Source organism: Brassica napus, chromosome C1 (genome assembly GCF_020379485.1).
Source record: "Brassica napus cultivar Da-Ae chromosome C1, Da-Ae, whole genome shotgun sequence".
NCBI classification, from domain to species: domain Eukaryota; kingdom Viridiplantae; phylum Streptophyta; class Magnoliopsida; order Brassicales; family Brassicaceae; genus Brassica; species Brassica napus.
In genome coordinates this window covers 8,472,405-8,544,493 of record NC_063444.1, presented here as the reverse complement: position 1 = coordinate 8,544,493, position 72,089 = coordinate 8,472,405, and the positions used below count along the sequence as shown (strand labels likewise).

At 36.3% G+C, this 72,089-nt stretch overlaps 5 protein-coding genes and 1 long non-coding RNA gene across 6 annotated transcripts; 2 read left to right on the top strand and 4 right to left on the bottom strand.

Moving 5' to 3' along the window:
• The first annotated feature begins 8,316 nt into the window (after positions 1 to 8,316).
• LOC106365922 (class V chitinase-like) lies at positions 8,317 to 10,383 on the top strand. The gene is made up of 3 exons (XM_013805437.3): positions 8,317 to 9,051; positions 9,640 to 10,029; positions 10,099 to 10,383. Exons 1-3 carry the CDS (start codon positions 8,352 to 8,354, stop codon positions 10,149 to 10,151), a joined length of 1,143 nt encoding a protein of 380 aa, XP_013660891.1. The 5' UTR covers positions 8,317 to 8,351; the 3' UTR covers positions 10,152 to 10,383.
• A 7,891-nt stretch (positions 10,384 to 18,274) lies between these two features.
• LOC106362647 (bifunctional aspartokinase/homoserine dehydrogenase 2, chloroplastic-like) lies at positions 18,275 to 18,942 on the bottom strand. Its single transcript, XM_022694205.2, has 2 exons — positions 18,831 to 18,942; positions 18,275 to 18,724 (listed from the first exon to the last, which is right to left on the bottom strand). The coding sequence occupies exons 1-2, from the start codon at positions 18,897 to 18,899 to the stop codon at positions 18,479 to 18,481; spliced, it is 315 nt and encodes a 104-aa protein (XP_022549926.1). The 5' UTR covers positions 18,900 to 18,942; the 3' UTR covers positions 18,275 to 18,478.
• Positions 18,943 to 24,697: 5,755 nt separating this feature from the next.
• On the top strand, positions 24,698 to 26,703 carry LOC106365920 (class V chitinase-like). Its single transcript, XM_013805436.3, has 3 exons — positions 24,698 to 25,443; positions 25,990 to 26,400; positions 26,484 to 26,703. The coding sequence occupies exons 1-3, from the start codon at positions 24,744 to 24,746 to the stop codon at positions 26,534 to 26,536; spliced, it is 1,164 nt and encodes a 387-aa protein (XP_013660890.2). The 5' UTR covers positions 24,698 to 24,743; the 3' UTR covers positions 26,537 to 26,703.
• A 2,168-nt stretch (positions 26,704 to 28,871) lies between these two features.
• LOC106365921 lies at positions 28,872 to 32,804 on the bottom strand. The gene is made up of 4 exons (XR_001273548.3): positions 31,009 to 32,804; positions 30,811 to 30,917; positions 30,327 to 30,660; positions 28,872 to 30,233 (listed from the first exon to the last, which is right to left on the bottom strand). It is a non-coding gene; the product is annotated as an uncharacterized LOC106365921 (long non-coding RNA).
• A 14,357-nt stretch (positions 32,805 to 47,161) lies between these two features.
• On the bottom strand, positions 47,162 to 52,377 carry LOC106365919 (bifunctional aspartokinase/homoserine dehydrogenase 2, chloroplastic). Its single transcript, XM_013805435.3, has 18 exons — positions 52,163 to 52,377; positions 51,777 to 52,008; positions 51,310 to 51,690; positions 51,121 to 51,209; positions 50,740 to 51,043; positions 50,602 to 50,654; positions 50,309 to 50,517; positions 50,129 to 50,216; positions 49,926 to 50,039; positions 49,687 to 49,785; positions 49,379 to 49,573; positions 49,182 to 49,264; positions 48,563 to 48,788; positions 48,328 to 48,473; positions 48,112 to 48,247; positions 47,940 to 48,023; positions 47,753 to 47,845; positions 47,162 to 47,646 (listed from the first exon to the last, which is right to left on the bottom strand). Exons 2-18 carry the CDS (start codon positions 51,997 to 51,999, stop codon positions 47,401 to 47,403), a joined length of 2,769 nt encoding a protein of 922 aa, XP_013660889.1. The 5' UTR covers positions 52,000 to 52,008; positions 52,163 to 52,377; the 3' UTR covers positions 47,162 to 47,400.
• Positions 52,378 to 55,761: 3,384 nt separating this feature from the next.
• LOC106362646 lies at positions 55,762 to 56,133 on the bottom strand. Its single transcript, XM_013802514.1, has one exon. It carries the CDS (start codon positions 56,131 to 56,133, stop codon positions 55,762 to 55,764), a length of 372 nt encoding a protein of 123 aa, XP_013657968.1.
• Positions 56,134 to 72,089: the final 15,956 nt, after the last annotated feature.

Here is a 72,089-nt window from a genome sequence, read left to right as displayed (position 1 = left end):
GTTCGCCGACAGGCAAAGACTCTTCACGACCATCTTTCCAACACGTGCACGTCTCGCCAATGGAGAAGGTTCGAACTTGTCAGCACCAGGCGCCTTGACCGATGAGTCATACTGCCACTTATAGTATTCATTGGTTTCTTGTCAGGCAAGAAATCATATAATATATAATTACATTAAATTTGAACAAAATCATTCGTAAGCATTTGGATAGTCTTTGTTTTGTTCATTGTATTTGAGTCTATAGGAGACGTGTGTAGAATATTCAACTTTGATACAATCATACAAATAAAGTCGATTATGCGTCCCTTGGTCCTAGCTTCCGCATTCATAGTACACTAATGTGTTGAAAAAACTAACATTTTGTTCCTTGTTATGAATCATGAAGTGGATGATCCATAATCTAGACCATACAAGTTTAAGACTAGAGTCCATTGAGAGTTTACATCCAGCCACATGGAAGACCTATTCAACTTTATGTCTTTATGAGTTTGACCATGTCATTATGTAGAGTATCTTTGTAATCAATTCTCCCTTTGACAATTCACCTTGTATGAACCACTATATATAGTGGTGTAAGCAATAAGAAATATACAACACATTCTCACAAATCTTCTCTCAAATCTTAACACGTTATCAGCACGAGACTCTCTCCACCTGAGCAATCCCATCCGCCGGCGATCATCTCTTTTCCGGCCATCTCTTCCGGCCCTCAGCCTTGCTCCCCCGGCCAAGTCTATCCTTCTCACGGTTTTCCGGCCAGCTCCTCCACCTCTCTCTCAACCAGCTCATCCGCGGATTAGCTCTCTCTCACGGTGGTCCATTCAGATCAATTTGGTGTTTTCTAAAAGGTAAACTAATCTATCCATAAAATCTAAGAACATCACATATCTGAATCCTGATTATTAGATCTATTTGAATCATAAAACTTATAAAAATCTATAGATCTAAAATTATCACAAATATTAATCTTTAATCTAAGATCTATATGAATCTTGACTCTAAAATTATTTGAATCTCTAAAGATCTAAGAATCTCTAAAAACTTATAAAACTTATTAATAATCTAAGATCTATATGAATCTTGTTTCTAAGAACTATTTGAAATTATAAAAGATATTAGAGAAAATCATAAACCTAGCAAGCCTTAAAATCGGTTCCCCTTTCTCCTATTTTGATCCGGCCTTAAATCCGGATTGACTAAAGGATTGAAACCCATAATCTTTGTTTGGCCGTATTACCGGCTGTATAGCCGTATGAATAAGCTGGCCATCAAAATCTTAATCCCATTCGATGTACTTACCGATCCAAATCGACCCTTATCCACATCAAAATCTCAAATCTCCTTGTTTGTTTTATAACCGGATATGTATCTTGATGGTCATTATACATATCAATTCCCTAAATCCTTTTTGCTTGATTTTTATCAATCCCCCAAACTCTAAGCAATAATCAGCTGAACCCCTAAATCCAAATCCGGCCATGATTTTTTTTTTCCGGCCATGACCTTTTCCGGCCACAATCTTTTCAGCCATAATCTTTCAGTCAAACCCAAAGATATCAAACTTAAATCCTAATCAATGCATATCTTTGACCATTGATGTTTTATATTGTAACTGATCAAAATTTAAAACTTTTATGATTGTTTTAAATGCATATCTTTGACTAGGTAGTATTTATCAAAATATTATAACATATAGTCTTGATTTAAATAGTTATGACATAGGCTAAAATAAATACTAAGTTGAAATCATTTGATCACATAGTTGTTTGTCAAAATTTATCTAAATCTAAACCGGCCTTGAAATCGGTTCATTATAGTTTGAACAAATGATATAAATTTATCTTGATCTAAAAACCAACCTTGAAAACTGATTTTGTGATGATTGAATTATATACTGATCATATATACATACTTGATAGGATCTATTAGATCAAACATGGATTAGTAAATTGTTAGATCATACACATATCATGAACTGATCATTTCCATGCATCTGCTTGTCATATAGTTTTATTAAAACTGAGCATGCATATATATAATAGATCATTCTAATCATGGAGAATTTAAAATAAAATCTAAATTGGTTCACATTGCATGCATCTAACTAGATTAAATCGGTTATTTTTAAAGTTAAGCATGTTTGTTTAATTTGAAAACATAAACAAGCTTTGAAACCGATTGATTGAAAATCTAATTGAATTTGTTCTAGACATATCCTGAATATTATAAAATTTTCTTGTCTTAGTTTACCCTGTAAAAGGGGGAAGGAATCGGTTTTTGCTTTATGATCTTTGAAACCAAATATCCTCATGCATTAGGAATCACATATAGATTGTTTAAGTCCAATGCTTAGTTCTGAACATGCATTCAGCTATTTCTTGATCCATGCATTTGCTTGATTTCATCCATCTTGCTTGATCTCATTTAATAAAATGATGATTGATCCTTATTCAAATTCTAAAGGGCCTTAATACCCTATATATATAATCAATCCAATTTGAATTATAATTAAAAGGATTACTAGATGCAATGATCAATTGATCATTCTCATACTAAGATTGCTTAAGCAAATAGATTATATAATTTGGGGTAAAGCCTTATTGAAATCATATACATTGATTTATTCTATTGCTTACATAGAATTCTGAGTGCTTGAATTACTCGTTAAATATTCAGATGTTGAGATTTGAACCTCAGATTACTCTGCCCTAAATCTCTCTGGAGATAATTACCTAGAATGGGTAAAGAATATTCTTGTTGTCCTGAGATCCAGAGGACTCGGACAATGCATCAATGAGTACAATGATATCATTGACAGTGAAAGGCATAGAGCTATAACGATTATTCGTTATCATCTCACTGAGGAATTAAGAGACCTGTATCTCCATGTTGAGGATCCTTGTGATCTTTGGTTACAATTAAAGAAAATGTTCAAACCGGTATCGTGGCAAAAGGCCAACCATGAATGGGAGATCCTCAGATTCCAGGATTTTGAATCCGTGGAGAAATATAATTCTACTCTGATGGATATTGCTTATAGTCTTGAACTATGTGGTGAAAGGATAACACATTATTCTTTATTATATAAGACCTACACCACATTCCATCCAAAGGATGTGTTGTTGCTACACACGGCTAAGAAGTTCACCACTTATAATGACCTTTTGTCATATCTTTTGGCTTCTGAACAAAGAAAGCAGAAAATCAAAGATACCATCAACAGATTTGACAAGCTTCAGAAAAGATACATTGAGCTAAAGAATAATGAGATGAGGCCTCCTATAGCTGATGAAGCTGAAGTTGAGCGCCATATGGCAACACATGCATTGTGAAGGCCATATTATATAATTGTCTTTTGACATTCTCATTTTCATGTTTCCTGAGTTTATGTTTCATGAATTGCTTTGATACTTTGCTTTATACACGACTTCATTAATAAAATGAATTACTTTGAGTTCATCATTATCTTATTCAAACTGTTGTTTGATAAGAAACTATATCTATATGCCTTTATTGTGCCAAGATAAATATGATTGAGGATTAATACCCCAACTCACTTTTCCAAAGAGTTCAAAGAAGCCTTTGACAAATGGCACGACATGCTCTGCCATCCAGGCTCAGTTATAAAATACTCTTGAACTCAACTGGACATTCCTTGAAAGAAAGGAAAAGAAGCTCGACCAAGGCTTTGCCTAAATGGCATTATATTCACCCTATAAGGTCCATTGAATTAAGAAGAAAAAATGGTTTCCAACAATGGACAAAAGGGAATAAGAGTACCTAAATTAAAATCGCCTAAGTGGTCGAGACTACATTCTCTATTGATCTAGTGATCAATATGATATTAGGCAAATAGCCAGGGCAATCATGTTTGATTAACCCACGAAATTTATCACTTAGATGGCATTACCATACTTAGCCATTCGGATTATGATGCAAATATTTAAAAGGGCACAAATGTTATCCCATAAGATCTCACGTGTGTGCAATATATCTATGCACAAGGGAATTTATTGTCCCAAGCACCACGAATTTGAGTATGTTCATGAGGGGGAGTGAGGACAAATCCCATGATACATGACCATACTAAAATCCGTGAAACATGGTCCACAACCATATTACATATTGGTTGAATTTGATATAAAGACCATTACCTATAAGGTTCAAATTCTAAAAGTCCATATGCTTGGGGACACCATGAGTTATAAAAGAATGAACCTGCATCAGGCCATAGTAATTATATCAGGCCATATAAGTGATCATAGATATTCCCACCTCAGACTGATACGGGTCATGAGTCCAGACATATATCATCTTAAGATATTATGAAAGAATCCACCACAAATATATGTGCCATCTAAGATCATGTGATCTTAGAATCTCATAAAGAGGATTGGAAATATATGTTGGATATATATTATGAATATACTTTCTCCATAAGTTTAAAAGAAACCTTGAGCCAAAATGGGTGATCTAATTATAGACCAAGGAACAAGGATTACATAAGGTTTATGAATCCGAATATCCAACAATGAAAGGAGAAAAGTAATAAGCTGGTATAAAGAATGATAAAGAATGGTATCTACCATCTGGTATCAACCATCAATGTCTTGGCAAAGATCCTCGGACTAGAAAATAATTTATAGACGTCCATATGCTACAATGATAGCAAAATAAAATGCCAGACACATTGACCCGAGAGAAAGAATGACTATGTCATCCCAGCTTAGCACCACACGGTTTTGATGTCTTAAAGACACAACCAAGTTGCTACAAAGTCTATATAAGATAGACCAAATAAATGTTCCAAATAAAGTTCCATAAATTCTAAGGAACCTCGGAAAGAAAGAAAGGTGCATGAGATAAAATCCGAGTTTTATTAAAGGAAACCATTCCAGACATTGAGATATAAGGCTGGCCAGCTGAACAACTAGGTACCATACCATATAGCTTGGGACGCCAAGTTATAAGGTTATTAAGGTCCTAGATAATGAAATCTCAAATTGATTTATACCATGTCTGGAACTAAAAGGAACTATATATATATATATATATATAAGTGTGTCGACACATACATTCATAGAAAATGCGCAAGTATGTAGCACATGAATACAAAGATATGTATCGAGGATCATAAACCCACACAAGAGTACTCATAATGAATAATGAAAGAAACGTGGGGTTTAAAGTGATATATAAAAGGCGTATTGTATTGGCCATGAATATGTAAACGCCATATGATGCCCAGTGAATATATAAATCCTGAAAGAAAGATAAATCGTGAGACAGACCAGAAAAGGTCTATATAATCCAATGTGGTGGATACTACTACATATTTCACTACATATGATATCTGGAAGAAATTCAAAGAATGTAGTATGCTATATATGACTCACTGGATGATGATGATAATATTATTGGTACCAAAAGGTTTACCAAACGGTATTGAGCTCATAATCAAAAGATGAGAAAAGAAGTTCCTCTTGAACAGCATTTTCCTAAAGTTGTTCATGGACTGAATTAAATTACTACATGTAAGCAAGTGAAGAGTTCTATAAGAACAATTCAAATCAGTCCATAGAGGACTTTTAAATTCCTTGTGTTTTATACTAACCAGCCTAAGATAGGTTAAATGGTTATTCATTAAACCTTAGAAAAAGTTATAGACCATCACCACAAATTAGCCAAATTTTGGTAATACTTATGGTTGGTCGAATTCTCAGCATGAACCAACCAAGCTGTGGTATGAATGAATAAGCTATCATAAAGATAAGCTATAAGATCGAAGTTCATCTTTGAACAAAAGGTATAGGACCACATTATGCGTCCATATGCGACCCAACGGGTCCGACCATCATATATGAAGATAATGCAGCTTGCATTGCTCAACTCAAAGACGGGTATATCAAAGGTGACCGAACCAAACATATTCTACCCAAGTTCTTCTTTACCCATGAGTTGCAGAAAGTTGGAGAGGTCAACGTGCTTCAGATCCGGTCTAGTGAAAACTCAGCCGGCCTCTTCACCAAATCATTGCCCTCTTGCACATTCAGGAAGTTCACGCAACAAGATTGGCACGCGTAGACTCAAGGACCTTCAGTGATGTCCAAATCAGGGGGAGTAATGTGTGTTGTACTCTTTTTCCTTTTTCTGATTTCCCTTTTTACCACATTGGGTTTTGGGTTTTCCGGGAGAAGTTTTAATGAGGCAACATTAGCATGTTACAAACCCTATATGGTTATGGCATCCAAGGGGGAGTGTTATGAATCATAAAGTGGATGGTCCATAACCTAGACCATACAAGTTAAAGACTAGAGTCCATTGGGGGTTTACATCCAGTCACATGGAAGACTCATTCAACCTTATGTCTTTATGAGTTTGACCATGTCATTATGTAGAGTATCTTTGTAATCAATTCTGCATTTGACTCTACCTTGTATGAACCACTATATATAGTGGTGTAAGCAATAAAAAATATACAACACATTCTCACAAATCTTTTCTCAAATCTTAACATTCCTGAATTTGTCTCTTATGCGAATATGCGTTTTTTTGCCAGAAAAAAAAAAGAAAGTAGAAACACGTTTTTGTTGGAAAAATGGAAATTATAAGATATTATGAATTTAATGTGTTCATGAAATTAAAATAGATCAAATATAATACTAACTAAGCGAGCTTGTATTTGACTAATGATTTAGGATCAGTCTAGTTTAAACGAAGCGATTGAAGATGTGATTACGGTTGTTTGAGTTTGTAAAAGCGGATACCGACAGTTTTAAGTGTTATTAAGCGATTTGTATGACTGGTGCAATAACTAAAATTTAGTGCACTTATGTTTGATAGGCTATTAAAATGAATCAGCAATTAAATAATAAATTAATAATATTAATACATTATATAACTAGAAAGTATTAAAAATTATATTTCTGTAATAAAATATAAAAAATATTATTTAATGATTTTTTCTTTTTGAACATTATTATTAGATTTTTAAAATTAAAGAGGATGTCATTGATTTAATGCTTTTAAGAATTTTAAATTTTAATTATTTTATTTCATATTTAAATAAAGTTTTCTAAAATATTTTTATTTACCATCTGCAACCAGTAAACATTAGCTAGAACCATTCTTTGAAATGGTTTACAAGATTGTTGTTAATAACCGTTATCACCCATGAACGCCAATCAAGTATTCATGTAATCTGAATCGCTTTTTCGTTCGAAAACATAGGAGGGTAAGTAGATTGCATCTGAATCGCATTACTATTTACAGATTGGATCAATTACTTGGCATCCAAACTGCATCGTTCACACATTCAAATCAGACTCATACCTAATCCTGAAGGCACAGTCAAAGCTGTTATAATCCACTTGAACATAAAGACTCACACATAGAGGTGATAAGTGATAGCTATCAAGTGATTAAGAGATTGATTTGAGAGAGTTTGGCATGCTCTAGAAGCATCCTGTAATTCTACACGTCGCTCTTTGATTCTTTGTTTATTTATTTACTTCAGTTCAAATTAGAATTATCCAGTTTACAATTTTAAACTTATCAAGAGATCTTTATGATATGCCAGATATAACATATTTGTTAGAACTTACATTGATTAGCTATGTCTACGTGGGGATAACTATTATCTTGTATGTATTACCGAATATAATTCCCTCACTCTCAAGCTGCTTTTGGGGAAAATCTATCCACTTATCATTTACCATATTCCAAACCTTTATTATCATACAATATACATGTAAATATCTCTGGAACGGTTTTGTACTCAAGACTTGTGATTGGTCGTTTGCAAAAGAAAATATTATCAAGATTGGTTTCAAAAATCTTTGTTTCTTTCTTGTGTATTTGTGTTTGGCAGTTTTTCGACAGACAAAGACTCTTCACGACCATATTTAATCCAACACGTCTAGAGAATGGAGAAGGTTCTACTCTTGGAACCCTCGTTATCTAAATCGAGCTTGTCAGTACCAGACGCATTAACCGATGAGTCACACTACCATTTATAGTACTTACCGATTTCTTGCCGATTTCTTGCCGATTTCTTGCGTCACAAGAAATCATATCATATAACAATCAAAATAATTTTAAACAAAATCTTCCGTAAGCCTTTGATTATTCTACAAAATACGTGAGTGGACTATTCAACTTCGACATAAATGACGTTGTGATTATATGTCGCTTGGTCCAAGCTTTCGCATTCATATGACACTTGTGTGCGGAAAAATAGAAACGCAAATCACGTCCCAAGACTTTTCGCTTTCGTGAGATTTTAACGGAGTAAAATTTCTCAATAAATACACAACAAACCCCATTACTATGTCTCCCACAGAAACTCAACAATGACTTCCACAAAACCCATATCACTCCTTGTCTCCATCACTTTCTTCTTCTCTCTCCTCCTCAGTTCATCCTCAGCCCAGTCCGTCGTCAAAGCTTCCTACTGGTTCCCAGGGAGTGAGTATCCCGTCACCGACATTGACTCATCTCTCTTCACTCACCTCTTCTGCGCATTCGCTGATCTCAACGCTCAAACCAATCAAGTCACCATCGCCTCCGCGAGCCAACAGAAGTTCTCCACTTTCACTCAAACCGTCCAACGGCGAAACCCTTCTGTGAAAACCCTCTTGTCCATCGGCGGTGGAGCCGCTGATAAAACCGCGTTTGCGTCCATGGCAAGTAACCCCACTTCTCGAAAATCGTTCATTGATTCTTCGATAAGACTTGCGAGATCGAATGGCTTCCACGGTCTTGACCTAGACTGGGAGTATCCGAGCAGTGCTACGGAGATGAGCAACTTCGGGACGCTGCTTCGAGAATGGCGATCAGCGGTTGTAGCAGAAGCTAGTAGCAGTGGTAGACAGCGTTTGCTTTTGGCGGCTGCGGTTTTCTACTCCAACAATTACTATTCGGTACTGTACCCGGTTCAAGCCGTTGCCGACAGTCTGGATTGGGTTAATCTTATGGCCTATGATTTTTATGGACCGGGTTGGTCTAAAGTAACCGGTCCACCTGCCGCTTTGTATGACCCTTCAAACGCAGGTACTTCACTAACCTAACCAACCAAATAAATTGGGACACATTAATAACCAAAACTTGTAAATGAAGAATATAAACAAATAAATGTTTCAAAAAATGAAATTTGATTTTTTTCGGTTATGTATGGTTCACTTGTATTGAAGTTGGTTCAATGAGTGTGAAAACATATTAAGATCAATTTTCGAAAATTATTGGTCTAGTTTCGGTTGGAAATTTTGGTTTGGTTTATATAAGATTGTAAAGAAAACAAGCCAAGGGTAAGAGAGTTTCTCAAATTGAATATCTAAAAGTAAAAATACAATTTATATTTATATTTATATTTAATTTGTGAGTATTATTTAAGAAAGACATGTCAAATTAAATACTAAAGTAAAAATACAATTTATATTTATATTTAATATGTGACTATTATTTTGGCTTGGTCTATATATGATTTTCTTGAACTTTTAAAATATTCACAAATTAAAAATACTAATAATTATAGTATTATATATTGGGAGAGATTCTAGTTTAAATTTTTTTTAATGAGTTTCGCGCTGGAAATATGAATAAATACCGGTTTTGTTTGAATACTAAACCGGTTAATGATAGGTCCAAGTGGCGACGCTGGAGTAAGATCATGGACACAAGCTGGACTTCAAGCGAAGAAAGCAGTCTTGGGATTTCCATACTACGGCTACGCATGGCGTCTCTCAAACGCAAACAGTCACAGCTACTACGCGCCTACAACCGGAGCTGCGATATCAGCGGACGGTTCTATCGGATACGGTCAGATAAGGAAGTTCATAGTTGATAACAGAGCAACAACGGTTTATAACTCCTCGGTGGTCGGAGATTACTGTTACGCAGGGACGACTTGGATTGGATACGATGATAATCAGAGTATCGTGACGAAAGTTAGATACGCTAAGCAGAGAGGTTTGCTTGGTTACTTCTCTTGGCATGTTGGAGCTGACGATAATTCTGGTCTATCTCGTGCAGGTTCGAATTAATTTTACTGTTATTTTTATATGAATCTATGAGGTAATATTTTTGTTTTGGATTGTACAGCGTCACGTGCATGGGATGCTGCGGCAACCACCAGAACTATACAGGAGTATTAAGGCTCTCCACTGTTCCGACTACGGCAAGTGGCGATATTTTTCTCAGTGACTATACATTATACAAACAAATAAGCGTTTCTATTTGCGTGTATGTTGTCAATGGAAAGGGAACAATAATATCAAGATAATAAAAGCAAGAAGCATAAGTTATTAATGCTTCTTTTATATATTAAGCAGCAAATAAAAACAATTTTAAATTAAATCCAATAAAATTTGATATTATATTTTTACATTTTCTCTCATAGAAGATGAGCTATACGACGTACGCGTTTCACAAAACTGATCATAATATGAAACTCGAGTTCCAGCCGGACGGATTGAATGGACAAATTTGTCAAATGTTATAACCAGATTTTTGTTTAGTTGAAAAGCATTGTTTGTTTTTTCTGCAATGCAGAAAATTTGGATTGAATTCTAAATGACTAAGTATACAAGGTTGACTGGAAAACCACTAGCAATATATAGCCCACAAGGTCAAGCCACAATAATAATTGGTACATAGACCAACTATATGTATACATACTGTTAGCAGTAGTTTAATTTTTCTAAAACAATGAGCCAAAATAATAAAACCGACTGAAATGTAATCCATCAAAAACCCATATTGTTAGTATAGTAGTTTAATTTTTCTAAAACAATGAACCGAAATAATAAAACCGACTGAAATGTAATCCATGATCAAACCCAGTCACAAATTGTTTACATCTGTTTTCACACTCAATTGCTACCGAACACACAAGTATAAATAATTTTTTTTTTTTGATAAACCGTATCGGCTGATCGGGTCGGTCCCGAGAGGAACGTGTTGGTATAAGTTTGAAGATGATTAAACAAGAATAGAGACTTGCGGAGCAAGCTACAAGGAGTCCTTATCCAAGTGTGATTCTAGATAGGGGTGTCAATTCGGGCTGGCCCGGCCCGGCCCGGCCCAAACCCGCTAAGCCCGTAAATATTTGAGTCCGGCCCGGCCCGGCCCGAAAATAATTTGGGCCTAGAATTCAAAGCCCGGCCCGGCCCTTATAGGGCTATAGGGCTTTTCGGGCTTTTGTGGGCTTTTCGAAAAATAATTTGTCATTGTCACTTCCATCGTTTTAATACATGTGAATTTTCATTAAAACAAAAGAGTTTCATTTAAAAAAAATAAAAAATATATAAAGTGAGTTTAAAATTTTCTTCTCTATCACAAATTTTTTATTTTTTCGTATGCTTTAAAAACATTTTATACACAAACCAAATTTAATAAGATTTAAATAATCAATTATCAATTAAAACAAAAAAATATAAGAGAACAAAATTTATGATAAACATGGTCAAACGTTTCATACTTTGTATTTTGAAAATAAAAAAATGTTGTACATGAAAGAAGAAGGTACTTTTGTAAAATTTAAAATGTAACACGATGAAACAATAAAGTGCATTAACAACTTTTATATTTGCTTTATTAGAGTTTGAATAAAAATATTAAAATAATATATCAATATTAATAATAGTTTCGATTACAAGAAAGAAGGATAATATTTACGCTAAAATATAAATTTCGGGTTTTCAGGCCGGCCCTAGCCAAACGGGCTTAAGCCCAAAATACCCAAAGCCCAAATGGGCTTAGCCCGAAAGGCCCAATTTTTGTTTGGGCTTATAAAGCTAAGCCCAAGCCCAGTAATTTTTAGGGCTGGGCGGGTTCAGGCTACGGGCTTCGGCCCTAATTGACATGTCTAATTCTAGATAAAGATAGAAGTTGTTTTGGAGTTATCTATAACATTAAGTCTTTACTAATAGGATTAGGATTTACTTGTTAGCTATATATATATAGATCCATTGAGTTAAGGATGAATCGTGTGTGTGAGATTGAGATTGTGCGTGTTTGAGGTTTTTGAGTTGAGTTTTCCTTGAGCTAATATAAGAGAGTGATTCTTATAAAGTCAATCGCATATACATATTAGCATTCGAGTTGTTAGTTTCAATAAGTGGTATCAGAGCCTAAACAAAATTGAAACTATGGGAGATCTTACGGTTGTTACTGCGAAACAGAAAGAGACAGGATCATCATCGATAAAGTGCCCCATATTGAACTCTACGAACTATACGGTCTGGGCAATTAAGATGAAGATTCTACTAAAGGTAATTTGGAACTAATTGAGGTAGAAGGAGGAGACGACGAAAAAAACAATATGGCCATGGCGTTGCTAGTCCAATCTATACCAGAAGCTCTCGTCCTCCAAGTCGGTGAGTTGGATACGACAAAGAAGGTTTGGGACGCGATTAAGACAAGACACATGGGTGCTGATAGAGTGAAGGAAGCTCGCCTTCAGACACTTATGGCGGACTTCGACCGATTGAAGATGAAAGACGATGAATCCATTGATGATTTCACAGGGAGACTCTCTGAGATTTCTTCTAAATCTGCTGCGCTTGGAGAAGAGATAGAGGAAACAAAGCTCGTCAAGAAGTTCCTCAAGAGTCTCCCCCGTAGAAAGTATATACATATTGTAGCGGCATTGGAGCAAGTCTTGGATCTCAAGACAACAAGTTTTGAAGATATAATCGGACGACTGAAAGCCTACGAAGAACGTGTTACTGAAGAAGAAGAAACATCTGAAGAAACGGGAAAACTAATGTACACAAACTCAGAACATCAGAGTACCCGTAGCTTTAACGGTGAAAACAGAGGCCGTGGCCGTGGAGGACATTACTTTGGAAGAGGAAGAGGTCGCGGAAGGTACAATGGCTACGTGAGAGATGCATCGAGAGTCACATGCTATAGGTGTGATAAGGTGGGACACTATGTCACAGACTGTCCCGATCGCCTGCTTAAGTTACAAGAAACACAAGAGACTAAAGAAGAAGAAACACATGAAGCTGATGAGCTGATGTTAAACGAAGTTGTGTTCCTGAATGAAGAGAAGGTGAAACCTAACACCTTCGAGACTGATCTAGACAAGACAAACGTGTGGTATCTAGACAATGGAGCTAGTAATCACATGAGTGGAGATCAATCGTACTTCACCACGCTAGACGAGACAATCACTGGAAAGGTCAAGTTTGGTGATGACTCCCGCATCGACATTAGAGGAAAAGGAAGTATTACTTTCAGATTCAAGAGTGGAGTAAAGAAGGTGATGTCAAATGTGTACTTCATACCAGCACTTAAAAGTAACATCATAAGCTTGGGCCAAGCTACAGAGGCTGGATGTGAAGTCAGGATGAAAGAAATCTGTTGCTTGTCTACGATCGTGATGGGAGGCTCTTAATAAAAACCAGTAGAGGAAGGAATCGATTGTACAAAGTTACACTCGAAGCTGAGAGTTCCTTGTGTCTTCAAGTGATGATGCCTGACGCCTCTAGCAAGTGGCATACAAGGCTAGGACACATCAACTATGAGAACTTAAGACTTATGGTGGACAAGGAGTTGGTTACAGGAGTACCAAAGATCACCGTCACAAAGAAGACTTGTGTATCATGCTTACTTGGTAAGCAATCCAGACAATCGTTTCCCCAATCAACAACATTCAGAGCGTCACAGAAACTGAAGTTACTACACGGTGACCTTTGTGGTCCGATCAATCCGCCGACGATTGGTAAGAATAGATATGTCTTTGTGATAATAGATGACCATTCTCGCTACATGTGGACATTGTTGCTGAAAGAAAAAGGCGAAGCGTTTGGAAAGTTCAAGAAGTTCAAAGTCTCTGTCGAACAAGAAACTGGAATCTCAATCAAAACCCTTCGAACAGATAGGGGAGGAGAGTTTACATCTCTAGATTTTAATACCTTCTGCGAAGAAAACGGCATCCAGCGACACTTGACTGATCCGTACTCTCCTCAACAGAACGGCGTGGTTGAGAGACGTAACCGGACGATACTGGAGATGACAAGGAGTATGCTAAAGCATATGAGTGTTCCTAACTATATGTGGGGAGAAGCGGTGAGACACGCTACGTATCTTATCAACCGAGCTGCGACTAGAACCTTAAAAGCCAAGACTCCCTACGAGGTCTTTAAAGGTAGAAAACCTAACATATCACATCTTCGAGTGTTTGGTTGCTTAGGATACGCAAAGATAGTAGCTCCCTACAGGAAGAAGCTGGATGATCGGTCTCGAGCACTAGTTCATCTGCGAACAGAACCTGGAACAAAAGCTTACCGACTGTTTGATCCAGTAAGCTAGAAGATTAGCGTGAGCAGAGATGTGGTATTTATGGAAGAAGAAAGTTGGAGCTGGAATGAGAGTAAGAAGGAAACTGATAAAGATATTGACTCGTTTAGTGTCAAACTTGGAGAGTTTGGAAACATAGGATTAAGAGAGATTGATTACATCTTGAAGACACAAGGAGACACCAATGCTGCGACAACAAAACAAGAAAGTGAGCGAGATGATACTGATAGTGATAATAATTCAGTGGAAGTGTCCGATGATGAAGAAGAGCATGAAGGGCAACCACAGCTGAGACGTTCCACAAGGATCAAAACTACACCAGAATATCTCTCTGACTATATTCTTTTGTCGGAAACAGAATGCGAGTGGCTTCTTATGGCGATCAATGAAGAACTGTGGGACTTCTCAGAAGCAAAAGGTATGAAGGTGTGGCTTAAAGCTTTTGAGGATGAGATTTGTTCTATTGAAAGGAATCAAACATGGATCCTAGTTGACCTACCAGTAGGAGTTAAACCCATTGGTCTAAAGTGGGTTTTTAAGGTTAAACGAAATCCAGATGGAAGCGTGATCAAATACAAGGCAAGGTTGGTAGCCAAAGGTTATGTTCAAAGGCATGGGATTGACTACGATGAAGTGTTTGCTCCAGTTGCTAGGATTGAATCAATCCGACTTATCATTGCTTTGGCGGCATCACACGGATGGGAAGTACATCAGTTAGATGTAAAGACTGCCTTTCTCCATGGTGATCTGAAAGATGAGGTCTATATGTCACAACCAGAAGGATTTGAAGTTAAAGGAAGTGAGGAGAAGGTCTATAAGCTGTCTAAGGCCCTCTACGGACTAAAACAAGCTCCTAGAGCTTGGAATGATAAGTTGAATCAGATCCTGAGAGAACTGAAGTTCACACGGTGCAGCAAAGAGGCTTCGGTGTATCAAAGTAGGCTTGGAGAACATTTACTTATTGTGGCTGTGTATGTGGATGATTTGCTAGTGACAGGCTCGGATTTGTCAATGATAACACGGTTCAAGGAAGAGATGGAGGCCAAGTTCGAGATGAGTTACTTGGGGAGATTGACATACTACTTGGGCATAGAGGTACTGCAACATGATGATGGAATTACATTGCAGCAAGAGAGGTATGCGTCAAAGATACTTGTTGAGACAGGGATGGATGGATGTAACTCTGCTCAAGTACCAATGGACATGAACCTGAAGCTCTCAAAGGCAATTGAAGAGAACTCTGTCGACGAGAAGAAGTATAGAAGGAGTATTGGTTTTTTGCGCTATCTGATACACACACGCCCTGATCTGTCATACATCATTGGGGTGTTGAGTAGATACATGGTCGACCCAAAAATGTCTCACGATGCTGCATTGAAGCATGTTCTGAGGTATTTACGTGGGACGTTTTCACACGGCCTTACCTATAAGCGAGCAAGCAAGACAAAGCTACTAGGATACAGCGACAGTTCATTGAACGTAGATGTTGATGACGGTAGAAGCATAACAGGTCACATGTTCTATCTTGAGGAAAGTCCTATTACTTGGTGTTCACAAAAGCAAGAGATAGTGGCATTGTCATCTTGTGAAGCTGAGTTCATGGCAGCCACTGAAGCAGCAAAGCAGGCAATATGGCTCCAAGAACTCCTAAGTGAGATCACCGGCGACGAGTGTGAGAAAGTGATCATACGGGTAGATAACAAGTCTGCGATATCACTCACCAAGAATCATGTTTTTCATGGACGTTCCAAGCACATTCATAGGAGATACCATTTCATAAGAGAGTGTGTCGAGAAGGGACTGGTTGATGTCGAGCATGTCTCAGGAGACAAGCAGAAGGCAGATATACTGACAAAAGGACTTGGTAGCATCAAATTTAAAAGTATGAGAGAGTTCATCGGTGTTCAAGACACATCAGAAATCAACTTCAAGTTTAAAGGGGGAAATGTTGGAATAAGCTTGAAGATGATTAAACAAGAATAGAGACTTGCGGAGCAAGCTACAAGGAGTCCTTGTCCAAGTGTGATTCTAGATAAAGATAGAAGTTGTTTTGGAGTTATCTATAACATTAAGTCTTTACTAATAGGATTAGGATTTACTTGTTAGCTATATATATAGATCCATTGAGTTAAGGATGGATCGTGTGTGTGAGATTGAGATTGTGTGTGCTTGAGGTTTTTGAGTTGAGTTTTCCTTGAGCTAATATAAGAGAGTGATTCTTATAAAGCCAATCGCATATACATATTAGCATTCGAGTTGTTAGTTTCAATAGAACGCACTTAGTGCTACAGAGTGGACTAGTCCGAAAGCGTACCACACTGCCTGACCCGAGTTTGGAATACCCTTCCGACTAATGCCAGGGGGTGGACCAATCATATGTTATGGTCCACCATGTAAACCACTTGAGCCGAAACCCAAGCCCAGACTGGCCAAGTAGTGATAATTTAGTTCTCAGGGGGAATCGAACCTAGAACTGATGTGGGTATATACCAAGCCCCAAGAAATTGCCCTAGGCTACTAATTTCTCACCCCGTATAAATAATTTATTATGATACATTTTCACTATGCATATCATTTTTTCCCCTTTAAACCGCTTTATAATTAAGATGATCAAGCGGAGACTCGGGCGTCAGGAATTGGACTAAAGCGGGACTTCCGGGCGAAGAAAGCAGTGTTAGTGTTTCGATACAATAGCTGGGCATGGACTCTTGCAAACCCCAATGATAATAGCTATGGTGCAGAAACCATCGGACCAGCGATATCAAAATATGGTGATAAGTTGAGAACAGATGCATTCAGGTAAATAGGTAATAGCGAACGGAGCGACAAGTACGGTGCATGGTGATTAGGTGGTAGGAGTTACAAGTTAAGGAGATAAGGTTGCCACACTCTGGACAAGTCAAGGAGAAATACAAAAATGAAAAAAAAATAATTAATATAAAGTTCGAAGCTTGTAGGTTATCATATAAATTATGGTTAAATTGGTGGATTTAGCTATAATTGAGAAAAATCTACCGGGTTGATGATATACATTTTACTTAACTCATTGATCTTAAAATAACGACTGGATTAATGAATTTCTTTACAATATTTATTTGTTTATGGCAGTAATAGGGCTGGACAACATATCAGACCTGAAGAACTGACCGGAAACCAATCCAAAAATCTGGGTGAACCAGATCGGACCTGAGGTAAATAACTGAATAGATCCTGAATTGCTATTCTTAATTGCTATATCCGAAGAACCAGTACTGAACCCGACCCGGAACGAGAACATAATGAGTATCCAAAAATATCCAAAATGTAACATATATTTAAAAATATTAGTTATAATTATACTGATAAATATTTTAATAGTTAAAACTAAAATCATAAATTAAATATATTAGTTATTTTTCAATACTTTGTGTATTTTAGGATAAAATATGATAGTTTGGATAGAAATACTCAAACAAAACCATGTTTAATGAATACTTTTGGTTATTTTGATAGTTTATATACAAAATACCAAACCGAATCGGGTAATATGGTTATGATAGATACAAATATCCGTATCCAAACCCGTTTCATATACATGGTTATTCGGTTATTTTCAGGTTTCTTTACATCAAAACCGAACTCATTCGGACCTGACTTGAACCCAATCCGAAGTTTTGTAATACCCGAACAAGGCCTAATTTCAAAACCCGATATCCGAAAAGACGTACCCAAACACCCGGGCCTAGGCGGTATGGTTGCTAACCTGAAGCTATGACCGATAAGATGTGAACAACTAGCAAGGATTGGATTTAACCGTTCAGATGCTTGTGATTATGTTATGTTAAAAGAATCTAATCGAAACTCCAAGACAATTCAGAGAAATTACACGTTGCAAATAAGCTTCAGTAACGCACGAATGGTTTTGTATCTTCTCAATAGCTATATGTAGTACATCAAAAATGTACGGGTAATATTCTCAATGCCCGTTTTATTAAATAGCAAATCGTTTATTACTGCATCAATCAAAGAACATCAAATCCAACAAATCTAGTTGCTATTGTACATGTTTACCACAAAAACAACAAAGATCAGCTACGAATAAGTCAAGAAATGACCAAGCAAAATGTTGTTGATCCGTAGAATCGTAGCTGATAATTTTAATACGGAGATAAGCAAAACTGATCATCGTAACCTGTTAAGACGGTGCAACTAGATACGATGCGAGCCTTAACATGTCGCTGAATATACCACCGGCCGTGACTTGAGCACCAGCACCAGGTCCTCGGACAATCAATGGATGATCCTTGTATCTTGTCGTTGTGAATGCTATTATATTGTCTGAACCTGCCATCTGTGCAAATGGATGATCTTTCTTGTATCTTCGTAGCTCCACTGTTCCCTTTTGGTTTACTGTGTCCACCACTCCAACGTATCTCAGGACCTGAATCAAGAGTTTACATATATATAGTTGATATGGTCAAATTGATCCAAGGACATGCTAATTAGCCGGTTTAAGATCACTGGAAATTTATGGTGAATGATCTTACTTCCCCGGAGTTCTCAGCTTCTAGCCTTTCTTTTGCCAGGTCTCCGTCGTACTGTGGGAGTTTCTCCATGAATTCTTCAGCAGAAGTGCCTCCCTGAAAGTAGATTGAGAATAACATAAGAATACGGATATTGATTTCTCAACTGATTTTGATGTTAATGAGATATATAAGATGATGGTTTACTTTTAGAGGTTCTGGGACGAGACTTCTAATGGGAAGATCAGAGAGGTCCAATTTAAGTCCAGATTCTCGAGCGAGAATAATCACCTGCACAACAGAAAGATTATTGATTCCATGAGTGACTATCATAAGTTAACTTTGCTGCAACAATTGTTTGATGCTACTCTATTTATCTTTCTTGCAACATCAGTTCCAGATAAATCATCATTTGGATCAGGCTCAGTGAAACCTGCTTTCTTTGCTTCAGCCACAACCTCGCTGAAACTTCGATCTCCAACAAAGTTGTTGAATAGATAACTCAAAGTTTCACTAGAACAAAAACACAAAGACAGGCCCACTACAAGAAAACAGCGGTATTCTGACGGACATTCCGACGGAAAATGAAATCCTCGTAATATCCCGAGGAATTTCCGAGGAAACACAAAATTTGGTTTCCTCGGAATATACCGACGGAATTCCGAGGAAATATCAATCTGTCGGAATATTCCGAGGAAATTCCGAGGAAACATGTGTTCTTCGGAAAAAACTGATGAATTCCGAGGAAATATTATAGCCGTGGGAGAGCCGTTGGGGGATTTTACAAAATTCCGACGGAATTCCGAGGAACACTTGATATTCTCGATCGATCGATGGGATAATCTAATCGATTGATCACATTGTTACGCTTTGGTCCATCTTAGTGATCGATCGATGCGTTTTCGGACATATATCCATCGATCGATCCATTTATAAAAAAACTTACAAGATTTTCCGAGGACATTCCGAGGAACGCTTGAGATTCTCGATCGATCGATGGGATAATCTAATCGATCGATCACATTGTTACGCTTTGGTCCATCTTAGTGATCGATCGATGCGTTTTCGGACATATATCCATCGATCGATCCGTTTATAAAAAAACTTACAAGATTTTCCGAGGACATTCCGAGGAACGCTTGAGATTCTCGATCGATCGATGGGATAATCTAATCGATCGATCACATTGTTACGCTTTGGTCCATCTTAGTGATCGATCGATGCGTTTTCGGACATATATCCATCGATCGATCCGTTTATAAAAAAACTTACAAGATTTTCCGAGGACATTCCGAGGAACGCTTGAGATTCTCGATCGATCGATGGGATAATCTAATCGATCGATCACATTGTTACGCTTTGGTCCATCTTAGTGATCGATCGATGCGTTTTTGGATATATATACATCGATCGATCCGTTTATAAAAAAACGTACGAGATTTTGTTCTCGATCGATCACATTGTTACCCCAAACCCTGTTTCATCGGAATATTCCGAGGAAATTCCGAGGAGGAAAAAGGTTTCCTCGGAATTCCCTCGGAATAATCCGAGGAAATTCCGAGGAAATAGGGTTTTTAAACCGAAAACAACGTTTTGCGGTTTGAATAACACCTATATAACCCTTATTAAGTGTCTTACGTTCATTATGAAGTCAAAAATTTGTTCCTTACCGTATAATTAACACTTTTCCGATTGTATGAACGAAATCCCACAACATAAGAGAAACACTTATACCTTTTAATGAACGGTAAAGGGAATACTGTCAATTAGTTTTGAAATTTGTTATTTCATGGTTTATGCTCATCTATACAAAGAATCCTCAATGCTATGCATTACAATTGTATAAGAAATGAAATACGACAAAAAAAAATTGATGTTTTGAAACTCCAAACACTAGTTCCTCGGTATTTCCTCGGAATATTTTCATTTTACCGGGCAAATATTTCGCGAAAATTGAAATTAGAATTCCGACGGAATTCTGACGGATAATATCCGTTGGACCCTAGGTTTTATAACCACGAGCCCCTTCTTCTTCCTCATTTCTCTCTTCTTCCTCTGCGCGACTCCTCTCTTCTCTCCGGCGATTTCCCCCTGAAATCCGACGATATCTCCGGCGATTTCCCCCTTCTCTTACACAAATCATGTAAGGACCCTATCTCACTCTCTTAGGTTCTATTTGTTAGGTTTTTATGTAGTTTTGATAGATTTTTGTTAGGGTGATTGGTTAGGATTGTGATTTGGTTGTATAATAGGTGTAGAATTGTGATTTGGTTGAATAATTTGTTTTGTTGAATTGATTTAGAATTTTTTTAGAATTTTTTTATAATTTTTTTATTTTTTTTGTATTTATAAAATCGATTTTTGTATATAAAATCGATTTTTGTATTTTACAAAATGATTTTTCTATATAAATTCGATTTTTTGGATATAAATTCGATTTTTTGGATTTTACAAAACATTTTTAATATCTATAAAACTTTTTTTGTGATTAAAAACTATTATTTGGGATTTAAAAATATTTTTAATATATATATATATATATTATTAAAACTATTTTTTGTAATTATTAAACTATTTTTTATTTATTAAAACTATTTTTTGTTTATTAGAACTATTTTTATATATTTATTAAATATTTTTAATATCTATAAATCTTTTTTTGTGATTAAAAACTATTATTTGAGATTTTTTTTTAAAAAAAAATTAATTTATATATTTTTGTATTTATTAAATATATTTTTTTAATTTACAGGTCTCATGATGATTAGACCCGGCCTCGACAGCGTCGTGGTCGTGGTGGTACGGGGAGCCAGTCTCGGGATTCCAGCCATTTTCAGGATTCCCCTTCGCCCCCACAGCTCCAACCATACATCTCCCTCTGCTGCACCCGCTCCTGCTCCTCTCGTTCCCGCTGCTGCATCCGCTCCTGCTCCTCCGGGTCCTCCGGGAGTGATGAGTGTTGCGGAGTTGGTTCAACAGCCCGGTCGTGACCATCTTCCGTATATCACTCCGTATCCACATGGACGGGGTCAAACATGGTAATTAAACTTTTTTTTTTCTTTAAATTTGGATTCATTATTAACCGTTTGTCCTTTTTATTAGGTTCAACCGATCCGGGAACGGGATCAGCGCATGGATCAACCGTATGATGTACTCGGCTCTCGACAAAGGACATCCGACTTTCACTCACTTCCCTACCGACAAGCAGGTTCTGTGGTTTCGTCACTTTGCGGTAAGTATTCTAATTTTTTGCTTATATTTTTAATCTTTAATATAAATTTTCTACTAATTGTGTTTTTTTTTAGCATGAGTTCAACTGGAATTCCGATGAGACGCTCTTTATCTATCACCACTTCGTCCATAAAGTTATGGACAACTATGGGAAGCAGATCCACGAGTGGAAGAAGAAGTGGGAAATCAATAAGGTTCGATTTAATTTATTAAACAATTTTTTAATTTATTAAACTATTTTTTTATTTATTAAACTATTTTCCTTTTTTTTATTATTAAAATGTCTCAAAGTCGATGAACGACACGGTCTGGAAGGAGTTGTGTGCGCATTGGGATAAGGAAGAGACGAAAGAAACTTCTTCCACCAACTCCACCAACCGCAAAAGCGACCATAAAGGGAAGGGCATCTACAAGCATAACTTGGGTGCTCAATCTATTGCCACTCTAGGAGATCGCATGGTAAGTTCAACCGCTTTTTCTTCAATTATTTGAGTTTCAGAATTTTAATTTATTGTACATTTCTTCTAATTTCTAATGTTTCTTTAATTTATGTTTTTTTTCAAGGCGGAAGAAAATGATGGCGAGCCGGTTGATGATCTCGCCCTAATGAGGAGGGCGTATACCAACAAGAAGACCGGTCAGATTGATGACGGTCTTGTGAGGGACGTGGTCGACCTGGTCCAAACTCAGGTGGTAGACGAAGTGTCTCAGCTTCAAACCGAGGATGACGCTTCGACGGCTTCGACCAACTTGTCCCGGTTTCGAATCAACTAAATCGTTGAATCTGTAAGTTCTTTTTTTTTTAAGTTCAATTCATTTATTTCTTGGTTTAAATTTGTAAATTTGACTATTTTCTATTCAGTCGGTTCCAAAGAAGAAGGGACGTTTGGTCGGTTTGGGTCGTCGCACCCGGTCGGTTCCTCCTTCTTCTGCACCACCGCCCTTTGTTGATCCATAAGTACTTACGGCTCAGTTGAAGGACAAGGATGATCGCATATCTTTGTTGGAGACCCATATGGCGGCTCAACAGGTGGGCTATGAGGCACAGAGGAGGCTGAACCAGCAAATGATGGAGATGATGCAGAGGATGTACCCGAACGAGGTGTTCCCGGACGTGCCAGACCCGTAGTTTTTTTTTTCCAAAAACTCGAAATGTTTTATTTTTATTTGTGAAACTTTGAATATTAATTAATATGATTTCAATTTTAATTTTAATTTTATATTTTCGAATTTAAATTTCAAAAATTTTATTTTAAAAAAAAAATAATATTTTTTACATTCCGAGGAAATTAATTATATTTTTTACTCGATCGATCGATGCGTTTTTGGACATATATCCATCGATCGATCTGTTTATAAAAAAACGTTCGGAATATACCCACGTTCCTCGGAACATGTCCCTCGGTATATTCCGAACGTTTTTTTATAAACGGTTCGATCGATGGATATATGTCCAAAAACGCATCGATCGATGAACTTCCGAGGAAATATCCCGACGAAGTTCTCCCTCGTTATATTCCGAGGAGATTTCCGACAAACTAGTGATCCTCGGAATTTCCTCGGAAATTTGTTTCCTCGGAAATTTGTTTCCTCGGAATTCCGTCGGAAAATTCCGAGGGATTTCCGAGGAAAGAAGAAATTCCGAGGAATTATTTCCGAGGACTTGTTTCGTCGGTAGGTCGTCGGAATAACGTTATTCCGACGAAATTCCGACAATTTTTTATCTCAGTATCCTTGCTGTTTTCTCGTAGTGAGGCCATCAGATTCAGCACCAGATGGCAACTCAAGAATCAAAATGTGGGAGAACCGTTACCTGCAAATGCCTTCTATGCGTAGTATCTTGTCTCCTTTGATTCTACACGTCGCTCATTGATTCTGTGTTTATTTATTTACTTCAGTTCAGGTTGAAATTAACCAGTTTACAATTTTAAACTTATCAAGAGATCCATGTGATATGCCAGATGTATTATATTGTTAGAACTTATATTGATTAGTTATGTCTATGTGGGGCTAGTTATTATCACGTATGACCCAGTAATTCCCCTCACTCTCAAGCTAGCTTCTCGGAAAAATCTATACAATTATCATTCAGCAGATTTCAAACCTTTATGATATACAATACACTTGTAAATCTGTCTGGAACTATCTTGTATTCAAGACTTGTGATATTGCAGAAAACATATTATCAACATTGATTGGTTTCAAGAACCTTTGTTTCTTTCTTGTGTATGTGTGTGTTTTGCAGTTCTCGACGGACAGTAACTCTTCACGACCATCGACTTTAATCCAACACGTCTGGAGAATGGAGAACGTACTCCTCTTGGAACCCTAGTATTCAAAATCGATCTTGTCAGCACTAGATGCCTTAGCCGATGAGTCACACTACCATTTATAGTATTTACCGATTTCTTGCGTCACACGAAATCATACCATACAACAATCAAATTAATTTTAAACAAAATCTTCCGTAAGGCTTTGATTATTCTACAGGATACGTGAGAGTGGACTATTCAACTTCGACGTAAATGACGCTGATTATATGTCGCTTGGTCCAAGCTTTCGCATGCATATGACACTTGTGTGTGGAAAATTACAAACGCAAATCTCGTCCCAAGACTTTTCGCTTTCGTGAGATTTTAACGGAGTAAAATTTCTCAATAAATACACAACAAACCCCATTACTATGTCTCCCACAGAAACTCAACAATGTCTTCCACAAAACCCATATCACTCCTTGTCTCCATCACTTTCTTCTTCTCTCTCCTCCTCAGTTCATCCTCCGCCCAGTCCGTCGTCAAAGCTTCATACTGGTTCCCAGGGAGTGAGTATCCCGTCACCGACATTGACTCATCTCTCTTCACTCACCTCTTCTGCGCCTTTGCTGACCTCAACGCTCAAACCAATCAAGTCACCATCGCCTCCGCGAGCCAGCAGAATTTCTCCACTTTCACTCAAACCGTACAACGGCGAAACCCTTCTGTGAAAACCCTTTTGTCCATCGGCGGTGGAAACGCTAGTAAAACCGCGTTTGCGTCCATGGCAAGTAACCCCACTTCTAGAAAATCGTTCATTGATTCTTCGATAAGACTTGCGAGATCGAACGGCTTCCACGGTCTTGACCTAGACTGGGAGTATCCGAGCAGTGCTACGGAGATGAGCAACTTCGGGACGCTGCTTCGAGAATGGCGATCAGCGGTTGCAGCAGAGGCAAGTAGCAGTGGTAGACAGCGTTTGCTTTTGGCGGCTGCGGTTTTTTATTCCAACAACCACTATTCGGTACTGTACCCGGTTCAAGCCGTTGCCGACAGTCTGGATTGGGTTAATCTTATGGCCTATGATTTTTATGGACCGGGTTGGTCTAAAGTAACCGGTCCACCTGCCGCTTTGTATGACCCTTCAAACGCAGGTACTTCAATAACCAACCTAATCTAATAAATTGAAACATACATTAATAATTATTTGAAAAATTGTAAATAAAGGAATATAATTGGTATTGTATTAGGGTATGTCAACCTATTTATAATATAAAATTACTTTGAAAAATTGGTTTATAATATGAATTTTAGTTTTTAGGTTATGCTTAGTTCACTTGCATTAATTTTGGTTTGTTGAGTGTGAAAACATACTACGGATTAAGTCCTTAAATCTTCGGTTTAACTTCGGTTATAGATGATCAATCCTAAAAATGGAAAGAAAACAAACCAATGTTAGAACCGGAAATATGAATAAACCGGTAACTCCCCGCTTATATACTAAACCGGTTGATGAAGCATAAAGCATAGCTCTATTTTAACGTGGCCAAATAGAAGTTATGTTACGTGCTTCCCAAGTTCAACTTTACCACTAGGTTACTATCACTTGGTTAAAAATCAAACATACCAATGTAACAATGTTAGAACCTGAAATATGAATAAATCCTACTTCATTTGAAGAATAAACCGGTTAATCATAGGTCCAAGCGGCGACGCTGGAGTGAGATCATGGACACAAGCTGGCCTCCCTGCGAAGAAAGCAGTCTTGGGATTTCCATACTACGGCTACGCATGGGGCCTCTCAAACGCCAACAGTCACAGCTATTACGCGGCTACAACCGGAGCGGCTGTGACTATAAGCGGAGCGGCTATACCAGAGGACGGTTCGATCAGATACGGTCTGATAAGGAAGTTTATAGTGGATAACGGAGCAACACCGGTTTATAACTCCTCGGTGGTCGGAGATTACTGTTACGCAGGGACGACTTGGATTGGGTACGATGATAATCAGAGTATCGTGACGAAAGTGAGATACGCTAAGCAGAGAGGTTTGCTTGGTTACTTCTCTTGGCATGTTGGAGCCGACGATAATTCTGGTCTATCTCGTGCAGGTTCGAGTTTTATCATACATTTTAATGTTAATTTTATATGAATCAATAAGGTAATACTTGTGTTTTTGTTTTGGATATTACAGCGACACGTGCATGGGATGCTGCGGCAACCACCAGAACTATACAGAAGAATTAAGGCTCTCCACTGTTCCGACTACGGCAAGTGGGGATATTTTTCTCAGTGACTATACATTATACCAACAAATAAGCGTTTCTATTTGCGTGTATGTTGTCAACGGAAAGGGAACAATAATATCAAGATAATAAAAGCAAGAAGCATAAGTTATTAGTGCTTCGTTTATATATTAAGCAGCAAATATACACAATTTTAAATTAAATCCAAAAAAATTTGATATTATATTTTTACATTTTCTCATGGAAGATGAGCTATACGTACGCGTTTCACAAAACTGATCATAATATGAAACTCGAGTTCCAGCCGGACGGATTGAATGGACAAATCTGTCAAATGTTATAACCAGATTTTTGTTTAGTTGAAAAGCATTGTTTGTTTGTTTTTTCTACAATGCAGAAAATTTGAGTTGAATTCTTTTTTTTTTTGGAACACAACTTTCATTAATACTTAAACAATTGGACTACACTTTGAAGAAGAGATAATCCTAGCTCTACGAACATTAAAATAAGACAATACATCATAAAAGATAAATTTAGAGAAACCTCTAGGATAAAAAGAAAGCAAATTCTGAGTAAAACTCGAATGCGTCAAAAACAAGGTTCACGGCAAAGCCGGAATAGAACATAGTCACACTGAATCGTGACGTTAAAAGCAGCCAATTCACACCTCGGAATATCGCCGAAATGAAATCCGTTGTATCTTCAGACCCCGTACGGATCGCTCCACAAGATAACAAAACGGTTAGGAACTTGGACAACTTCAACTGCTTCAAAGCAGGAAAAGCGGCACTTCTCAAGGGGAAGGCCTCTGGTGATGATAATCCTCGATCTTTGGAAGAAGAGGTTGATGATAATGGTAACGGTGAATCCACCGACAAACACAAGGTGAAAAATCTCTTCAATGCAGAAAAATATGGCTTTGTGTGCACATTAGTTCGGATCAAAGCCTCAGTGAACCCACCGAAAATCATTGATGAACTGTTAATTGGATCCAAACCCATAAAATAAATTGTGGACCAAGCCCTCTCACTGGACTTGATAATCTGAGAGTTAATAATCCAAGAGGAAAGGAGTGGGCTGACCGTTTTTGTAAACAGCATGGGCCAGGCCCAAATAGGAGAAAGGGTAGGGCTGATGTCAGCATATCCAACTCTGAGCATGATGGTCGTGAGGCAGCATGCGGCGGATCTGAGATGCCGTACTTCGTCGCTGGAAAGAGAGGCGGTGGGGCGAGATGGAGAGGAGACTGTGAAGATCGAAAGGTTGGAGGTTTTGAAGCCGCCAAGGAGTGAAACGGAGTCCCGTTTATAAAACAAAGTTGATATGCTGCGGCAGCTTGAGGTTCTTGTTGCGGCTGAGAAATGAGCTTTGACAGAGGTGAAGTACAATGGCGTTGAAGTACAGCAACAGCCTATGATGGCGGATCTGAAGTGCGAAGAAAGGGACCACTCCGACTGGCGGACATGGTGCGGCAGGGTGATGATTGAGCATGCTTTTCGGGAATCCCCAGTTAAGAGAACCATTCCAGTGGACTCTCGACAGCTAGCTAATACGTCAGTTGACTTCTTAGCGGGCAGTGAAGCCAGATCTAGAATGTGAAGATTGAAACCGACGACAATAGATGTAGAAAGTAGCCAGGGACCAAAGGAAGACAAAAATAGAGAGCAGTAGGGGTGACGCCGGCTTGCTCCGCCGGCGTCGGAAAAACGTAAGCTTTTGAGTTTTTCGATATCCGTGTCCGAGAGAGTTTCACTTTTCTAGTTTTTATCCAGTCACTAGAGTTATTACAAAAAAATTGAGTTGAATTCTAAATGACTAAGTATACAAGGTTGACTGGAAAACCACTAGCTATAGCCCACAAGATCAAGCCACAATAATAATTGTTACATAGACCAAATATGCATACGTATTGTTAGTAGTAATTTAATTTTTCTAAAACAATGAATCAAAATAATAAAACCGACTGAAATGTAATCCATCAAACCCAATTACAAATTGTTTACATCTGTTTTCACACTCAGTTGCTACCGAACACACAAGTATATAAGAAACTAGGGCTTTTCCGGGGCTACGCCCGGGTTGTTTTACAATTTTTAATTTAATTTATGTTTTTGCACATTTTTATTTGAGTGTATACATATATGATGGTACCGATTATAAAAATAAAAATCCTCAGATAAATATTAAAATTTTAAACTATTTCTGTCAATCAAATTTAAGAGAATTAGAACTCAAACTTTATTATTATTCTTATATTTTTAATTGAGGTTCATATGAAAACAACTGTTAAATTGACAACTAATTTAAAATTTGGAATAATTGAGTTTTCATTTTTCTACTAACAATAAATTTTTACTTACGCTATTGAAAATTAGGTTCTCTTTTGCATTGATCCTTGGATTTTCATTATATAATTAGTATCTATATCGATTTGTTTTTATCTTTCTTCAGAAAGTGGTGGAATTAGGAACAATTGAAATACAGTGATTGAAGATACAATGGTCATGAGATGAGTTGTAAGAATCATGTCATTATTTTCTTTGCCATGCGAGAAAGAAATTTAGAACAAAATATCCTAGATAATATTAGTATTTTGCAACATCGATTTCAGCATTTGGTATGTTTCTTGTCCAATATCCAGATGAAATGAAGAGAGTCTTGGGATGATTTACTGAGAAAACCGGTAACCTTTAAATAGCACATTTTACGGATTAAATCTCCAAAATATTATTTGAGAACTGATTTGCTATGTGTCATTACTATATTGATTTCGGAAAAGAAAATGCTGACATGTTATTTTAACTATGATGACATGATTTAAATTTAGTTGTGGCATGTATATTTATATTTAATGTTGATTTATATTTTTGGTAAATTTTTAAAAATATTTTAATAACTCATAAATCATCATTAATATAACAATAAATAATACAATAGTAGGAACAAAAATGCTGTTCAAAAAAAGGAACAAAAATATTATTATAATTTTCATTTTTTTAATATTTTTCTTAACTGAGTAACTCCCAAAAAAATTATATTTGTATAACAGAATATGGTAAACTTCCTATGCTGAACAAATGTTCAAATTACAACAAACATAAACCGGTACACTTTGACCGAGCCGAGCCATGGGCTGAAATCACAATAACAAAAAAATCTTTGCTTATTTGTTCTTTCTTATACCAAAATCTTAAAAAGCTAAGCCGTCTCTCAAAGAGATATTAAATCCTAGAAGCATTTTCAGATTCTTAATTAGGCTGCTTGAATGATAGCTTTATACATTACAGAGGCGGCATTCAACGTTGATCGTTACGAAATGCAAAGCTCACTACTTTCTCATTTTACCTTTGGCTTTGAGTCAGACTTGACAACACTCGAAGCAGCAGCTCCAGCACTTACATTGGCAGTGCAGTTGAAGGGACCTCCACTTCCTCCTCTTCTTCTGAGTCAGAAGAAGAGTAATCCTCAGAAGAAGAGGAATCCACCTATTCATCGAGGTCGGGCGTTTTGTAGCCAATGAAGTAGATACTTCCTCTCACCAAGGAGTGGGAGAGTTCAAACTCCTTCTCAAAGACCAGATCGAAGCTGACCTAAGGAATCTTCTCCTCCTGAGAAAGAGTTCTAATCACAAGCTTCTTCCCATTAACAGTCACATACATGAGAACAGTTTCACCCTTCTTCCTATTACCAATACATGCCTACACATATTTAAAAAAAGGAAAAGTAAGAAACTATAAAGAAAACCAATCAAGAATCTTTCAAAACTGTTAATAAGGGTATTTGAAAGCAACCTGTGAAAGGTGGATGAGACAGTCTTCATCAGGTTTAACTTTAAGTGGCTTCCCTGCCTTAACTTCAGCTCATGTTTACATATATCCAATAATGCAATCAACGTGAGCCCGTTTGCACAGACGAAACACTACTTGTTACTGGAAAGGAGTGGAGCTACAAAGTAGTCAAAGGCTTCTCTACAGCAAATCAACTGTGCCTTGTAGACTTCTTCATAGTTTCATGGAACTGAATAGTTCTAGAACATCTGGATATAGTTTGGCACAGAGGAGAGTGAATCATGTGTCTCACTGTGCCTTGTAGACTTCATTATAGTTTCGCATACACAGAGAGAGACTGAGATAAATGAAAAATAATTGCATTATTATTGGTAGAAGACTCAACAAAGCTTTCTTAAACCACAATCTCTAGAAGGCGTCATCAGATTCCCTACTAAAATCTTTGAGTCCTCAAATACATATAAGTACAATCATAGGATTAACAAACCTGTGTTTAGAGTTGAATTTTATGATTCTGTCAATGATGGGAATTCCAAAAGCAAGAATCTTTCTAGTTCATTTCCTAGCACACCTTGCATCCTGGCTCAAGCACAACTTTCCATACAAACAACCGACATCAATACTGAGTTTAAATAAAAAAAAACAAATAACTTTGATTGACCCCATTCCAGAAAGAAGAGTGTACATGAATAGGAAAGAGTTTCTGAATTCCTCCATTATTCACAGCTTTGAAAATCTCCGGAGACATCAGAAGCTCAGATACTGATAACCCATCACGTCCGTTGCTGCTACCATTCGTTACTCTCATACGAATCAGCGTAATCTTGAACCGCGAATCCGGCAAGAGAGAACCTATCGAGGCTCTGACTGAGAGGGTCTAGAATGGAAGTGAGAGTCTCTGGCTTTAATACTGAAAGGGCTCGAAGCCTGAGAGAGAGAGCGATGGTAGGCTTGACATTTGCGGCTAGATCAGAGACTGCAGGGCGGTGGCGCAGATGGAATAAGGTGGTGAAAAGAGCGTCGTTGTTTGTATTAAGCTTTATACCATAAACGCTAATGGAAACGTTTTGTTTCTGGTAAGGTGAAACGGAAGAGACGGCAACACTAAGAAGACGGAGATTTAATAAAAGGCTTAGTTTGGGCTGATACGAATCTAGACCTAGAGAGCTTTACCTAAAAAGGCAGATACTTCAACTTTATAGTTATAGATTGCGCATCCCGTATAAAGAATTTAATATGATAACATTTCCATCATGCATATCATTTTTCCCCTTTAAACCGCTTTATGATTAAGAAGATCAAGCGGAGACTCGGGCGTGACGAAGTGGACTGAAGCGGGACTTCCGGCGAAGAAAGCAATGTTATTGTTTCAATACAGTAGCTGGGCATGGACTCTTGCAAACTACAATATAACAGCTATGGTGCAGACACCATCGGACCAGCGATATCAAAAAATGGTGATAACAGATACATTTAGTTAAAGAGGTAGGAGCTAATGGAGAACGGAGCGACAACGGTGCATTAAATGCTTGGAGCTCTAAATACAAGTCTAGGAGATAATGTTGCCACCCTCTCTGGACAAGTCAAGAAAAAAATTCAAAAATGAAGAAAACTAAATAATATAAAGTTCGGAGCTTGTAGGTTACGATAATATAAATTATGGTTATACTGGTGGATTTAGTGGTGTTTTAGCTCTATTGGAAAAATATCTACCGGGTTGATGATATACATTTTACTTGCAAGACATTGATCTTAAAAGATAAAGATTTGATTAATGAGTTTCTTTACAATATCTGTTTGTTTATGGCAGTAAGCAGTGGCGAATGTAGAATTATTTTCTTGTGGGGTCAAATCTAACATAAACTTAAAAAGTATAGATAAAAATGTTATTTACTAAAAAAAATAATCAAAGTTTAAACATATTTAACAAACTTTGAAAATTTTGTGGGGGCACTTGCCACCTTCTTGAGCAATGTAGGTTCGCCAATTGCGGTGAGTATTGTCTCAGGGTTTTGCAAGATCACAGACTCAAGAACACGTTTAATAAGTATCAGATTCTTATTAATCACTCAAAGGATAAAACTCACTCAAAATCTTCAATCACAATCACTCATAAACTCATAGGTATTAACCACATATCGGTATCCTCTTATATAGAACTTAGGAAACTCCTACTCCTATAAGATAAACACAAATCATATATTTCCTAATCACTTTAGTAAATCATATCCTTATGTGATTAGGATAGCTTGCAACTCAAGCTAACTTCAAGTTTATCCCAACATTCTCCCCCTTAAACTTGAAGTTATCTTCACTCACCATTTGAACACCAATCATCTTCCTCATCTCAGCAAACTTGATTCTTCCAAGAGACTTTGTCAATATGTCTGCTCGTTGTTCACTCCCAGGAACATGCTTGACTTCCACTAGATCATTCTCAACACACTCACGAATAAAATGGAACCTTCTATGAATATGTTTGCTTCGTCCATGAAACATTGGATTCTTAGTAAGAGCTATTGCAGACTTGTTGTCGACGTTTATGACTACTCTTTTACTCGGTTGTCCAATAACTTCACCCAAAAGTTCCTGAAGCCATATTCCCTGTTTTGCTGCCTCTGTCGCCGCCATAAACTCGGCTTCACAAGATGATAGAGCCACAATCTCTTGCTTGCACGAGCACCATGTTATCGAACTTCTATTAAGATAGAACACATGTCCTATAGTACTTTTACCATCATCATTGTCAACGTTGTGAGAGCTATCACTGAAACCTATTAGTTCCAAGCTCGTGGACTGTTCGAACACAAGACCAAGAGACACAGTTCCCCGAAGATACCGCATCACTTGTTTAAGAGCAGCACCGTGTGATTCCTTAGGATCGTCCATGTACCTACTTAGTACTCCGACACTGAAGGACAGGTCTGGACGCGTGTGAAGCAAGCAACGCAGACACCCAATGCTTCTTCTATAGTCTCTTTCGTTAATACTCCTCTCTTCAATAGATCTTGACAGCTTCACGTTAAAGTCCATAGGTATAGACGCCGAGTTGCAGGTATCCATTCCACATTCTTCAAGGATCTTGCGAGCATATCTTTCTTGTTTCAAGGTAAAGCCTTCTTGACTTTGACACACTTCAATTCCTAAGTAGTACGTTAATTTCCCGAGATCACTCATCTCAAACTTAGACGCCATCTCTTTCTTAAATTGGTGAATCAAATGCAAAGATGATCCCGTGACTAGTAGATCATCCACATAGACCACAACAACAAGCGTTCCACCCTTTTCTTCCTTCCTATATAAAGACGGCTCTTTTGAACATCTCTGAAACTTGAACTCACGCAGGATCGCATTAAGCTTGACATTCCAGGCCCGGGTGGCTTGCTTTAATCCGTAGAGAGCTTTCTTTAGCTTGTAGACTTTATTCTCCTTACCTGCAACCTTAAAACCTTCTGGCTGAGTGACAAACACTTCTTCTCTTAATTCTCCATGAAGGAATGCAGTCTTAACATCGAGATGGTGCATCTCCCATCCTTTTGAGGCTGCAAGAGCAATCACTAAACGAATGGTTTCAATGCGAGCCACTGGTGCGAAGACTTCATCATAATCAACTCCTTGCTTCTGGACATAGCCTTTGGCAACAAGTCGTGCTTTATACTTAATGATAGTACCATCTGCGCTACTTTTAATCTTAAATACCCACTTCAAGCCAATAGGCTTTACTCCCACAGGTAGATCAACAAGTTCCCATGTGTTGTTCTTCTCTATACTGAAAATCTCATCTTCACAGGCATCAATCCATACTTTTAGTTCCTTGGCTTCATTGAAGTCCCAAGGTTCATCATTCACTATAGATAAGAGACGCTCACATTCCGCTTCAGCCATAAGAACGTAATCGTCGAGATACACAGGTTTGGTGCTCGTTCTTGATGATCTTCTTAGGCATGGCTGCTCATCTTGATTGTCACTACTGTTATCTTCATCATCTTCTTCATCTCCACGATCATCTGTCTCTGACTCGATCTCTGGTTGAGTTATCCCATCAGTTTCCTTGCTCTCTGTTCCGTCAATTGTTCCTTTCACCTCAAACGTGAAGGTATCACCGTCGTCATCTTGAGCTGACTCTCCATTAGTCCAGTTCCATCCTTTATTTTCATCAAAAACAACATCACGACTGACTACTATCCTTTCCTTGGTAGGATCGAGTAGCCGATAGGCTTTGGAGCCTGGTTCTGTTCCAAGATGAACAAGGATCCTAGACCTATCGTCAAGCTTCTTCTATCCTATCTTATTGGTTTTAGCATAACAGATGCATCCAAATACCTTAAGGTGAGCGATGTTAGGTGTCTTGCTTCGCAAGGCTTCATATGGTGTCTTGCCATCTAGTGTCTTTGTTGAGATATGATTGATCAGGTGTGTAGAATGTCTAACAGCCTCGCCCCACAAGAGATTTGGTACCTTCATGTGTTGTAGTATACTTCTAGTCATCTCTAGGAGTGTTCTGTTTCGTCTCTGCAACCCCGTTCTGTTGGGGTGAATACAGTGCCGTCAAGTGTCTGTTAACACCATTCTTCTCACAAAACGCAACAAACTCATTCGAACAGAACTCTCCACCTCTGTATGTCCGAAATGTTCTCAACTCAGACTTTGTTTCTTGTTCTGCCAGTACCTTGAAGTTTTTAAACTTCTCAAACGCTTCATTTTTTTCTTGTAGCAATATGGTCCACATATACCGGGAGTAGTCATCGATTAGTACAAAAACATATCTCTTGTGCGCATGAGTTGGTGGTGTGATAGGGCCGCAAAGATCGCCATGGACTAGTTTGAGAGGTCGTGTGGCTCGGTACATAGTTGTTTGAGGAAAGGACTTTCGTGTTTGTTTTCCAAGCAGACCAGACATACATGTTTCTTTTTCAACCGTGAGTGCTGGTATGCCAATTACTCGCTCTGTATTGATCATTGCTTTCATCGTACCAGTGTTGATGTGTCCAAGGCGTGCGTGCCAGGTTGATGATTCACTCTTTGCTGTGATTTGGAGGCAGTCTTGACTGTCTACTTCGAGAGTGACTTTGTATAGCCGATTCTTCGTTCTAGTTCTCCTTGTCATCACCTTTCCAACACGATCATATATAGTAAGTTGATCTTCTTTCATTTGAACTTCACACCCAGCTTCAGTGGCTTGACCCAAGCTCACTATATTGCTTTTGAGTCCCGGAATATAATACATGTTACCTAATATCTTTTTCTCACCTCCTTTGAACACGAACTGAATTGATCATTTTCCTCTTATGTCAATACGAGAATCATCTCCAAACCGCACTTTTAACAAAGAACATCCTGTTACCGCTCATATGGTTACTAGCTCCATTATCTAGATACCATACGTTCCTAGCATCAAGGTTAGTATCAAACACGCTTGGATTGACTTTCTTTTCATTGAGATAGACAACCTCATGCATCATTAACTCGTCAGCCTCTTGTGTTTCCTCTATTTTAGCTTCAACTGTCTCTTGAAGCTTAAGTCCCTGTTTATCAGGACATTCAGACGCGTAGTGCCCTTGTTTATCACAGTTGAAACATGTGATGTGGGAGAGATCACGTCCTTGTCCTGTCTTGTACGCATCTCTTTGGCTATGAAAGTTCCCATACCTGCCGCGACCTCTTCCTCTCCAGCCAGAACGTCCTCCTCGTCCTCTTCCTCTAGCTCCACTAGAGTTACCGTAACCAGTTTGTTGACCTTCAGAATTGGCATACATTAGTTTGCCTTGTTCATCAGACTGCTCATCTTCTTCCTCACAAATTCTTTCTTCATACGCTTTCAATCTCCCAACCATATCCTCAAACGTCGTTTTGTTTAGATCGAGAACTTGTTCAAGGGAAGCAACTATATGAATGTACTTCTTCCTTGGTAAGCTCTTCAAAAACTTCTTTACCAATTTAGGTTCTTCTATCATCTCCCCCAACGAAGCAGATTTTGACGAGATCTCTGATAGTCTCCCAACAAAAGTATCAATTGTATCTCCATCTTTCATCTTTAATCTATCAAATTCTGCCATTAGGGTTTGTAACCTAGCTTCTTTAACTCTATCAGCTCCAACATGACGCGTTTTTATTGCATCCCATACTCCCTTAGCCGTGTCTATGTCACCTAATTGTAGGATCAATGCTTCGGGTATACACTACAAGAAAACATAATCTTAACGAGGGCGGTTTTCCTCGTTATTTCGTCGTAAAAGAGGCTTTACGACGAATTAGCGAGGAAACGCGTTTGCTCGTTACACGTCTGTCGTAACACATATTTCCTCGCTAATTCGTCGTAACTTAGCGAGGAATATATTTCGTCGTAAAGACGAAGTAGGGCGATTCGTCGTAAAGGCCACGTCAATATTCCACGTAAGGACGTCGCTATAATTCCTCGTAAATACCTCGAAAATAGTTCCTCGTAACCTACACGTAAATACCTTGAAAGAGTTTCCTCGCAAAATACACGTAACAACCACGAAATGATTTCCTCGTAAAATGGTCGTAAACTTTTCCTCGTTATTTCCTCGTAAATGGTTCCTCGTAAAATACTCGTTAAATGTTTCTCGTCATTTCCTCGTAAGGTTTCCACGCAAAGAGGTCGTACATTGGCTACGAATTTACTTCGTTTTTATTATTTTACAGAATTTAAAATATAATTAAAAAATAATTAAAATTATTTAATTTAATAATAAATTAAAATTCAAAAATAAAAATAAATCAATATGAAAATATTTTATATATAAATAAGTTTTGAATTTATATAATACAACAACCAAAAAAAAAACTAAGGGTCGTTCATCGCCCGGTAGAATTCATCACTCCTCCTCGTAACATCCGCCTCGTTATGTACGTCGGATGACTCGCCTTGAATGGGATGTTGTTGTCGCATGTTCCTCAACATGGACTCCCATTCCGGATTTGTGGCCGCAATAACGTCCAAGAAGCCCTCGACTCCACCCATACGAGATTTTGTCGCGGTCAACTCGTTACGCAGCTGAGCGGACTCTCTACGCAGCTCCGTGACTTCATCATCCCGTCGCTGACCATAAGACGATGTCGCTCTCGGAACATCGTTGACGGAACCAATACCCAACGTCCGTCCCTTTTTTTTAGGGACAACCTTAAAAACAAAAAATAAATATTGTAAGTAAAAATTTAAAGTTAAATTAAATGAATAATTAAAAATTAATTTTTTTGAAAATTTACCTCCTCGTAAATCTTATCCACTTCAAGTGTGGATAAGGTGACGGGTAATCCGTCGGTAGACTGCTGGGTCAGCTGAGTCTGGCGGTCTTCAACCCGAGCAACTACGTCGTTGTAGATTTGCTCGGACTTGCCATCTACAAATACGCCCGCCTTGTTCTTGTGGGTCCTCTCGTAAAGTTCCATAAGAGACGGGAGATGTCCCGTCTCTTTGGCCTAAAAAACAGTTAAGAAAGTTAGAATAAATTAATATATGTATTAAAAAAATTATTTAATAAAATATTTAATTACCATTTCCAAACGGACACCGGCGTGGGGTTTTTGGCCCGTAGTGTGAAGCATCGGCCCGTTCCCGTGCTCATCGACCGTGTTACGGGAGTTAGAGCAAGCCTGGGCGATTCTAATGGAATCAGGAAGGCGCCAATAACGGATGAGGCCATCCCACACATCCGTGGTGAGCTCAGCGGGTTTGCCACGCTCATACCCCTTCACGATCCAGTCACCCTTCCAGTTGGAGACCGTGTCCAACAAGCGAACTTTCGCTTTCGCGTTAAACTTCTTCCTCACCCTCTCAGTGATCCCCAAGGCCCAATTATATTTTTGCTGTTGGAAAAAATAAATTAACAATTAGTTTTTTAGAAAGTATATATATAAATCATGAAAAAATTAAAATATATATAATTAATTAATAGAAACTTACAGCGTAAATTTTGAACCACGTCTTTCTGACGTAGTGAGGCGTCTTACTCCAGTTTGGATGTGCCATGGAGAAGTAACCCTTGATCGTGTCGGTTACGTCCGATGCAAGACATCCGTCAACCCCCCACCTGGAAAATACAAATTTAAAATATAAATTATTTTTTAATGTTATAAAAGAAATTTAAACGAATTAAAAAAAAATTAATGCAACATACCACAACGTTCCGTCCGGTCGGTCTGGGTCGATGACTGGTAAACCTTCTCTGCCTGGCAGACTGAGAATGTCCTCTACAGTGTACTGCGAGTAAGGAGCACTCGGAGGCACCATCAGATCAGGATGAATATCGGCGGCCATCGGAGGTGCCATCGGAGGAGGCACAGGAGGAGGCATCGGAGGAGGCACATGAGGAGCCGATGGTGCACTAGAAGAAGTAGACCCAGAGACTCTCTGAGTGTACTGAGTCTCGGGGACAGTCTCCTGGCCCGAAGAACTGGGAGCGGAAGAAGAGGCCGGGTCTAAACGACTACCCGGCTCACCGAAGATCTCTCTGTAATGGGCAGTAAGTCTTCCTTTTCGAACCTGGGAAAAAAATGAAATTTTTAAAATTAACATCAACAATATATTTTCCACCATTATCCACCTAATCAACACTAAAAAACATAAAATCCGCAAACCTATCTAAATTCCCTATACTAACCACCTAATCTATCCTAAACTAACCAAATTAGAGAGGAATCAGAGAGGCTTACCATTGCTACGAAATGGAGAGGAAGTAGAGAGGAAAGAAAGAGTGAGCGCTCGGGTGTATATATAAGATTACATATCGTCGCAAATTCGTCGTAAGTTTACGACGAAATAGCGAGCAGTTACAAAGGCCCGTGTTTTTTTTTACGAGGAAATTGCGAGGAATCACAAAGGCCCGTGTTTTTGTTTACGAGGTATTAACGACGATTTTGCCTACGTGGAATTAACGAGGCTTGCTTTCTTATAAATATACCCACAACTCTCATTCTCAAACCACACATAAACTCCCAAATCACAGACCTATCTGAAATCACATTCCTCAGCAAAATCATATTCAAATTATAAATATTTGAAAAAAATAGGAAAAGGATAAGATATTAGAATTCATGTGGGCGAGACTTACGTATTATAATTGCTGGAAGTCTTGCCACATGTTATTCTGGTATTTTGATCTTTTTCCCTTTTTTCTAGTTTTTACACTACGAGGTATTTACGACGATTTATGCTTACGTGGAATTAACGTGTTTTATGTTTAAATCTTTTTACGTGGTCTTTACGACGATTTCTGCTTACGTGGTCTTTACGACGATTTCTGGTTACGTGGTCTTTACGACGATTTATGCTTACGTGGTATTTACGACGATTTCATCCTACGTGGAATTAACGAGTGTTATGTTTAAATCCCTAGAGTCCGAAACCCGAAACCCGAAACCCCATACCCGAAACCCGAAACCCGAAATCCCATACCCGAAACCCGAAACCCCCCGAAACCCCAAACCCCAACCCCCAAACCCGAAACCCGAAAGCCCAAACCCGAAACCCGAAACCCAAACCCCATCTTTAATTTTCTACTTCATATATTCCAAACCCCATATTTAATTTTAAGTTTCGTCGTTATTCCTAAACCCCAACCCCCAAACCTGAAACCCGAAAGCCCAAACACGAAACCCGAAAACCGAAAGCCCAAACCCGAAACCCGAAACCCGAAACCCCAACCCCGGAACCCGAACCCGAAACCCGAAACCCGAAACCTCATACCCGAAACCCGAAACCCCAACCCCCAAACCCAAAACCCGAAAGCCCAAACCCGAAACCCGAAACCCAAACCCCCATCTTTAATTTTCTACTTCATATATTCCAAACCCCATATTTAATTTTAAGTTTCGTCGTTATTGTTAACGAGTGTTATGGTTAAATCCCTAGAACCCCAAACCCGAAACACGAAACCCGAAACCCGAAATCCAAAACCCGAAACCCCAAACCCCGAACCCTAAACCCGAAACCCCAAACTCGAAACACCAAACCCGAAACCCGAAACCCGAAACCCAAAATCCAAAACCCGAAACCCCAAACCCCGAACCCCTAAACCCGAAACCCCAAACTCGAAACCCCAAACCCGAAACCCGAAACCCGAAACCCGAAATCCAAAACCCGAAACCCCAAACCCGAAATCCAAACCCGAAACCCGAAACCCCGAACCCCTAAACCCGAAACCCCAAACTCCGAACCCCTAAACCCGAACCCCAAACCCCAACCCCGAAACCCGAAACCAAACCCGAAACCCCAAAAACCCCAAACCCAAACCCCAAACCCCAAACCCGAAACCCGAAACCCCAAACCCCAAACCCCAAACCCCATATTCCTTATTTTCTACTTCATATATTCCAAACCCCATCTTTATTTTTAGGTTTCGTCGTTATTTCCTCGTTGTCTTACGTTTTATTTACGACGATTTCATCCTACGTGGTTTTTACGACGAATTCATCCTACGTGGTATTTACGACGATTTTGTCCTACGTGGAATTAACGAGTCCCGCGTTCTTTATTTTTATATTTCGTCGTTATTTCCTCGTTGACCTACGAGTCCATTACGACGATTTTTGTTACGTGGAATTAACGAGTGTTATGTTTAAATCCCTTGAATCCGAAACCCCAAATCCCATATTCCTTATTTCCTACTTCATATACTCCAAACCCCATCTTTATTTCCATTCCAATCCACAATTCCCACATTTGCTTATTCATAAAACAAACTCCCGGCATTACCTTATTCATAAAACAAACCCCACATTATCTTATTCATAAAACAAACTCCCTCATCTTATTCATAAAACAAATACATCAATCGGATACATCGACATTCTCGTCATCACTAGAAACATCATCATTTTCATTAAACTCGTCTTCAACAGCTTCGTCTGTGGCATCATCGGTAAGATCTTCGTACTCGTGATTATGCGGATCAATGAGAAGGATGTCATCAATTTCTTGTTCAGGTTCCTCAACTTCATTTATCTGTTCTTCTTGCAATGGTGGTTCTTCTCCACTGATGATTCGTCCTCGAGGTGTAACTTTGATCACTGCTAACCAATTTATACCTGAATCTCTCATCCGAGGGTATGGAAGGAAGCTAACTTGGTCTGCTTGTGAAGCTAAGATGAAAGGCTCGAATTTGTTGTACCTTCGTCCACCGTTGACATCAACTACACCGAATTTGTTAGACCGAACACCTCTGTTGACGACGGGGTCGAACCATTCACATTTGAAGAGGACGCATTTCAGCTTCAGTATCCCTGGAAATTCGACTTCAATAATCTCCGTCAAGATCCCGTAGAAATCTGTTTCCCCTTTCACACATATTCCATAGTTACTGGTCGCCCGCTGTCTACCATAGTCATATGTATGAAAAGTATAGCCTCGTGTGAAATACATCTGTGATGTGGTGACCTTTACAAGTGGAGATTGAATTACTTCGTGTAACCACTTAGGATAATCTGCATCGTCGTCGTCATAATCAACCTGCAAAAATAAAGAGAATGTTAATGAAATACAGATAATGTATGAAAAAAAAGTTTTAGTTAATACCTGATTCCGCAACCACTTAATGAAGTGTTGATCTTTCCTTTTGTCTACGTCACTTGTGGATATACCAGGAAATGTTTCTTCGACTTGAGAAACAAATAGGCTGTAAAATCACATTTTATAGGAATGAATCTCTCGCAATTATACAATTAATTATACTTATATGTGTTTCGAAGTGTCAATATATGTTACCTTTCAAAATAACGCATCAATGGATCTTCGCAATTGAGTAGAATATAGGTGTGTGCACTATGAGCGTCTTCTTCACTCGACCACCAAACCTCTTTAGACTTCCCACCGAGTCGCCCAATCTGGCTAAAGATGTCTGGAACACCAGCAACTGCATATGTTGGCGCAACACCACCATCATCATATCTTCTTGGAGCTCTTCTCCGTGTACGTACTTTTGACGCAAAGTAGTACGATGTGAAGTGAGAAACTTCTTCCGTCAAACTTCCAGCAATTATAGAACCTTCAACTTTGGCGAGGTTCTTTGCTTTTCCCTTCAAATATTTCATGGCTCGCTCATACTGATACATCCATCCGTAATGTACAGGTCCACGAAGCAATGCCTCATATGGGAGGTGGACAGCTAGATGCTCCATGACGTCAAAAAATCCGGGAGGAAATATCTTCTCCAAGTTGCACAATAAGATGGGAATGTTCTCCTGAAGCTGTTCCACAACTTCTTCTTTAAGAGTGCGTGTGCTCAGATCCCTGAAAAATGCTCCAATGCCTTTTATATTCAAAAAAAAATTAAACACATTGTTAGTCATATATTATTTTGTAAATTATTGTGATATAATACACTACGTACCTGCAAGTGCTTCATGTACGTTTGTTGGAAGTAGCTCCGCAAATGCAAAGGGCAGTAGTCGTTGCATAAATACATGACAATCATGACTCTTCATCCCGGAGAACTTTTGACCCTTTTCAACACATCTAGAGAGATTCGAAACATACCCATCGGGGAACTTCACTTCTGATGCCACCCAGTTGAACAACACCGACTTTTTTTCTGAAGATAATCTGAATATCGGAACGGGAACTTGTCCATTGCTTTTAATATGTAACTCGCTTCTTGAGCAAATATCCGGCAAGTCCAACCTCGATTTTATGTTGTCTTTTGTCTTCCCTGGGACATTCAATATTGTATTCATGATGTTCTCAAAGAAATTCTTCTCTATATGCATCACATCGAGGTTGTGGCGCAGAAGAAGATCCTTCCAATATGGCAACTCCCAAAATATACTCTTCTTGTGCCAGTTGTGATGAACACCGTAAGAATCTGGCATATTACGAGGGACATGCCAATTACCACCCCAACGAACTGTTTCATTAGCACCGTAGTAGTCGATTTGCGCTTCAATTTGTTCTCCAGTTAGATATGGAGGAGGAGTGTCTCTCACAACCCTTTTGTGCCTAAACAAATTCTTGTTTCTTCGGTAAGGATGGCCAATGGGAAGAAATTGACGGTGACAATCCAACTTGTCTTCCTACCATTCTTCAGTTGAAACGCATTTGTCGTTCCATTACAATATGGACAAGCTAATCTCCCATGTGTAGTCCATCCAGACAACATCCCATAGCCAGGGAAATCACTTATGGTCCACAAAAGCATCGCTCGCATCATAAAATTCGTCTTCGTTGAACAGTCATACGTCCTCACCCCTGTTGACCACAAATCCTTCAACTCTTTTATCAGTGGTTGTAGGAAAACATCCAGGGACCTTTTTGGATGGTTCGGACCAGGTATTAATATGGTCAAGAATAGTAACTCCCGTTGCATGCACATCTCCGGTGGCAGGTTGTATGGAGTAAGAAAGACTGGCCACAATGAATATTGTCTCCCTGACATTCCGAACGGACTAAATCCATCTGTGCATAATCCGAGATACACATTCCGGATATTGCTAGCGAAATCTGGATGTACTTTGTTGAAATGTTTCCAGGCTCTTGCATCTGATGGATGAGTCATCTCACCATCCGTCTGAGTATGCTCGGCATGCCATCTCATCTTTCCAGCAGTCTGCTCTGATTGATACAATCTTTTCAATCTGTCTGTAATTGGTAGGTACCACATCCTTTGGTACGGTACCCTATTACGTCCCCGTCCTTGCGGCTTGAATCGTGGCTTCTTGCAGAATCGACATTCTTCTAGCTTCTCATCATCTCCCCAATAGATCATGCAGTTGTCGATGCAAACATCTATCATCTCCGAAGGCAACCCAAGACTATAAACCAGTTTCTGAATCTCATAATAAGAATCAGCAGACACATTGTCTTCCGGCAAATACTCTTTAAACAAGTCCGCCCATTCGTTCATGCAACTTTCAGGTAGATTGTGATCAGTTTTAATATTTATCATTCTAGCAGCTAACGACAATTTAGAGAGACCTTCTCTACAACCACTGTAAAGTGGTTTCTTCGTCGCGTTTAACATTTCGTAAAACTTTTTTGCATCTATATTAGGTTCTTCATTTTCATCATGAGCTACGAATGCATCAGCTACCATATCATGAACCCTATCATAATCTACCATCTCCTCCTGATGGTAACTATGTTCATTATGCAAATGATGATCAACCGGTTCTTTTTCCTGAAAATTGCTATTACTACTACTAGCTTCATTCTGATCATAATTAAAACCTTCTCCAGATATAGTAATTTGCCGTGAAACCTCTATTTATTAAATGCTTCCAAACATTTTCACGGTTTGCCAGTTTCGAATTGTTGCATTTCCGACAAGGACAGAACATCTTACCACTTTCTTGGGCGAGCGGTGTTGAATCTGCTTGATGCATAAATGTCTCCAGACCCGCAAGGTATTCTTTCGTCACTCTCCCGTTAGCATCTCTATGCATATACATCCACTTCCGCAACTCGTAAATAGTCCCGGAGCCAGCCATTTTTTTTCTTTCACGTTTTTTGTTGTTGGTGTGTTTAAAATGATGTTCAAACATCCATATTTATAGGAAAATTCGAATCTGGTAGTTGTAATTTTGTTATGAATTTACGACGAAAATTAATTAGGTGGGCAAAAAAAACGTGTAACACCTATAAAGTTGGTGGATTCAAAAATTTCCTCGCTAAATACACGTAAACTATTCCCTCGTAAATACCACGCAAAGTTTACGTCGTATTTACGAGGAAATAGTTTTTCCTCGTAAAATACTCGTAAAATTACATCCACTTTACGACGAAACAGTTTTGTCGTTACGTTACGAGGAAATAACGATGACTTTAGTTTTTCACGTAAATTCGTCGTAAACTCGACGCAAATTTACGAGGATTGTTTTTCCTCGTTAATTTTCGTCGTTAAACATGTGTTTTCTTTTAGTGATAGACTGAAACAGAAACGCAATAGCCATATTGTTTTTCTCTTCATCTTTGTTTCCAGGATCGATTGTTTCCCAAACTTTACAAACTTTAAGTGCTATCTTCATTCTCATGGACCATACGGTGTAATTTGAAGAAGATAGCATCAGAAATTTGACAGAGGAGGGTCTAGCATCTTTACTCATCGCGGATTCTTCCTTCACATCGCCCATGGTTGTGTGTGTGTGTAGTTTCAATTTCTAAGTAATCTTTGTATGGCTCTGATACCAAATATTGTCTCAGGGTTTTGCAAGATCACAAACTCAAGAACACGTTTAATAAGTATCAGATTCTAATTAATCACTCAAAGGATAAAACTCACTCAAAACCTTCAATCACAATCACTCATAAACTCATAGGTATTAACCACATATCGGTATGCTCTTATATAGAACTTAGGAAACTTCTACTCCTATAAGATAAACACAAATCATATATTTCCTAATCACTTTAGTAAATCATATCCTTATGTGATTAGGATAGCTTGCAACTCAAGCTAACTTCAAGTTTATCCTAACAGTAAGGTACTAAGGTTGCACACCTATGAGGCTATGACAGATAGGAGGAGAACGACTAGCAAGGATTGGATTTAACCGTTCAGATGCTTGTGATTATGTTATGTTAAAAGAAATCTTACCAACTCCAGAATGTATAGGTTGCAAATAAGCTTCAGTAACGCACGAATGGTATTGTATCTTTTCAATAAGTATATCAGTATCCCTTATATACTAAAGCGTAAGTCGCCTGGCGAATCAGATATTGACATGTGGAAAATTATAAAAAACAATTAAAAAAACAATTAACTAACCACTTCCTAATTTTTCTCATAATTTAAGCTACGTTGATTAATGACACATAATTTATGCTCTTCAAAAAACAATAAAAAAATTAGTTATCGACATCGTAAAATCTAAGGCAATTGCAAAATTTTAAAATTATAAATAAACTTTCTGTAAGCAAAAATAACTCCACGATCTATAATTTCCTGAAACTGTAAGTAAATCCCTTGAATTTCTCAGATTCCTAATTTCATGGCACGATTTCAAATTATTTTATCGTTTATATATCTACTCTCTCTTTCTCTTATTCTTAATGGTTCCGTCTCTTCATCATTTTTCTGGGTTTTGAGTGCAGCAACAAATATTAACATAGCTTTTTGAAAACTTTTAATTCTTTTTTTTGAATAACCGACAACTTTTAATTCAAATTCACTTTTCTCTTCTTTTCAGAATAATACTATCTTATTCTTTTTGTATGATCCATCTTAAAATTTTTTATGGATTAATCACAGGAAGACAAATGAACAATAAAGTTGCACAAATAGAGTTCAAGAAATCATACCATGCACGGAAATACTAAAGGAATTGTTTACCATTTTTCTTTCACTTCTCGGAATAATACTATCTTATTCTTTTTGTATGATCTATCTTAAAGTTTTTTATGGATTAATCACAGGAAGACAAAGGAACAATAAGGTTACACAAATAGAGTTCGAGAAATCATACCATGCACGGAAATACTAAAGGAATTGTTTACCATTTTTCTTTCCGTTGTTATATTGCTATTGAGTTTTTTTGTTTATTATAAATTTATAGTCATAGGGAAAAATGAAGGCAGCTTATGCTGCCATTAAATAAATGAACGTGAAGATGACATATGGCTGGTGCTGGTAGGACGAGATTGAACGATAGGTAATATTGTAAATATAAGTATTTTAGTTTATTACCTAATGTAAATTGTTATGGTTTTCTAGATATATTATCCATAATTTATGTCTTTCGACACCTAAGAATAGTAGAGCTAATTAAGATATGTAGTGTTAGTATATTCTTAACCCATTATATTTTATCTTTAATACATGTTCAATATTGATTTTAAATTTCAAAAATTAATATTTTTCCCCACCGAACACTAGTACATTAGAATGTGCGGGTAACATTCTCCATGCACGTTTTATTAAATAGCAAATCGTTTATTACTGCATCAAACAAAGAACATCAAATCCAAAAAAACTAGTTGCTATTGTACATGTTTACCACAAAAAAAACAACAAAGATCAGCTACGAATAAGTGTAGAAATGACCAAGCAAAATGTTAATGATCCGTAGAATCGTAGCTGATACTTTTAATACGGAGATGAGCAAAACTGATCATTTTCGTAACCTGTTAAGACGGTGCACCTAGATACGATGCGAGCCTTAACATGTCGCTGAATATACCACCAGCCGTGACTTGAGCACCAGCACCAGGTCCTCGGACAATCAATGGATGATCCTTGTATCTTGTCGTTGTGAATGCTATTATATTGTCTGAACCTGCCATCTGTGCAAATGGATGCTCTTTCTTGTATCTTCGTAGCTCCACTGTTCCCTTTTGGTTTACTGCGTCCACCACTCCAACGTATCTCAGGACCTGAATCAAGAGTTTACATATATATAGTTGATATGGTCAAACTGATCCAAGGACATGCTAATTAGCCGGTTTAAGATCATTGGAAAGTTATGGTGAATGATCTTACTTCCCCGGAGTTCTCAGCTTCTAGTCTTTCTTTTGCTAGGTCTCCGTCGTACTGTGGGAGTTTCTCCATGAATTCTTCAGCGGAAGCGCATCCCTGTAAGTAGATTGACAAACACAGTGGATTAGATGTAGTTAACGATTTCTCAGCTGATTCTGAAGTTAATGAGATGTATATAAAGATGGTTTACTTTAAGTGGTTCTGGGACGAGACTTCTAATGGGAAGATCAGCGAGGTCCAGTTTCAATCCAGATTCTCGAGCGAGAATTATCACCTGCACAAAGGAAGCGTATTGGTTCCAAGAGAGGGGCTATCATCAGTTCCAGAACTTTGCTGCATCAGTTGTTTGATACTCTATTTACCTTTCTTGCAACATCAGTTCCAGATAAATCATCTCTTGGATCAGGCTCAGTGAAACCTGCCTTCTTTGCTTCAGCCACAACCTCGCTGAAACTTCGATCTCCAACAAAGTTGTTGAATAGATAACTCAAAGTTCCACTGGAACAAAAACACAAAGACAGGTCATCAGATTCACCACCAGATGGCAAGTCAGAGTCAAAATGTGGCAGAATCATTACCTGCAAATGCCTTCTATGCGTAGTATCTTGTCTCCTGTCTCAAGGAGACCACGTAAAGTGCTGATAATTGGAAGACCAGCTCCAACAGTAGCTTCGTAGAAGTAATGAGTGTAGGATTTCCTTTGAAGATCTCTCAACTTCAAGTACTGAGTACAGAAACAAATAAACATCCGTCAAGTAAAAAACCAACACACTCATTCAAAAGATATACTAGTTGATAAGAAGAATATAGCACCTGATCAAGGGGACCAGAGTTTGCTTTTTTATTTGGGGTAATGACGTGGATTCCCTTCCGTAACCAACCATAGTAATTGCTTGCAATGCCAGAGTCTGCAGTACAATCAACCAGTACAGTGTTGGGGATAAAGTGATTTCCATGCACTTGTTGAGTGAATTTGTCCAGATTGGCCTCTGTGCCCTTCTCGTTTAGAAGTTCTCTCCACCGTGACAAATCAATTCCACTGCAATAAACAACATCGGTACAAGTCATGTAACTGTAAAACAGAGAAAAATTATCCGCACCTTGAAACCAAGTTATCACCTGGTCAGAGAACTTCAGTTTTACAGGCATTGATTTTCTACTCATTATAACAGTAATAGTAGAGAAGAAAGGCGAAAAGGCATTTCACTGATGGTATCATAACAATCAGGGGACAGTAATGGCCAGATATGCGAAGCAGGAAACTAGGTAAATCATCTACGTTGCATATTGATTCTTATCAAGGGTTCAGGATTTTTTTTTTCTAGAGAAGAGTATAATATGCAGTAATACCATCAAGAATGAATCAATATTTCTTTCAGATAAAATCCTGCACTGCGTCAGAATCAAGAAACAGTACAGAAGTCATTCTTACATATCACTTAGTAGCATAGTTTTTGAACTAGTGATTCCCAAGACTCGTAGATCAATATTAAATTCTTCTTTCAGGACACCAGCCTGGAAAACATAATTTAATGCTTAATCAGCTTCTCAAAGGCGGAATAGTCCCAGAATGAAGGTAATAACATTTTAAAAATAAAATAAAACACGGAAAGCATTATAAAGTTTTACCTGGTCCCTCAGCTGATCAAGTAATGTCGCACCAATCAAGCCTGGTCCTATGATTCCCACTGCTAATGTCGTTCTTGACAAGAAAAACCTCGAATGCACGGCTCTCAATGCCTTTACGCTATCCTCACGTTTGATAACTACAGTAACGTTGTACTCCGAACAACCTTGAGATATAGCACGGACATTAATATTAGCCTGCAAGTGAGATGCAAAGACAAGCAACCATGAGGGAGCAATTTAGCAAGAAAAACATAGTATAAAAGATGTACTAGTCATTTTCTGGTTACAATATTGTACAATATAATCACCTTTGCCAGAGCACTGAAAAGTGTACAGCTAACTCCAGGTGTGCTAGCCATTTTCTGGCCGACTGCAGCTAAGATGCTACAATTTGGTATCACTTCAATCTGAGAAAAGAAAATGCTATTTTCAAAATAGTGAAACTTCCTAGACAAAATTATCAAATGTCTGCCTGATTATATTACGCAGGGGAGACTTGTGTCATCTTTAGTGGAAACCAAAACATAGACCAGAGAGAGAGAGAGACCTGAGAAAGACGTCCAGCTTTTAAAGCTTCACTAAATCTCGATCGCAGTGCCTCCGAAACAGCGTTTACTTCCTTCTCAGGCACAGCAAAGCATATGGAATGCTCACTGCTAGCCTGAACAATGAATATGACAATGGTTTAAGCAACTGCCAATATAATGAAGAAAATTGGTATAACACAAGTAGATTTTGAAATTAGGGCACCTGTGATATCATAATCACATTAGCTCCAACATCTTTTACAGCTCCAAAAATGTCACTCGCGGTACCAGGTACACCAGCCATTCCAGTACTATCGTAATGAATTGGAAGATGTGAATTCAGCCATGTCAGTTCCAATTAACATAAAGAAAAAATCACACATCGACGACAAAGAGAGCTTACCCTTCAACATTTATGAGCGCCAAATTGTCAATGGTTGCAAAACCTTTGACAGGAGTTGTCAGTTTAAGGTCACAATCATCTTCAGGAGGTTGGCAGATAATTGTTCCCGGTGCAGAGAGATTGAAGATATTTCTTATCACAATTGGAATATTATATCGCATCACAGGAATGATGGTGCGAGGATGTAAAACATTTGCTCCAAAATAGGACTGCATAAGAAAAAGTTCTGATCAGAAGTTGTAGTTGGCATGATGAAGCTCCATTATGTAAGATAACAAGAACACTAGGTTTACCATTTCCCAGGCCTCTTGATAAGAAAGTGTCTTCAGAATCACTGCCTCATTAACTGCAGAACAAAAATTCTCATCAATATCATAGTCACATTACGGGAATAAAAAACATGAACTAGATGGAAAAAGATTAGGACAGACCTTTACGAGGATCTGCGCTGTATACACCATCAACATCAGTCCAAATTGTTACTTGACGAGCCCTCAAAATAGCACCGATTATAGCCGCAGAGAAATCACTCCCATCTCTTTTCAAAGTTGTTGGAATGTTTTGTGGAGTGCTAGCAATGAACCCAGTCGCAATAATTATCTTCGACGGATTCAAGGAAAACCACTTATCGAGCCTCTTTTCGGATTCACCAAAATCAGGATCCACCTGATTAGAGCTGGTAGGATTAACAATAAGCACGTCTCTAGTATCCATCCACTTGCACTCAAGACCAGTCTACAGACAAAAAAGAACAGAGATGTTACAAAACGCACAACATCAGTCATTTATCATACAATACGAATAATTCAAACCTTTCTGACAACATATGATAGCATCTGAGCAGACCAAAGCTCCCCATGTCCTGCAACAAAGTCTGAAAACGACTCTGACGCATGGCCCGCTGCAAAATGAAAAAGATGTCAGTTCAGACTTCAGACAAAAGGAAAAAAATAAAACATAAACAAGAACATCGAGAAAATGAAAACCAAAACGATTCGTACCTATGTATATCGCACGAAGCATTGCTGTAAGATTACTAATATCATCATGCAAATGCGACAAGAAGCTAGCGAGATCATCCCCATCGAGAAGGTCACGTGCTGTTAACCGGTGCTTTTCGAGTACAGCTTCCAACGCAGATAAATAAGAGTCATCACGTGACTGTGCCTTGCGGATTAAGTCATACATCATATCTGTCACCTTGGACATCGCCGAAACAACCACCAGCTTCCTCTCCGAGTTATCGTTGATTATAACCTCTGCAACGTTCCTGATCCTCTGAGAGTTTCCCACACACGTCCCGCCAAACTTGTGAACACTCCACATTTCACCTTTCGGAATCTGAACTCGGTCCACTGCGTTCTCCGTCGATACACCTGCCACTGAAACCAAATCGAGCAAACACATTCAACATTTATAGAATCTCAAAAAGGTTACTTAGCAAAGATGAAAATCAAGAAAACCTAACCAGTAGTCGCTGTAGCCGATAGATGAAAATCCGGAAGTTCGCATCGAATCAAACCGCCGCCGCCGCCGCCAATCTTCCGCTGGAAACTCGTAGTGGAGACGAGCCGCCGCCGGGAACAAGGCGGTTTCGAGACGCGGACGAAGCATTGCGGCGCGAAACACCCGAATCTAATCGGATTGCTACTCGCCGGAGAAACAGCAAATGACGGCTGAATCGTCGCCATAGATTGTACCTAGCAACGAATCACAGAGTTTCAGGGCTTCCAACGACAATGAAAGATCCAAATCATCGACAGAAACTCAATCTCTAATCCGATTTAGCTACAACAGTGAGGTGCTAAAACCCTAACGCTTAACAGGAAATTAGAGAAAGAGAAGAACACTGACAATGATATTTTGTCTTCCGGCGACGCTACGGCGGAAGAAAGCAGGCGTTTCTCAGTCGCGCGAGAGATTTGAATTTTTGCAGTCAAAAAGGTGTTTTTAGAGTTAAACTGAGACCTCCTCACGAGTACACCCACCACACAAGAGTGAAGAATCTCAAAGAAGCGGCTGCGCGATTGTCTATCAACAACAAATTGCCACGTGTCTATCTGGGTTACGAGAGTTACGTTTTTGTCCCTATAAACTGGTTGTGATTGAAGGCCTTACTGGGCCCATTTTCAATTCTTTATAATATCTACAGATCAAGTTTGGGCTTTTGGGCTCATACGAGAAACTCTATTCTAGTTCGTGTGTTGGATGGAGGCTTCTTTTTTGAACAACCAAAACAAAAAGAGAAATCTTCTAATAAAAAATTACGAGAATTAGAAATATAGAACAAAATTTACTTCCATTGTCCTAATAAAACGGTTTATCCCATTTTTGCTTTAATTACATTTTCAATTATCAAAAATAATCAAATAAATAGTTTTTTAAACCAAAAAATTATTTTTTAAAAAAAACAACCGATTAAATATATTACTTAAATACTCTTATTAGTTTAGTAACAATTTTTTGCGTTTTAAAACTTACTTAAGCACTTCAAATATTGGTCTACTGGTATCGGAGTTCATATTCTACACAAAACATAGTGGAAATCAAATATTATGGTTTGTTAGACAATTTAAGTTTATTAGAATTAGTAATATAACTTTCACAATATATTCTGCATCTGAGGAATATGCGTGACATCTACTGTTGTCAGTGTTTTCTAAATTTCTGTTGAATGCAATTTATACTATTAACATATTACTCAAAAACTATCTGAAGTCAGTAGAATATTCTTTCGAATCTATTGGCTTGTTTCTACGTATGGCAGAAGTAGAAGTGTAGAACCGTAGAAGATATGATCTACATAGAATCATGACCAAATCTCAAAAAAACTTGGAAATGTAGTTATAAAATTTGCAGAAAATAATTGCAATTTTTGTTTATTTCTTTTTCTACTTTAAATCAATTTAAAAAAAGAATTTTTTTATATTTATCTCTTTTTAGTTTTTATTTAATATATTCAAATAACTATCATATATGTAAATACCCTAATATACACATTACAATGATTTACATCATTAAGATTAAACTATTGAAATATTTGATAAAATGTCATCTTGGCATTTTCTTAAATAGAGTAAAGAAATTACTTAAATATACTAATATGCATGCATTTAATTAGTACACTGCTAATTAAAATGTAATAAGTTAAATTCAAATTTAGACTATATAGTAATTTGATATTTTTGTGGAAAACCATCTTAAATTTTGAGCAACATTAAAATATACAATTAAAAAAAAAAGTAAAGAGATTCAATTTGGTGAAAATTAATTTATTATTAGCTTATTATTAATAACCTATCATTATTTTATCTAAACAGATGATTTTGTATTATAGTAAGTTCATTGTCTATTATTAGCGTTTAATAACGTATGTAAGATATATATATATATATATATAACTTTAAAAAATTTAGTAAAAATAAAATATTTGTTCTAATAAAATTTAAAACGGACTTGGAGGTTTTACTTCTTAAATTGTTTTCTTTTAACTTTTCTAAATATATAAAATTTCATTTATTTGTATTTTAAAATTGAAGTCGATGTTTTATTGGGTTTTCATTATACTAATGAGACAACATCATATATTATCCCATTAGGATAATGATAGTAAAAAAAAAAATCTGTATTTCCATTTTTTCCTAAAATTAATGTATCATACGAATCTTTTAAACATTTATGATGTATCATGATTTTCGAGCCTGGTATATTAGACCAATCCAACGATTAAACTGTTAACCGTCAAGACAACAAATTTTTATTATTTTTTTACGGCGGACATCAAATTTTATTCATAAAAAAATCATAATAACATATACTATAATATATAAGGGATATATTTATATATATATATATATATATATATATTAAACTATTAAACCTCCGGGGTATTTTATAATTATTTTCACATATATTGGGTCTCTCTCACAGCCTACAATAAATAAAATAAAATAAAGTAATATAAATATTCGTCAGGATCGTCTCAAATTATATTAAGGCTTTGTTCAAAAAAAATATTAACTATATATTAAACAGTGTAATGAAATAATTTTAAAAGTCTTATATTTGAGGTTTCCCTTCTACTTATAAACTATAAATTTTTTAACCCAAATTTATATATTTATTTTGAAAATTTTCTTAATATTTTTGTACTTTTAGACTTGGATCCTGTTCGACTGCTCCGTTAACGATGCTATTAGACGGCCTATTGGTTAGTCATTTCGTAATTTATCTCATAGTATATCAAAAGGGTCGGTAAACCATTTCGCGGTAGTTCTAAAATAGACATTTCGTTGTATATTAACGTGTAGTGTAAATGTCTGCATGCATGCCGGGCAATCATTTAGTAAAATAGTCCTTCCTATCATATCGGTTTAGACGATTCATACAATCATACTGATATTGACATTTACCTAAAAATATCCAAACCACATTTCCTCTGATTGTTTTTTGTTTTGTTTTCATAGCCGCCTAAGATTAATATAGAATCTTTGGGCTGCTTAGAAATAATGACACATTCTTTATTCATTTTCTGGTATAACTAAAAATTTAATTAACATTCCTTGCAAGATTAGGTTTTGTTGGGGTTGATCTATATGTGTGGTTGGCGTCATGACCATTAGCTCTCAGTTTTGGTCGCCTACGGCTATTACCGTGTTCGTGTCACTAATCTAACTTTGAATTTTGATTTATTGTGTGATCACCTCTTACGGAAGAGGTAGAAGAGGCAGAAGAGACAGATTTTAAATAAAAGTGAATCCCCCATAATTTTAAATTATTTTTTTTTGGAAGGACCAGTCTTAAAAGGCACCCGTTATTGATGTTCTTAGTTATAGATACAATAGTTTCATTCAAACTTTTAACTCAGTGGCCAAATAACAAAGTAGTTTGATTGTTCCAATATTAACATTTATTAATTAGTTTTACACGGAAACATGAATTGGTCCACAAAAGTGATTGAAACAATCAAAAGCCAATATAAACAGAAGACCATCGTAGAAAGTCTGATCAATTTTGTCCTTATCTCATCATGTACTTTTTCAAATTTTAGTTTAGTGGTACACAAAGAAACAAAAAACATCCCTCATTTTGTTCATATCAAACGTAAACTTTAGAAAAAATGATATTGAGTTTTTTGGCCCCCTCCTATGACATTTGTGGTTGAGCATTATTATTGTTGACAAATCTCGTGATATTAATTGCTATATATGGGAAATGTGTATATCGTATTGTCACACTCAATATAATCATTTATTGACTATAGTCGAATATAATTTAGGGAATTTGCACCCAATAACCAAACAAAAACCCAAAATTAATTAACTGGTCAATTTTACACTCTTTTTCTTCTTCTATTTCTATCTCTCTCTACTTTTTCTCTACAAAACTAATTTTCCTTCAATATCTTTTTTTTTTCAACTCAACATTCTTAAAATATTATTCCAAAAGATTGATTACACCATAGGTTTATCAGCCTCAACATAAGTTTGAATCCAAGAAGGCATAGTAGAAAACAAAACAGAGGAGTTACTCTCAAAGTTAGAAGCCTCTTTTGCTACTCTATCTGCCACTTCATTCCCTTGTCTACTCTTGAAGACTACTCTGTGATCACCTATTTTATCCAGCTTACGAAGGATATCTGCAGTGTAGGTGCAGATGCTTGGGCGATAGCTTTCCTCCTGAATGGCCTGAATCAACTCCTTACAGTCGGATTCAAAGATGACCCTTCTGTAGTTGAAGCGTACCATGTTGAGTAAAGCCCATCTTAGCGCTTCAGCTTCAGCTTCAATAGGTGATCTCAAGCGACTCAAGGATCTCGCTCCCATCCATAAGACACAGCCCACATGATCTCTTAGAACCCACCCCAGCCCGCAATTTTCTTTTGATTCATCCTATGCTGCATCACTATTGCATTTCAGCCAGTCTTGTGGCGGGGGCTTCCATCTTTCTATCTCCTTCATGATCGGTATTGTACTCTCAGTTTTAACCTCTAAATCATTCCTTTTTTTCCATTCCTCCATGTCCTCCTTTGCTCTGTTCAACAGACTCTGGACATCATAATCAACCCCTTGGAAACAAAAAACATTTCTGCTTTTCCAAAGTCTCCACAAGATCCAGGGTCCTATCTTTGTCTCATTGTTGCTCTGTAGAGTTTTTGGGACCTCTGTGAGGAGTCTGTCTATGTTTTCAAATAACGAGTCAGACCATTCTCCTCCTGGAGGCGCTGGAACAGGAGATATAGCCCAAGTAAGCCGAGCATAGTGGCACTGAAAGAGAACGTGATTAACTGTCTCTTCAACATCTTGACACCTCAGACACGACCCATCTTTCATTAGGTGTCTGTATCTTAACACTCCTGCTACGGACAGGCATTCGCTAAGACACCTCCATAGAAAATGATGTATCTTAGGGCTAGTATCAAGTTTCCATATCTTCTGGAACAAAACGTCGAGGCTTGGCTGCAGTGTTTCTTTTACTGTCTTTTCTTTCAACAGATTCACTGCTATCCAGTAACCCGACTTTACTGTGTAGTGTCCAGACGGGGTGTAGTCCCAACTGTAAGCATCTTGACAAGCCGGTCCTCCTGGTCTGATTTTTTCTATCTTCCTCCAGTCTTCTTCTGACACTATCTCCCTCACAAGCGCCTCATTCCATTCCCTTTTATCTGGTAGTAGAAAGTCCTTGACCTTTTCGCATCTGGAGAGTTGAGCTTGATTGCGTAGAGGCAGCTATCTCAATGATAACAGTGGCCTAGCGGGTTTGTCCTCCAGCCATGGATCCTCCCATAAGTTGGTGTTATCCCCATTACCAATCAAAGCTCTTGCACCCGTATTAATCAGGCGATGTGCTGCATGAAGACTTCTCCATGCATATGAAGGTCGGGAGCCAAGAGAGGCTTTTAAGATGGAGGTTTTTCTAAAGTACCTGGCTTTGAAGACTTTCGCCACCAGTGTATTTGGCTTGGTAAGCATTCTCCAGACTTGTTTGCCAAGCAGTGCTAGATTGAAAGCTTCTAGTTCCTTAAACCCCAAGCCGCCTTCATATTTTGGTCTACACAGGTGCTTCCATGTTTTCCAGTGCATTCCTTTGGCTTCTCCAGAGCCTCTCCACCAGAAGTCTGCTATTACTGCTTCAATTTGTTGACATGTAGTCTTTGGTAGCAGGAAACAACCCATTGAGAAATTTGGTTGCGCCATGACCACCGCTTTTAGTAGCACTTCCTTCAATCTCAAAAAAAACAACAACTAATATTCCATTTTTTATTATTTAATGTTGTTGGTTTCTTTAACAGTTGGCCTTCATGTAATCTCGATAATAAGAGCATTTTATATTATTTTTGTCAAAATCATTTTATTAGGAAATGAAGCATCCTTATAAAATCATGAAATGTGATTTAAATAGACGCCCAAAATAAAATAAATCATACAAGTACATAGCCTGGTGGTGGTTTAGAAGATCTTCATCGTTGTTTTTTTAAAAATTGTAAATAATACATAATTTTAATTTTAAATATTAAGACAATTAAATAACGTGGCTGTTATTTTTGTATTAATTAATCATTCAAATTCGTAAGCGTCCAACTAGGCAACTAGTCATTATTATTGTATGTAATGTAACCCACGTCATACTGGAGCGTTGGTCATCATTAATTTAAGGCCTATTGAGTTCAAAGTCTTATCGTCACAGTAGTTTATGCTGTCCAAACCATGACATTGGAATCACATAATACGTACTTCTTCCTTTTTTGTTTTATATGAAAAATATAAACTAACGTGTTGCAAGTGTGATTAGATCTGATCTCTGTTCGGAACTACGTTAGCCGCTAGTCGGACGTCAACTCCAAATCTAGCGAATTACTGAAAAATTGGGAAGTACTCGGAGATTACGCGGAGTAGTTTTAAATACAATTTAATATATTTATAATATATTTAGCTAATTTTAAACATGATGACACATGTTCTTAGATATAATTATATAATTTTTTATATATAATTTTAAACAGCTTCTTTTTGATTCATCGAACATCTAGATTATGGTGTGTTTTATACGAAAAAATTCCTAAATAAAGTAATTATGTGTGTTTTGGGTTTGATAGCTAATTGTAATTATTTAGTAATGAATAACTACATAAAATCTGTCAATAATGAGTAAAAAATAATCAACTGTGTTTCAACTTTACACAGACGGAAAAAAAACTTAGGCGGTCTAGACGGGAATTAGGCGGTCTTACACGGGTCAACGCGGATCAACGCCCATCTATACCGATTTGGACATATTCGCTGCGGTCAACCACCGAACAACACCTAGACATCTAAGCGGCCGCGTTTCTGAACAGGGATCTGATCGATGTCGTGGTCAAAATTAAACTTAATGGGCGGGATTGGTGGGGAAAAGGAAATTATGGAAATTTAGATAGGTGGCGATGGCGTTGATGTTGATGATGTTGATGATGATGATGATATAGTAATGTGTTAGTGACTATAAATCTGACCTAATTCGAGTTTCTTTTATAGTAAGTGTATTTAAGAAATGTTAAAAAATATATTTCTCGTTAACAAAAATGATTAATGATAATTGTTCTTTCGGTTCGTAAGCATTTTTAATTTATCAACTTCTTCGTTTTCTGACCTTTCTTTTATTGCAAATTTATCATGTTTGCTCCGTAATCTATCATTTTCTATAAAATATTTTCACTTTAGATAGTGAGATTTTTAAATGAAAATAAGTAACACTTTAGTATATATCAAATATGATATGTCCATTACCACTAGCTATTTTAGAGCTTAAACATTAGACATTGAATATCATATTCCTGTAAATATATGTAATCATCCATTTTCATTATTAGTACCATATTTTTTTATAGTTTATACTTAGATCAAAGACCAAATAGGATTTTCCACAAGTATCAAATTGCAACGCAGAAATAGTATAATATTATGATGTCTAAGCATCCAATCGTTGCAAGTATTAAAATTGAGATATCAACCTAATTGACAAAACGATACTTGAACGAATATATTATTGTAGTCCAGTTACTTTTAGAAGAAAAAAATAATACTGGTTATAATATACTAATGAATTTACGTAATTCATCCCTTCAATCTGATTTTAAAATTTGTTTTTAATTAAGGAATCAGTATTAGTTTTGATAGGACATACATATAAATTAATGTATCTATTAGCAACAATGAGATGTAAAAAGTAACAAAGTTAATATTTTATCATAATATATAGAGCAATTCTCTGGGATAGCACTTTTTAATTTTTTGTCACAAAATAGTTCTCAAGAAAGAAAATAATCAAAATAGCTTTTTTTTAATTTTGAAATTTTGAATACTTTTTTTATTTTTTTTTAATTTGAAACCTTATCCTCGAAACCTCGCCCCTTAACTCTAAATTCTAAGTCTAAATTAATTAACTTAAGGTAAAAATACATTTTTACCTTTTAATAAAACTTATTTTGATCATTTTTTTCATTGAATGCTATTTTGTGATAAAAACTTAAAAATAGCTATCCTATGAAATTTCTCTAATAATATACATACATATATATTACCCATTTACATATATTTTTTAAATGCAAAATATATTTAACAACGAAAAAAAAGAGAGAGAAGAATGGGTTACACACAGAGGAGCTTGCATGTGCTTGTTTTTTTTTTGATAAAAAAAAAAGCTTGAATGTGCTTGTTTTGGCAACAGAAATAGAGTAAAAGTTCATGGATACCCATTAAGACACATTGATTGTACATTTGGATAAAAAAAAGTTTTTAAATGAAATTATTCATTTTATGTTTAAAAATCCCTTTTTTATTAAAGGAGGAGCATTGCTAGAAATAAACCTTGGCCTCATGTGTTTATTACATGAGTGTCATTTCCTATGTGTCATCACCACATGCACTCTCACTTACTTTTTAGAAAAACCCTTCATGAACTAGAAAAATTACATACAAATGCCACTGGTCATTACATTATACTATATGATTTCGGATTTCAAAAATCACTTTCGGATTACATTTCGATTTCCAAAAAAAAATCGGGATCTAAATAAGGCAGCATATTAACTCATTTCTAAGGTAGACTTTATGATATGTTCAAAAATTTGGAAATGTTTTATTTAAATAAGGCAACACAATAAGTGTCTCATCGATCGTTATGTATGCTTTAGTACAATTTTTGATTCTTTAAACGTGGTACAACTAAGTTCTTTAACCTGTATCAATACTTGGTACATCTAAAGTTCATATCAAAATTCATAAAACTAATCTTGCAACAAGCAAACTATGTTTATCATAAAACTAATCTACAATCGTTTATCATAATATTTATATCATAACCTATACGAATGTTCATATCAAATCGTTTTATGATATTTTTGATTCAATTCATCGAAAATAACCAATTAAACCCAAGACTTAATGCTTCAAAATATTAAGGAAACACAATTTAATTGTTAATGTAATCAAGGAAACTAAATTCAAAGAATTGAAAAACTTACTTTAATCGATAGGGGAATGATTCTGATATATTTTTGTCGTGACCATCACTGATACATCTAAAGTTCATATCAAAATTCATAAAACTAATCTTGCAACAAGCAAACTATGTTTATAGGAGTAGGATTTCTTGAAGAATATATGATGGAACCTACGAACGGAAATAATGGTATCATCAACCACAAAATCTGTTTTTTTTGTACTACACATCCCGTAAGTATTCAACATCTGTAAAAAGAAAGATATACATTTGTATAGTATCACATGGTTTGAACCCTTTTTTTTTACAGTAACGTCGTCATTAAGTGTGTCGCTTATGGTGCACTTGCTCATGTTTTCAATGATTTATGGAATTCTATAGATGCAGACATAATATTATGTGTTTTCTAGTGTTGGCAAATTAAATGGGGACAATGTAATCTATTGTATTTATTGTATATACAATAAATTAATCGGAGCTGATATTATATGTATATTTTACTAATATTTTTTCATATTTCATAATAAGACCGACTTAAGAGGGTTACTAACATTGATGGGTTTTCCAAAGTTGTCTTCGACCCCATTGGTGTTCCAGAAATTGATGCTTTACGATTGAGGTAATACATGCATTCACATATTTTGTTAAATAATGTTTTTAAATTCTCTAGATGATCTATTTGCTATATTTCTCATAATAGGATTGCAAACGAAGACTTATGAAAACATTATTGACATCAGTTATTTTGTCTCCATTTTTATTTTTGTTTTGTTTTTTTATACATTGTTCCTTTTATATTTTATTAGACTGTTGCTTATGTTTCATTTAATATTGTATTTATAATTTACCCGCATGCAAACAAATATACAATTTAATTTTAATGGCCATCGCATATAAATTTATATTGACATACTAAAATTCTTAGCTATAATCCGTATTTTCTTACATATATTGTTTTTACTATGACTTTAATTTTTATTATGTCTACATATTAAAAGTTATAATATTTTAATAATCTTTTCGCTCCGTGCAGGGCGCGGGTTATCACCTAGTTAAAGTTTAAAGGTGAATATTCGACCAAAAGTTATTCTAAATGAAACCATTAAGAAAAAGAAGAGTGAAGTATCCTTCTATAAAGTTTTTGCATTATTGTACGCGCGTTTCTTTTTCTGAAATGTTGTATTCTATATATTGTATTGAACCATTTGATAGTTTCATTTTTATTAGGAAACATAGCTAAAACTAAAGAACCGTAAGAAATTATTAAATGAAAAATAGAAACAGTAAATTAAATTATAGGCAAATAGACGAACCAAACTTAATTACACTGTGAATCTACAGCCGATCTAAATTTGAACTTCGGTCGATTCTTATCGTGTTATAGATAGGAAAATCAAATTTAATTTTAATGTAAAACCAGATAAGATACTCCTACTTTTTTTTTTGCGCAAAAGATACTCCTACTAAAGTATCACGTTTGTGCACTTTCTCATTATAAATTGGTTCACTTTTCTTATCTCACTTTTTCTTTCTTTTTGTCCCAATGACTTCGGCAAACATGAAAGGAGGTGCAAAGAAAAGATATGATATATGAGAATATAATTGGCATTATCCATTACTTTTTTTTTTTGTAACTGAGATTATCCTTTTTTTTTTTCCATCTATGATATTATTTATTAAAAAGTTTACAAACATAAGGCCCAAAGTAAAGGGCATCCAGACTAAAACCTTCAAGCCCAACTTTAAAACAAAAAGAGGCCCAAACAAATGTCCATTCAACCCAAACCGAAAACAAGACTCGACAATCCTGCTACGTGTCAAAACCACAATGACACAGAGAACACGTGTCGGAGCCTCCCATCGCTTTCACCACTCGAAATAACCCGCCGGAACCCACCGGACGTTCACCGGAACCGACGCATCTGAACCACTATCAATGAAACCACACCGGTTTCAACCAAACTCCACCATCTTCCTCGCTTGATTCAACGTCTTAAGAGAGCATCATCGGACAATCGAGATCTCTTCTCAAGACTACATGCCGCCAAACCAACCACAAATCGACTCATCTCTTCGACCGAACCTTGCGGCCAAACAATGCCATGCAAACCCGATCCAAGGCAGAGATTAAAACAAATCTACGAACTCACCAGAGATTAAAACGTCTACCATCAATCCTCAATGACCGACATACAACATGCGACATCAATATCAGATCGAGAGACAGAGTATCGGATGAAGCACAAATTCATAGATCGACGAAATCGGGATTAACCCGAGGACAAAGCCGACGATAACGGTGCTGAAAAAGCCACCGCCTCCCGGAACCGTAGGCTGGCGAAGTAGAGGCTGGGAACCTCCCCTTCCCTGAGACAAAGCGGACGACCACCACCGTAGATTAGGTGTCTCCGAGACCAGAAAAATGAATTCATCTCAATCCTTTCTCTGTGTCGGATTTAGAGAGAAGACAGAGCAAAAGGAGAGAGGTAACTGAGATTATCCATTACTCTATACCTTTGTTTAATAATGAACATCTATAATAAATAAATAAACGATATCACTTGAAAATCAGGTTAAAAGGCAAAGTGCCTTTTTGTTCTACAAGTGTCATCCACCAGTTTTGAATCCTTTTCTAAATTAAGTTTTGTTACTTAGGTTTTACTATACTTAATAACTAGTGCCGGACTTTAGTTGTGATCTAGGTTATTAAGTTTTGTACGATTTTGTGGTTTGTGTTTTAGGTGTGCATTTGCAATTGTATATGATAATGATTTTTGTTTTTTTTTAAGTTTTATGTGAAGAAGAATTATATGTGATAAAATATATTTTACTTTAATATGTTTCTTTTAGTATAAGTTATTTAATTTTTCTACTTTTTTTATTGTCGGATTTTTACATAGTTTCTTTCAGTGAACTATCGCAAATATATATATTTTTATTTTCATATTAGTATTAAAATTATGGTTGAGATTTTTATTTTAGTATTTTAGTTTTCATATTTATTTGAATATAAACCTTACATTTTATGTTCACGGTATTTACAAAACATAAACTTATGTTACCATTAAATCCAATTTAATGGATATTTTGTATATGTTTAATTTATTCTAAATTTGTGAAACATTAATTCACTATTTTTCTATAAACATTTTCACTACTGTTTCATTATTATTGTTTTTGTAAGTACCTACTTATTTCTCTTATAAATTCATGAAAATGTAATATTTTATTTTACTTTTGATATTAGTTTTACTTTGATTTTGAAAGTAAGTAGAATGAAATTTTTAAAACCCTAATCGAATGGATTTAACCCAAATCATTGTTTATGTTATATTTATTTCTTGAATTTAGTTGTATGTTATTTTATAAATTTTTATTTAAAATGATAATTATATGATCCTAAAAAGGTATTTGCTAATTCATTATAACAAAATGTTATATGTATCGCCGATTCAACTCTGGTTTTATAGGAAAGTGTTGACTGACTTAATTATGAATTTAGGTTGTTCCTAAGTGTTTGAGAGTGATAATTCTACTAATTGTTTGGCTCTACACCTTGTTTGGTTTTATGAATAGTTAAACCTCTCTGCTGTGTTTTTTTTTACTATGTCATGTGTTCTTGTAATGATACGGTCATGCAAACTAAATGGTCTTTGATTGTATGCTATGGTTATTAATGATGCAAACAAACTTTGAAAAGAGTTAAAAATTACATACACATGAAAAAATAAGTCGTAAGATACACCTATAGTATCTGATAATAATAATAACAAAATAAATATTAAAATTGACGCTAAAATTAAAATTAAATACTCATTAAAATGTAAGTTTTTTTACTTGTTCATCCACCTATATGGTAGGTTTACTCTGATAAGTCAATAACCTTTGATGGATTGTTGAATTATATTCTTTTTGTCAGAGATTTTTAAATTATATATTTCTTAAACATTAATTTTCTTCTTATACTATGAAATATATTTTTTAATTGACTACACAGAATTTTCAAAATTATTTGTAAACGTTTGTATTAGTCGTCTACATATTGCCAAGGGTTGAATTTGAACTTCTGATATCTTGTTATTTTCACGAGTTTTAACATTTGTTATTAGTTCATTTTTATCATGTTAGGATACATTTAGTTATATATATTGCATTTGTGTGTTCACTTGCATTTGATAGGGGCTAAACTGGATGTTTGAGAAGTTTGGGGCGAAATCGTGAGGTTATCTTTGAAATTTACAAAGTTTGTGACCGATTTGAAAATCATCAAAAGATAAGGGACCATCGTGGAATTACAAAGAGGTCTATAGTGCTCCATCAATTGTTTTGGGGCTGATTCAAAAGGACATACGTGCAAATCTAAGAGTTTTTGGGTCACTATGAGAATAGCTGAAAGTTTAAGGACTAAGTGTGCAAATAAGCAAGAGTTGGCAATTGTTTCTCTCGAAGAGCTTTTATCTGGATCCGCGACGGCAAGGCCTGATTCCGGTGACGATGGCCACGATGGAGCAAGACATGACGACGAATGGAGCCCTCTGATTGGTATTTACACGCCGGCGAAGCTTGTTTTCACTGTGGAGACTTTCGAGCATGACGACGTCGAGGAAGAAGCTTGGCTGAGGTTGTGAATCGAGAAGAAGACGCGGCGGAAGCAGTGTCTTGACGCGAAGAGCTAAGGGTTGGAGAAACGGTTCAGATCAAACCGCGACGGCGGTGCTGGAGTTGAATACATGAGAGAGCAAGCTTCGATTTGGTGATGAATTCATCATTCTCTTTCTCCAATGGTGATGCAGAGCGGGTTTGATGGCAGCGGAGAAGAGAAGACACATAGAATCATACGGATTGGACGCGATCAACGGTAGCGGCTCAGTGGCAACGCTGGAGACACGGCGAGCGTTGCAGTGTAGTTTGAGAGGTGAGTTCATCGATCATAAGTGAAGCCCATAAACGAAACAAAGTCCAACAATATGGTCACCTTTTGTTAATGAAGTGATGCGTTTTATGCCGACGGACACGTGTCACGCCCACAATAAACGACTTTCCTAGTTGGACGCTGAGGTGGCATCACAGGAGGGTCACCAACATCTTTATATATATATATAGATAGATTCATAAAATAGTAACAAACTCATATTTTCTAAAATTTTATATAGATAACATGTGGAATATGACATGTAATCTGTTGACAAAAAAGGAATATGACATGTAATCTAATGTTTATATTAAGGTCATCATAATATTATCATAATGCACATGCTTGAATTGACACATGAAAACGCAATCTAGTAAGAACATCGCTATTGGGGGTTTCTCAACCCAATTTCTTACTCCAAAATACTCCATTCGTTTCAATATAGATGATGTTTTAGAAGAAGTATTTTGTTTCAATTTACATGAAGTTTTGAGGTTTAAGGTTAATTTTAATTTTATTGGAAACTGTTCAACCAATTAGATTTTACCGTCTTTTTTATAATTGGTTGAATGATTTAAAAACTATATTTTTTAAAATGCTTTTTTTCTTAAATCTAACTTTCTCAATCTTTGTGCACTAAGGCAAAACATCAAGTATTATGAAACGGAGGGAGTATAATTTAAAACAAAAAGAAACCCAAGAAAGAAGATGAACAATGGAGAAAAAAAATCTGAATAAAGAAACTTTAACAAGATGGTATACACATGTCCAAATTGTATTTGTTTAAATATATTCTAAATATTAAAATTAGTAGCTATCATAAAATTAGAATCTATTCTATTAAAACAACAGTGTGACCCATTGATAAAAGCAGAGTCCAACAATTATTTCAACAATACATACTTTTTTATATGATAACTGAAATGCATTTTTAATTTTCGAAAGTAACCACCACATGATCTTCTTTTTCGAAAGTAACCACCACTCTTTAATAGTTTGACCGCATCGTTTACATAAATATTTTGTAACCTCTGTTATGATCCCAAAATTCTCGGATAGTCAACGGTACATAATATCTGTGTGTATAAGAAATAAATGCCTAATATTTGGCCGACTAATACATAATAATTAATGCTAAGGGGCATGATTAACCCCGGTCTCTTAGCCGCGGTTCTTAACTCATGATTTGACATTTTTTTGTTTTTGTTTTTTTTACATTTTTCGGCTAAGAGACGGCTCTTATATCTCTTATTTACGAGACAGTTCTTAACTTTGCTTAGTTAAAATATAAAAAAAGCTAAGAAGCGTCTCTTAGCCGAATCTAAGTGACTGGGGTTAATGATGGTCTAAGCAATCGTATTCTTCACTGACCGGCGCAACAATATGATTGACAACGGGTTTCTTATCACCTAATAACTTTTTTTACCCATGTAAAAAATAAGAATAGATTAAAACACAAGGAAAATACAAAATTACAAATTATATCAAATAAATTTGAATTGTTTCTACTGAAAAATATTGGTTTATTCCGAAAATAAAAATATTAAAACTGCTTCTTACTTTTTGACAGTTTTACACAAGCCTAATAATAATGGTATATATAATTTATATTAGTTGACAAAAAATATAATTTATATTAAAATATTTGAAGCAAATTTGTATATATTACTCTATTCAGTTCCATCCATGTATGATTCAAATCTATTTACATCGACATAAAACATTTAATAAAAAAAACTTTATAAAAAAAAATATAAAAGCATTTCAACTTAAGGTATGTAATCATATTTAACATATATTTATAGAAAAAATACAACTGAACACCAATTTTCCAAAAATCATTATCACAGTGCATGTGTTTCGTGTGTTGCCGGTCTGGTTCCTTTGGAAGAGATCTCGAATAGATCGATTGATGCTCTCCGATGGTGATGAAGCGAAGGTGTTGAAGACAAACAAGATGGAGGTGTGGGATTTCTTAATCTCGTGATTGGCGGCTTGGAGGCTCGGATGAGATCTCGACGTGGTTCGATGGAAACTCTCCGTGAAAAGAGCTCAGCCATGGACAGTGGTGGTGATATATCCGGTGCGTTTTCCAGCAATACGTCGCTTGCTTCCTCCGACGATGGGGAAAGGAGTAGGGAATTGGTGGCACGTGTGCCTCGCTGTTGAGGTTTAAATACGTGTGCCCGTCGTGTTTGCTTTGGGGCGGTGTTTTTTTCTGGGCCTTGTTGTTCGGGTTTAGTTGTTAGACTTTCATCTTTTTATTTGGTTTTAGTGTAGATTTGAGCCTGTTTTGAGCTTTGTTGTAACGGTTCTCGGACTTGATCTACTTGGGCCTTGACCCCTTAATAAATTAGTAGATGGCAAAAAATCATATAAAAATAGCATTTATAAAAAAATCTAGAAATTGGTCAATGATTATGCATTTATAGGAATTTGATTAAAGTATATATCATTATTATACTACAGACAAATTAGCCGTAGGTTCTGATCAGTCTCCACTAATCTTTTTAAAGCTTTGCATGTGTTTCTAAAAGTACACAAAAATCTTCACCTAATATGCCCTCCCTTCTCCAACTTAGCAATCACCATTTAATTTATTATACCATCTACGTGATAGATGAACCTCTCACTTTATTTATAATATATATATACAAACTAGAATTGGGTTTTCTTGTATTCGTTTATTTCATTAAGGGGGTGTCACCTTAGTCTATCTCAGTATCTCCGTGTTTTCTTTTACACGTTGCTCGGATCGATCCAGCCCTTTGCGTCTATATGTAATGTCTCTTAAGTCTTAAGAAACACCAAACTTTGTTCTGTCTTTTTTTGTTTTTTTATAATAACTCACTAGGTGATAATCCGCGCCATACGCGGAAAATGTCTCTTAAGTCTTAAGAAACACCAAACTTTGTTCTGTCTTTTTTTGTTTTTTTATAATAACTCACTAGGTGATAATCCGCGCCATACGCGGAATTATGGATTAAAGAGATTATAACTTTAAAACTACACTTTTTAATTTATCGTTGTAATTTAAATATATTTGAATTAAAAAAACTATAAAAGTAAGCAAAGATTTATATAAATTTATTATGAGTTTAAGATAAAACAAAACATAAGCAATAGAATTATTGTCTTCATAATATAAATTATGAATATAAAATAAGAAAAACATAGACAATAACAATAAAATATTAAAGAAACAAATTATAAAAAAGAAATTAAATTCATAATTTTGAGAATGAGACGTTGGTGAGGACTTTGTTTTGAGAAAGAGACGGCCTAGTATTTATATATGCAATGCGCTGGTCTAGGGTATGTTTGCATAACTAATCGTCCTCATAATTTTCAAAATTCAAATTAATATTAAATTTTGAGAACTTACCTTATTCCTTGCTCGTCGAATCACATGGAATATTAAAGGAAACAAAAAGTTAAAATGGTCAACTAAATTAAAATTTAAATCAATCAATTTTGATCAAAAATACGTATTTTTATATCTTTTATTTTAGGAAAGCTTGTATATATATTGCTAACACTTTAAAAATATGAAATAGGACGGTATTGAGCCTACATGGCAATTCTGCGAATTTGATTCCTAGATTGGAGTTCTATAACTAGAATGAATTATATTCAAAGACGTATATTGTGGCTAATATTAATGGCATGATTATGCTGTTATGATATTAATTATTGTGATGAGTGATTGTCAAAGTAAATATATGCCTATGGCTGGCGGATGTTTTGCAGTTTCCTGTTCGGACAATATTTATATTAATGAGTTATTTTCAATCAATATTTATGCCAATTACTGGCATCTTTTTTAATATATATTTATTAATATATTCATCCGTTAGATCTCGTTTTGATATACATGTATCATGCGTGAGTATATCTTATGTGATTATATGATATAATATATAGTAACCGGTTTTGATATAGTGTAAAAAAAAGTATTCACGAAAGTAACATTAAAATAAATGTTCTTTACGTATTCTCAGAAAACGTTCTTGTTCGAACCGGTTTCAAATAACATCTTCGTTTAGATCGCTAATTACCAATTAGTATGATTAAAACATTATGTTAAGCTCTACTATTTATATCAACACAGAGCGTAGGTTTTTACTCTTCACGCCAAATTCAATCGAAGAAACCAATATTAATGCTCCTCCTTTAATACCGTATATACCACTTACCTAATTTTGTTATTGCGTGATGCGTTTTCGTGAAATAGGTATTATAAGATCCGTGATGGTCACGCCAAAAATATATCAGAAATATTCTCCTATCGATTAAGGTAAGTATTTCGATTCTTTGAAATTTGTTTCCTTTTATACGTTAACAATATTATTGTGTTTCCTTAATATTTTGACCAATTAAGCGTAGGTTATAATTTGGAATATCGAGTTTGCATCGAGTATATTGAAATTCAATTGTCTTTCCTTTTTATTTTGACCAAATAACCAAAATATATATGATATCCATAACGTATAATTTTTTTTTTCAACGTTGACAAAAATGTTGCCTTTTACAAAAGGGTTAATATTGCATTATAATTAACGTTGACAAAAATGTTCATAAAACGTTCGATTATAATACGTGTTCCTAAAATAAGCATAAAATTGTTCATAAAATTATTCCCGTTTCTTTAGTTGCATTATAAAGAAATTTGATATTAGTTTAAAAATGTTCATAAAATGTTGCATAAAAATGTTCATAAAATGTTGACTCGGTTTCAAAAAGGTTCATAAAACGTTGCATTTTAATACGATTTGATATTAGTTTAAAAATGTTCATAAAATGTTGCATTATAATTAACGTAAACAAAAATGTTCATAAAACGATTTGATAGATGTCGAATTTATTTTGTTGCCTTTTACAAAAGAATTAATATTCTGTCTGTCATAAATTCCCGTTTTTTTTTCAAATCGGATTGTAATCATATAGTATAATGTATATGACCAACGGTATTTGGTTGTAATTATTCTAGTTCACAAAAGGTTTTTTTAAAAAGTTAGTGAAAGTGCATGAGGTGATAACACATAGGAGATGAAACTTATGTAATAAACAAGGCCAAAGTTTATTTCTACGAATGTTCCTCTTAAAGAAAGGGATTTCGTGTCGTACCCTCCAGACTAGTTTACCTCAAATTATACGAATCATAGTAAAATTAAATAATAAATTGACACGTGAAGTCGTGAACTTCAAGAACCGAGTTGACCTAATCTGCTATAAGTTAAACCCGAGCCGCTGTGTATCAATCTCATTGACACCTAGTTGGTGCTGAATTAAAGTATGGACCAATTTGTTTTTTCAACACTTTATAGTTTATATGACTTCTTTTTTTTCCACTCTCTCGTATTTTCTCTCTCTTTTTATATTAATACGAACGTAAATAGATATGTCATTATCTGTTATACAAGCATGCCTAACCCGTAGAATATAAAACAAAACAAAAAAAAAACGAAAAGCTTAACTGTAATAGACAAAACATACAGAAAACAAATTAGTTGAACAAATGGACAAAATATACAGAAAACAAAAACAGAAGGTGCAACTTATCCGCGACGTGAAGGAATCTACTAATATGTTTATACAAATTCATGCACTTGACGACAAATATATACTGTATTAAAAATTCAATTCACACTAGTTGTGTATCTTTATTCTGATTAAACGTAGCTTATATGAGTATCTATTATTCATCTTATCACGTTTTCTTCGAAGAATGAACTCGGCCACGTATGTCTCCATCTATCTTGTTCGTTTGTCTAGCTTAGGAAATCAATATATAGAGAAGAAAAAAATAAAAAGGAATATGAAAACGTATAATGGGACAAATAAGTCTGTTCGAAAATGATATTAAAAAAACTCTGAGCAAGTTTTAAGATAGTGATGATGTTAGGCGTATTTGTTTGACAATGGAAGAAATCGAGTATTAGACAAACGAAGATGTTGACAAAAAAAAAATACAAACGAAGGAGATCAAAAGGGACCGAAGATGTCTTTTTCTATAGAGTTTGGTTCACCCCAAAACTTATATTTTCTCAACATTTTTTCTGTATTACTTTATACAATTTTTTATGGTTTTCATAAAAAGTATAAATTAACACATGAGGAAAATATAATAGAAAAAGATCTAAAAGTTCATAACTACTTCGTGTTTAAATGAGTAAAAGGAATAAAGTAAATCCGATGATGATTTGTCTATGACAGAATAAAAGATTATAATTTTTAAAAAATAAAAAATAAAAAAATAAAAAAATAAAAAGATAGAATTGGATCCAATGAAATTTTAGTCATTTATTCAGACAAGATATGAAGATATAGTTGAAATTGACGTACCGTGTACCTAACCGAAAATGCTTAATTAATCAAATCAAGATATCT

Coding starts and splice junctions, on each gene's coding strand:
- LOC106365922 (XM_013805437.3), top strand. CDS start 8,352: ATGACTTCCACAAAACCCATATCACTCCTTGTCTCCATCACTTTCTTC. Junction 9,052..9,639: donor GTATGACCCTTCAAACGCAG/GTACTTCACTAA, acceptor GGTTAATGATAG/GTCCAAGTGGCGACGCTGGA. Junction 10,030..10,098: donor TTCTGGTCTATCTCGTGCAG/GTTCGAATTAAT, acceptor TGGATTGTACAG/CGTCACGTGCATGGGATGCT.
- LOC106362646 (XM_013802514.1), bottom strand. CDS start 56,133: ATGGGAGCGAGATCCTTGAGTCGCTTGAGATCACCTATTGAAGCTGAA.
- LOC106365920 (XM_013805436.3), top strand. CDS start 24,744: ATGTCTTCCACAAAACCCATATCACTCCTTGTCTCCATCACTTTCTTC. Junction 25,444..25,989: donor GTATGACCCTTCAAACGCAG/GTACTTCAATAA, acceptor GGTTAATCATAG/GTCCAAGCGGCGACGCTGGA. Junction 26,401..26,483: donor TTCTGGTCTATCTCGTGCAG/GTTCGAGTTTTA, acceptor TGGATATTACAG/CGACACGTGCATGGGATGCT.
- LOC106362647 (XM_022694205.2), bottom strand. CDS start 18,899: ATGGAGAAACTCCCACAGTACGACGGAGACCTGGCAAAAGAAAGGCTA. Junction 18,725..18,830: donor AAGCTGAGAACTCCGGGGAA/GTAAGATCATTC, acceptor CTCTTGATTCAG/GTCCTGAGATACGTTGGAGT.
- LOC106365919 (XM_013805435.3), bottom strand. CDS start 51,999: ATGGCGACGATTCAGCCGTCATTTGCTGTTTCTCCGGCGAGTAGCAAT. Junction 51,691..51,776: donor ATCGGCTACAGCGACTACTG/GTTAGGTTTTCT, acceptor ATTTGGTTTCAG/TGGCAGGTGTATCGACGGAG. Junction 49,265..49,378: donor TTGATCAGCTGAGGGACCAG/GTAAAACTTTAT, acceptor TATGTTTTCCAG/GCTGGTGTCCTGAAAGAAGA.